Here is a 70,554-nt window from a genome sequence, read left to right as displayed (position 1 = left end):
AATGTGATGAGAGTTGCCTCCTCCAGGTCACTGATGAACCTCTTAGACAGGTCAGGTGGCAGTAGAGACCCCTGCATACTCCACTTGTCAGCAGCTTCCAGGGAAAGAATGAACCCTTCCTAAAACCCTCTGAGCTCGATCATCCAGCCAGCTTTTTAGCCATCTGGTTGTCTACCCAGCCTATCACAATGCCTTTCTTGTATACAAGAATATTGTGGGAGACAGTGTCAAACACCTTGCTTAAAATCATGGTAAGGGACCTCCACTACTCTCCGCTCCTCCACAAGACTGGTCTTTTATCACAGAAGGCAATCAGGTTGGTCAGGAACGATTTCCCTTCACTTAATCTATGTGGACTGTTCCGAGTCACCTTCTTCTCCTCCATGTGCCCAGAAAGGTGATCCAAGATGAATCGCTCCACGACACACTCCACACTCAAGTGAGGTAGAATGGCCTGCAGCTCCCCGCGTTGTCCTTGTGGCCTTTTTGGCAGATGGGCACAACATCTTCCTTTTTCTCCTCATTGGCACCTCCCCCGATCTCCACAACCTTTCAAAGAAGAGCCTTGTTGTGATAGTGGTCAGCTCTCTCAATGTCCTGACACCCTCCAGAAACCTCCTGCACTGCTTGCACTCTGCTGTGACAGGGGCATGAGATTCCCTGCATAAGAAGCAGGCCCTGTGATCCACAGGCTTCCTCACATTGATTCAAGGAGATGCATCCACCTCCTCAGCCTGAGTGGTCTGAAGCTCATGCGCACCCACAAGCACTCACCCAGCCCCTGGTCCATCCCAGGCAAGACCTCCATACGTCTGAGCTGCCCCTTCACACTAAGGGCATCCTTCCGCCTCATCTTCCACGACAATCTCTCCTGAAGAGCTTGTAGCCTGCCATCACAGCCCTCCAGTGGTGTGAGCGATTCCAACACATTTCCAGTATTCCAGCCATGTGGCAGCACTGTGAAAGCTTGTGCATCTCCACCTGCTGCTGCCTGTGCCCCAGGCTGAAGACATTTGCAGATATTTGGGCTGCAGAGCCGCAGCTATGGCACAGCTCCCTCTGCTTCCCTCCCTCAGCAGAAATATCATGGTATTGCTCTCCGGTACCCACCTGTCCATGCTGCCCTTGTCCTTGCCCTTGGACTCTCTGGGCAGGGGGGTTTCCAATGCAGTTCAGACACTCACCCTGTGCGTCCTGCCATGCAGACGTGTCCTTGTCACTGAGGTGCCCAAGGCCCCCTCTAATGTGTGCGGCTCTGGGCAATGCAGTGTTGTGGGCTGGGAATGAGCCAACTCTCTCTTCAGGACACCCCATCTTAGGACATTCCACTAGTTCCTTGAGGTGTCCAGCTGGGCTGCACTCCGCCCTCCAGAAGGGCACAGATCCCCCATTGCATCTTGGTGTTATCTAGGTGCCCCATGGAGAAGCCACCTAGATACTGAGGCCACGGAAATGCTGCTGGCAGGCTGCATGTGGGCAACTGGAATGAGTCCAAGGTGCTCCTGGTTAGAAGGGGAGTGCTGAGATGTCCCTCAGATGCTCCTGGAAAGGGTGCTGAGTTTGTTGATCTGCACATTGAGACTGGCTTCCTCTGCCCTTACTGGTGTTGTTTCTTTTTAGGGTAACATGAGTGCAATTGTCCTCCACCTCTGCAGTGTGAGCACAGGGCAGCTGGGAAGAAGACAGATGGGCAGACCAGCTCTCCTCACTCTGCACTAAAGCTATAGTGAATCCTTTTGCCTCTCAGGAATCACAGCTGGTCACTCTGAGTGCAGTAGCAGTGCTGAGGATTTCTGTCTCCAAGAATCCTCCTCGGGTGTGAGGAGGGCACTGAAAGGAAAAGAAAAGAAAACAAAACAAAACAAAAAAAATCCTTAAAACTCTTAATGAGCTCCCATTGTTTGGAACTGGGAGTGAAGATGCTGAAAGCCCTTCTGCATGAGCAGTGGATTCAATCTGATCAAAAAGGTGAATATAGAAGTTGAGTCACCCCTGCTCCCATGTCTGCAGTGCTGTAGGTCAGGGCTGACTCCTCTGGAGCCCACGGGCAGAGGCCCCTGCTCCTCACAGCAACCTCAGGCAGCACAGACCAGAGCTCCAGCCATGGAGCTCAATGACAGTGGTGCTGAGATGGCGAGAGGTAATGTGTGCGTTTGGGGAGGTTATGTGGAAATTTTCCGCACAGAAGTCTGTCCTAACTTGTCAATGACTCTTCTTCCTCAGACAGTTCCCTCAGGCGGGAGGGAGCAAATGTCCAACAGCAGCTCCCTGAATGAATTCCTCCTCCTGGCATTTGCAGGCACACAGAAGCTGCAGCTCTTGCACTTCTTGCTCTTCCTGGGCATCTACCTAGCTGCCCTTCTGGGCAACGGCCTCATCATCACAGCCGTAGCCTGCGACCACCACCTCCACACCCCCATGTACTTCTTCCTCCTCAACCTCTCCCTCCTTGACCTTGGCACCATCTCCACCACTGTCCCCAAATCCATGGCTAATTCCCTGTGGGACACCAGGGCCATTTCCTACTGCAGATGTGCTGCCCAGGTCTTTCTGCTTCTCTTCGTTTTCCCCTGGTGCCATGAGCAGAGTTTTCCTTTGCAGTGTCTTTCTTGGCACTGACACGAAGGGAGCTCTGGTGAGTACAGGCGGGGTGAGACGTTGGGTCCCATGTCCATTAGGAGAATTCAGCTTCCCTGGCCACAGCCATGGTGTGATCTCACACCCCTCTTCTGCCTGGGTGGCAGCCAGGTATCACCGTGGGCTGCTCCCTTCCCATACCGTGCTCCCATCGTTCACAGTGGAGCAGGAGCGGATTGTCTGGATGCAGCAGGGCAGTCTGGACAGACCCTCTGCTCCTCAGGACCATCTCCCCCATTACCACAGCCCACGTTTCCTCACTGCAGCCTTTGCATGGGGGCTGCAGCCTTTCTGGAGACGTGTCCGCCAATGGCAGCAGGACTTTCTTTCTTCAGGGCTTCTTTTCCTCACTTCCACACTGGCCTGCTGTGCTCTGAAGTGTGTACAAGGCCTAGTCACTGTCGTAATGTGGTGGTGGTACATTCCTGTGAGCACCAACAGAACCAAGCATTGGACACCCTTCTGCCAGCCCTGGCCTCCAGAATAACATTTCCATAATAAAAGGAGATCTGCCCTGTGACGTGCCTGAACTCAGGCCTTTCTTCAAAGATGGAGCCAAAAATACACCCAAGGAACTGCACCACAAAAGGGCCTCTGCTCTGCTTGTGAACTCTGTGGCCTCCCTAGGACGAGCTCAGAGTGCCAGAGAGATCTGTTAGGAAGCAAGGGCTGGATCCAGGGCTCATCTCTTGGTGAGCAGTGCCAGTGGAGATGCAGGCAGAGAGGGAGGGGGATCTGCTGGACACAAGTGCAGGGGAGACAGTGAGTGACTGGCCTCATTGTGGGGCCTCCTCCCCTTTGCTGGAGAGCTGCTCGCCTTGTCCTGGCCCCTCTTGAGTTATGCTGTGGACATGCCTGTGCCTGGCCATGCACCTCTCGGGGGCTGACCTGACCCTGTCCCCATCTTGCTGACCCGACTCCCCATCTCTGCCTCAGACCTGCCCCTCAAGAAAAGACCTGCTCCTGCAAGAAAGCCTTGGCAAGGGAAGCTGGGATCTGAGCAGATCCCAGAGAAAGTTTTAGGCACAAAAGGTGACCGTCTATCCCCACAGCAACTCTTGCCTGAAAGCCAATTCAAAGGTGTAAGGAGGGCTTCAGAGTTCAGCCCCTACCCACGTAACACTGCCCACAGACTCTTAGCTGAATGAAAAAGTGAGGGCAGCCACTTGGGGTCTGAACTGATGATGCATAGTTACGAGAGCAAGTGTTTCTGTATCCCAGCTCAAGTGTTTAAGCACCATTTGCCTCTGGGTTCCTGCTACAAAGAGGATGTTGTTGGGAGCAGCAAGAGCCCTTGTCCAGCCCCATTCGCTCTCGTTCTCCTCTGCCTCTGAGCTGGCGTCCTGCTGCCTGGCTGGGGCTGGATTCCCGACGTGGGGAGAGGTGGGGAAGGCCAGGGAGCTGCTGCCTGCAGAGCTGGTCCCCACAGTGCCAGGAGAGGGACCATGGGCTGGGAGCAAGGGGGCAGCAGGCTGGGCAGGGGCAGGGGTGGGCAGGAATGCGGCAGAGGCCTCATGGAGGGGGCACAGATGGTGCTGCTGCAGCGCAGTGGCTTTTGCCTTTGCCTCCCTCCCAAAAGGTCCCGCACGGCCCTCGAGCAGGAACAGGCTGTTCCGCCATCCCCGTGCTGCCCTCCCAGCAGGATGGGACACGCAAGAAGGGTCTTGGCCTGCCCTGTGCTCGGGGCCAGCTCCCCGGGGCTGGCACAGCTTGGCCTGAGGCAGCTCCAGCTCCTTGGCCTCTGCTCCAGCATGGCTGGCACAGGGATGAGAGCTCCTTGGGCAGGGCAGAGCGAGCCTGGCTGGGGCAGCATCAGGGGTGAGATGCAAAGGTGTCTGGCTCAGTCCCAGGCTTTGGAAAACTCCCTCATGCATCCAGAGAGGCTCCATCTGCCTCTTCCACCCTGCCCTCTGCTCCCCTCCCGCTGGACAAAGTGGATCTCAGCATTGCCTGGGGACTCTCTTCCCCATGGGGAGCACAGGGAGGACTTCACCAGCCCCACACTGCCTTTTCCACCCCCAGCCTTTGCACTTGCATGTGCCCACTTGCCTTCACCACTGGAAGCCCATGAAAATCCCAGCACGCCTGCCCTCGAGCTGGCATCCAGCCTGAACCTGGAACCTGGCTGGCCACAAAGGCATCACCTGTCCAGTGCACCGCCAGGGTGGCTTGGGAGAGGGCAGATCCCCTCTGCCTCATTGGGGCTGGGCATGAGGCCGGGACTGGGCACAACTTTTCCCCAGGGATCTCCCTGAGGAGCCATTAGGGGTGATCTTCCACCTCTGCCCTGGCAGTACCACCCATGCTCAGGGTGCAGGGGGAAAGAGCACAGAGGGTGGAAGGGGGTCTGGCGGCCCAGGGGGACCATTGAGACCTCAATGATCATGAAATGATCCCCCAGACTCTGGGTGATCCAAGGACCCGGCCCCCGCCCAGTCCGGGTGCACTCCGCATGGGTATTAGCAGACAGCCATGCTCCCAGATCTGCTGGGGTCTGGTGCACAAGAGTGACCATGCAAGGCTGGCCTTTTCCCCTCCATCAGGATATGGAGACCTGCAGGAAGACGGAGCTGGCCATGCACCATCCCACAGCTGGGGTGAGCAGCCAGCAGTGGAAAGGGGCCATGTGAGGGGCTGGTCCACGACGATGGTCCTGGGGCAACTTCCCCAGTGTGTCCATGCAACACAGGGAACACCCTGGGCTCTTCTCTTCTGCACCCTCCATGTCCTGGTGCCTTTCCCAGGAGACCTCCATTTGCCTGCAAGCACACTGCTGGGTGCTCCCACACTGCTGTTCACACACAGGAGCTGCCTGCCAGTGTTTTGCCTCTCCCAGGCCCTTTCCAGCCCATCGCAGCCCCTCCCAAGCTCTCCACACCTCCCCTGCCCTCTCCCCAGACCACCCAGCAAAGCAGCCCAGGCTGAGGGTGGGGAGGGACACTCTCTTCCCTGTGCCTGCTGGGTCGCCACTGCTTCTCCTGCGATTTCTGAGCTCTCATTCAGTGCATTTTTCAGTTTAGCCCTTTACCTTTGGGCGACTCCACTTGGTTTTGGGAGTCTCCACTCACTGCCCATCCCAGGCACATGCTGTCCCAGGAGATCCCCTGTGCTCTCGCGGTGGCTCCATATTCCCTTCCAGAAGCATGGACATCTCTCACCAGCCCTGTAATACGGCAGACAGTCCCCAGCAGACACCACTGGACTACTCACCTGCTCCAGGGACACTGGGCACCCACAAGTTACAGCTGACTCCAGCCCTCCTGCCCAAACACATCACCCTATGAGCTCATGCCCCTTAGCCCATGGAAAAGCCAAGCACAGCACAGGGCCTTTTCTGGTGCAACTCCCTGAGCACATGCTTGGCTCCAGCTTGGGAAGAAGAGCCCAACCTTCAGGCACTGTCCACAGGAAATCCCCTTTTATTGCAGACATGATGGCAGGGAGGCCTGCCCGGACACAGTGCTACACAGATTTACGGAAGGCTTCTAGGCCAGACAAATGGGCTTTGTGCTGCTGGAGAAGTGGGATGAATTCAACCATTTACAAACATAGTTATCACAGACAGAATGCCCAAAGCACATGAGTTGCCCGAGGTAAATTGGAAATCCCTTGTGAGGAGAGATGGGCAGCTTATTGCTGCTGAAGTAGTAGCAGTTGAACCAGTTTCTTCAGTGCGTCCTTGAGCTCCTTGTTCCTCATGCTGTAGATGAGGGGGTTCACTGTTGGAGGCACCACTGTGTACAGAACAGACACCACCAGATCCAGAGCTGGGGAGGAGAGGGAGGGGGGCTTCAGGTAGGCAAACAAGCCAGTACTGACAAACAGGGAGACCACGGCCAGGTGAGGCAGGCACATGGAGAAGGCTTTGTGCCGGCCCTGCTCAGAGGGGATCCTCAGCACAACTGTGAAGATCTGCACATAGGACAGCACAATGAAAACGAAACACCCAAAGGCTAAACAGGCACTAAACACAACAAGCCCAACTTCCCTGAGGTAGGCGCCTGAGCAGGAGAGCTTGAGGATGTGGGGAATTTCACAGAAGAACTGCTCCAGGACATTGCCTTGGCAGAGTGGTATGGAAAATGTGTTAGCAGTGTGCAGGAGACCATAGAGAAAACCACTGGCCCAGGCAGCTGCTGCCATTTTGACACAAGCTCTGCTGCTCATGATGGTCCCATAGTGCAGGGGTCTGCAGATGGCCACATAGCAGTCATAGGCCATGACAGTGAGAACAGAATACTCAGCTGCGATGAGAAAGTAAAAATGAAAGACCTGTGCAGCACATTCCCAGTAGGAAATGGCCCTGGTGTTGCTCAGGGAATTAGCCATGGATTTGGGGACAGTGGTGGAGATGGTGCCAAGGTCGAGGAGGGAGAGGTTGAGGAGGAAGAAGTACATGGGGGTGTGGAGGCGGTGGTCACAGGCTACAGCTGTGATGATGAGGCCATCGCCCAGGAGGGCAGCCAGGTAGATGCCCAGGAAGAGCCAGAAGTGCAAGAGCTGCAGCTGCCGCGTATCTGCAAATGCCTGGAGGAGGAACTCATTGAAGGAGCTGCTGTTGGACATTTGCTGACGCTGGGCATGGGGGCCTGTCCAAGAGGGAAAAGACAGGGACAAATTAGAGCAGTCTTCTGCGAGACAAACCCTTTGCCTTCCTCACAGAACCTCCCACTTTTCCTCTCTCCTTTACCTTCGTTCAGCTCCCTGGCTCAAGCTCCGCTTTGTGCTGGCTGAGTGTGCCATGCAGAGCAGGGGCCTCTGCTAACGATTTCCAGAGGAGTCAGTGGTGCTCTGCTGGGGGGTGTAAATGGAGGAAGGTGACAAACATTTCCAGTTCTTTGGTGGGGATACGAGGGGTTTGGGCTCCATGAGCTGAGCTAAGGAGACTCAGTCCGGTGACCCAGTGGGAATATTTTCTGTTTACCAGAAGGAGAGAGGAATATAGCACTTGGACCGACCACAAAACCCCTACAATGGAAGAAGGCTCGGGGGAGATGGGCAAGGGGCATGTGCCCATGAAGCTCAGGGGATAAGGTAGGTTGTCACTGACAACAGCTGTTGCACAGGAAGCTGACCTTATCTCATCGCAAAGGGGACCATGACTGGAGGGTAACCTTGGTTTTAGATAAACAGCTATGTCAGTTGAGTGGATCAAGTGACTACACCCCAACTGAGTGGATCAGCTGGTGTCAGTGTTTTCCCCTGAGTCCATCAAAAGAGTGTGAATGTCTCCCTCAGTTAGCCAGACTAGCATGGGGGGGAGTGTATTCATGGCTCAGCCCACCACGGAGTATAAAAACTGAACGACTAACAAAAGAACTTGGCAGAGAGCAATGTGACTGAGCTGGTTTCATCCCATGTCTTTCTTCCCGGTGACTGGGGATGCCCAGCGTTGTGATGGTGAGCACAGGATAGAGACCAGTAATGGGGATCACACTGGTGTTGTGATTGAACTGATACTGCAATTGCTCTATTTTGCTAAGTGTAACTCACACTTGTATTGTGATTTCAGGATATGGCTGTGTCACTCTGCTAAATCAAAAATCCTGTGTAAGGTCCAATATCTTCAAAGAAGTAAATGTTGATATTCAACATTACACCGTCCATGTGTGGAATAGCTAAAAGAACCTGGTGAGGGAGGATTGGACTCTGGCAAGCTCTCCTGCCAGCTGTCTTGGAAAGGGAAGATCCTGGTGCGGGATTCATCTCCCCCAGCCTTGCCCTCCTGAACACAGGTGTTTGTATCTGAAGCAGCCACACCAGCTCCCATTCTAGCAAGGCAGGGAAACTGTCACGTGAAGGCAGCGGGTGCCTGACCCTTTCAGGATGTCTCCGTTGCAATGCAATAGACCCTCTCCTCACACCAATTTACCATCTGCTCTTCCTCTGTAGTGCGAGTGGGGAGTGACTAGCTCTGATGTACACATCCTGCAGCAGATTGTATCTACCCCTTATGTGGAAAGACTGTCCAATATTTTGGCACCTATTTTCTCTGGAATATAATCTTCAGTGGAGGTGTCTGATTAGATATTGATTTAGCTTTTAGATACCTCCATCTCACTGTGGGAGCATTCTTTGACAGGGCAGAAATCTTTGGCATTTCAACTGCTCTGAGGATGAGCATCTGTGCATCCCAAGAGGAAATAAGGGCTCACCGTGACTTTGTACAGAGTCACGGGATGTGGTCTGTCCATTAGTCTTGCCCCTCATGGCCTTGCGCTTGCACCTCACTCAGCTGAAGGACACTCACAGTCACAAGTTTCTCTCAGAAAGGATATGACTGAGCTGAGAACCAAGGACTTCAGGATTTCGGGGAAGATCTCCACATGCTTCTCTCTCAGGCCAGATAGGGATAGAGTGATGAAGAGCATGACAAGGTCAACTAATTCACCAGCCCCTTGCATTGCATTTCCTGGAGCCTCACAGGGTTCAGGGGGGCTGGGGACAGCTTACTCCTACGCACACCCCTCTGTTGTACAACTTGCAGAGCAGCTGTCTGAACTGCAGCTGAAACTCCCCAACCCCAGGCAGCCCAAGAGAAGACCAGGAGCAGCAAGGCCAGGAGGGCAAAGAAGGAGCAACACAGTGATGCTGCTGCAAAGGGAGGCAAGGAGAGAGAGACAGACGGGCACTCAGGAAAGCTTTCATCTTCCCCAGCTGGACATGGCACCTCATAGACAGCAACACTGCAGGGCAGTCGCTCAATCCCTTTGCTGGGCAGCATGAAATGGGCCCGTGGAAGGAGAGATGCCCCTCTCCTCTGCCACAGTTCTGCCTGCAGAAGAGGTGGCTCATGGCCTGCACTCCATGGCTGTCAGGGCAGAGGATCTGCTGGGTGGGAGCAGAGACACAGGGGACTGGCTCAGAGGAAGGTGTCTGCATCAGAGGGACTGACCATGACTTGCCCAAATCCTTCCTCCCACGGCAATTCTCTTTGCAGCTCCCTCTCATTCCCTGCCCATCTCGCTGCCTGGAGCTCTCCCTGCTGGCAGCTCCTTCTCTATCCCAATGTCTTTTCCCTGCTGGTGCTCACAGACCCCATCCCACCCTCTGCACGCTCCGTTCTGCCTGACAGAAACCTACTGGGACAGGGCGCTGGGCAGAGGCATTGCTGTGCTCAAAGGTCCTGAGGAGCAGGTCAGAAAATCCCTGACAAGGCCATAAAGGTGATGCTGGTGCTGTCTGTAGGCTGAGGAGGGGTTGAAGGGGTTTGCTGAGCTTTCTCACAGACCGTGTGATCTCTGAGAGGGAAGGGTTGAGAGTCTCAGTTCCTTCCCAAAGCACAAAACGTTTCCTGTTTTCCCCCTCCCCACATTAGGGAACTCAAAGCACACAGCCTAGCAGGAAAGCTCCTTCCCTTTCAAGTATCGCCTGCCTTGACCTTCCTTTTGAAAAGTGCCCTCCAGAAATGTCCTCAGGGTGAGCTGGAGCTGTGAGCAGCCCTGACCCACACACCACCCTCTCCACAGCACACTCAACCTGCCCTGATGGGCTCTCTCCTCCCACTCAGAACTTCTCCCCACAGCGCTGTGGGGAGTTTGCTGGGCAGGCTGAGTGCTGAGCCTCGCAGGCAGCAGACTCACTGCCCGGGACACACAGCACCCTGGGGTGCAGGAACACTGCTCTGAATTACAGCCCTGGCTAGACCTGGGGCACACCCTGGCTTCACACCCATGCAGCTCTCCCTGGCAGAAGGCAGCAGGACACCCTGTCCCTGGGATGCTGTGGCAGGGAATCCACTCCTGCACTCTGGAGAAGCCAGGAGAGTAAGCCTCAAGAAAACTCTCCGTTATGGGCTGGGTTTAGAAGACCCCTCCAGCAACAGCAGTAGCACTGTCCTGCAGCCAGAGGCTTACCGTGCAAAGGGCTGTGAAGATTCCTCCCACAAGGAGCTCTCCTCTGGCCTCCCACTCCACACTCCCTTTCACTTCTCTCTGCCTTCTCTCATGGATGTCAGCAAGAGCAGGCAGTGCCCACAGCCCTGCTGCTCTTTGCAGGTGAATTGCTCCTGCACACAGCTGTCTCTCAGCAGTGCTGCCAGGTTGCCAGGAGCTCCCTCTGTCCCAGGAGCCCGACCCCGCTTAGGAGCAGAGGCCAGCTGAAGGAGTGAATTTCTCTCTCCCTTGTGCTCCCTCCTCCTCGGACACGTTCACTAAAGTAGATGACAGTAATGAGCTAGAGTCCCTCTCTAACCATGCAGAGACACTGATTTCAGCATGACTATTTGTTGCATCAGAGGATGGTCATCTAGGACACATGGAAACGTCCCACTCTGGAAGACCCTATGCCCATCTCTTAACTACACAGCACACCTAGACAGGAACAAGAAAAGAGTTCATTTTCCCATGGTTCAGCTATTGATTCAGGTGAGTCCATCTGGGCCTCTCATGCCTGTGTAGAAGTCCCTGGGATGGAGTGGGATTCAGCTCTCTCCCACGAACTCCACAAACACACAGGAGGTGGGATTCCCCTTTCTCAACCTGTAGTGAGCACAACATAGACGTCTTCGTGCCAGCTCCTTGTCTAAGCTCCCACTGTAACCAATAGAGATGGAGGGTGGGAGTCAGTTGTTGGCACACAAAAACCTGGTGACATTTGAGTAGACAGAGGTGGTCCAAAGCATGTGTTTGCTTGCTGTGATGGAGCAAGTGTGAGACCCACGTCCTTCTAGAAGTCTCAGCTGGGGGCCATGTAGGGAATTTCCTTGGTCATCTGAAATGACACGAGATGCCTAATACTGCTAGAGCTCCACTCATGAAGCTGAGGCACAGGCAGATCCCTACACTGTGAGCAGTTGATGTAATTCAGTGCAGACACTTCATTTCATGACAAAAATAGGGGAAGTGCCCCAGGGCATTTTGGGTTTCCTGCCTCTGCCCAAACACCGGAATCCCACCACTGCCTTCAGGCAAAGTCCATCCCATCTAGAGACAAGTGTGCTTCATAAATGGGAAGCACATCACACCAACGACTCTACTCACGTCCCTGCACTCTTAAACCCTTCTAGATCTCCTTGCTCTGAACCTCTTCTCACCCCAAATGAACGGGGACTGTGTTAATGATGTCCACAAAGTGGCTGGATTGCTGACTCTCCAGGCCCAAGGACTTTCTCAGTGGCACCTTGTCCCTTCTGGAGATCAGTTCACCTCTGTCACAGGCCCCAAGGTGCTGCAGGGTCAGCTTGGGCAGCAAACCCCTCTCCTTCTGTTCCTGCATGGCCCAGCTCTCTTTCTCCCTGGCCTTGGCCACTGCAGGGTTTGCTCTTTTAGTGGGAACCTCGTTTCACCATTACATTGCCACCTGCTCTCTATGCCAGCCTGTCACTACTCAGAATCAAATCCTCTGCATGCACGAGGTCCTTGGTAACAGGCTTTGCTGTGACAGATCTTCAGCTGGTGTGACAGCTGAGGTGATGAAGCCAAAATAGATGCAAACAAAAGCAGCCTGGGGCACAGACAGGATTGCCATAACTGAGATGTGGTGGGATCAGTCCCATGACTCGAGTGCTGTGATGGTAGGGTACAAGTCCTTCAGGAGACACTGGAAGGGAAGATGAGGAGGGGGGGATGCCATTTGTGTGAAGGCAACACTCAGATGTACAGAGCTCTTCCATGGGACAGACAAAGGGAGGCAGCTCTGAAGGGCAGAGGAGCTAAGGAAAGCCAGCAGGTCATTAAGAAGAGCACCCACAAAACACAGCAGTGCTCCAGACTGACAGCTTGTCAAATTTGTAGGCATCTCCAGACCCTGTCTTGGCTAAACAGGGAACTCATGCCTGAGCTCCGGTGCAGTAACGCAGCATAAGGGAAGGGGAAGAAAGGAGAGGCTGAAAAAGAGGAATTCAGAAATACAGTGCTGTCCAGCGAAGTAGGGAAGTCAAAGCTCCCCTAGCATACACACTTGCAAGGGACATCACGAGCACAAAGGAGAGCTGCTTCTGCTACAGTAACAGTAAAAGAGTAAAGAAGGAAAGTGGGGGCTCAGTGCTGCATGGGGCAGGGAATGTAGCAAGAGCAGGTGTAGACAGGTCTGAGGAGCTCAGTGCCTTCTTGGCTTCAGGCTGCACCAACAAGGTCTCCTGGGCTGTTGTGCCTAGAGTCAGGGCTGCAGATGAGAAAACCAGCCTGCAGTGCCTGAGGGTTGAGAGAGGGATGACTTGCAAGAACTCAACCAATACGGTCTATGGGATTGGATGTGTGGCATGCTCAGACATTGAGAGAGCTGCCTGCTGCCACAGCAAAGCAACTCACAATTGTCAAAGGTTGTGGAGATCAGGGAGGTTCCAAAGACCAGAAGAAGAAATATGTTGTGCCCATCTTCAAAGCAGGCCACAAGAACAAGCCAGGTTGCTGCTGAATGAGAGCCAACAGCGTGTCCTGGCAGCAAAGGAGGCCACAGCATCCTGGGTTGCATGAACAGTAGCAGAGTCAGGAGATCAAGGGAAGTGGTTATCCCCTTCTGCTCAGCACTCGTCAGAGCACATCTAGAGATGGCCCCCATTTCGGGACCCCCTGCAGAAGAATGATATTGAACACTCAGAGTGAGTTCAGTGGCAGGCCCCCAAGGACATCACGGCTGGAGTACTTGCCCTGTGAGGAGAGGCTGAGGGAACAGGCCTTGTTCAGCCTGGAGAAGGAAAGGCTCTTGGGGGACTCATAGCAGCTTCCCAACTCAAGGTTACCACCAAGAAAGAACCAGGCTCTTTACAGAGATTTAGGGCAGGAGAATGAGAGGCAACGGTTAGAAGCTGACACAAGTGCAGCTAGAATGGTTATAGGTTGACACCAGTGCAGCTGGTATTGGATTAAAGGGAGAAACATCAATGAGGATAACAAAGTGTTTGAAGTGGGGTCCAGAGAGCTTTTGGACTCCCTGTTCTTGGAGGCTTTCAGCATGCTGTTGGACAAAGCCCGGAGGAACTTAGTGTGAATTCAGTGTTGATCTTGAGTAGAGCAGGAGGCTGGACTAGAGACCTCCCGTGGTCCCTTCCAACCGGAATGGTCTAGTGATTCTGTCCTCTCTGGCGATAGCTACTTTGATTCTTGCACTCCTGAATTCCTTTTCCGCATGCGAGTTAGCACCACACATGGCATCCCCAGAGCCAGCCCCTCCCAGGGGTGTGGGAACCTGCCCAGTGGTTGCCTCTTGGGCCTGAAAGTTTTTCAGTTCAAAGCTTAATTATGAATGGCTACCTCTCCAGAATGGGCCCTCCTCACAGCCTACAATACCTGTGCCTTACAACGTGATGCTCCTCACTGTTGTGATCGATGGAAGGATGAGGGTCAATGAGCATTAGTTGAAACAAGAGAGGTTCAGGCTGGGTATAAGGAAATTTTTTTCCCTCCAGACAGGCAAATCCTGGGGCAGTGAAGTGAGAACCGCTGCAGGAGATCTGTTGAGGAGTCAGGGGAGCAGCAGAGTACGCTATCACAGCCCTGGAGTGTGCTCTGTACACACTGACCAAAGCCGCTCAGGGCTGGACATGCCTATTCCCTTTTCTCAACAATGTCCAGCTGCTTCACAGCCAGTAACGACTCGAGCTTTGCATAGTGGAGATAAGGAACTAGCTCTAAGGGGCCCTTCGGATACACAAAGTAAGCTCCAGCTCGGTGTCCAGCCCTGTGTCTGGCATCCACCCATCAGTGACCCCTCCGTGCGGTGCCCTGTTATTATCCCCCTTGACTCAGCACTGGCATGGCCACCTGTGGAATAGTGCGTCCCAGTGTGGGTTGCCCAGTGCTGGAGGAATAGGAAGGACTGCGAGAGGGTCCAGAGGAGGTCTGCCAAGATGGGGTTAGCATCCTGAAGCACAAGGCCTTTATGGAGAGGCTGAGGGACCTGGCCTTCTTCAGCCTGGTGAAGTGGAGGCTAAGGGCAGTACAGCAGCAGCCTGTGAGTGCTTGAAGGGTGATTTCAGAGGTGATGGAGCTTTTCTGGGGAGTAGGAAATAGCATGAGAAGGATAAAGAGCCAAAAAATGCAGCTTGATTGGTTCACACTGAACTTCTGGAAAACTAAATGTCACTTGTGCTGTGGGTCAACAGGACGCCCAAAGAGAGTCTGTGGTGAGCCCCTGGCTTTGTGTTTGAATGAAAAACAAGTGGGGGGAAAGAGTGGGAAGATCTCAGGGTGAGATCAAGGTGGGGAAGCAGAGCAGGTGTCTACAGGCTTCGGGGGAACAGATGCAGGAGTTGGACAGCATAGGACAGCCTGCGGTGGAGACAGCTGAGGGCACTGCCAAGGCTGAAAGCCTCCACCAGAACTGAGGCCTTTATCCTCTTGGCTATGGCTAGTGCCTCTGCCACCAAGGCCTACAGGAAGATGCCGTTTCCTTAGGGCACTGGGGCCTAGTTGCCTCCTCATCTCTGCGGACCCAGGAGGTGTCGTATCATTGTCCTGCCCTCGGCCTTGCACACCCCCACCCTCACACTGTCCCCACAAAGAGCCCTGAGCAAAGCATCATCCTGCCGAGGGACTTGTGGGGGCTTGGCCATTCTGCTTAATAAAACACATCCAGGTTTTCCTGGCATCAGAGCCACCTGCACATTTCCTTTACCTACCTGCAACCAGGGCCTCCAACTTTCTGCTCTCATCAGCCCCTGGGCAGGGTTTGTCAGTAATGGCCCTCAGGGGGACCCATCAAAGCTTCAGGAAACTTTGGGATTTGTTTCTGAATTCAACTTCTTGAGAGGTTTGTTCAATCTCCTCTCAGAATCTGAGGTTCAGGAGCTCAGTAGGAAATAGACCCGAGGGGTCATTAAAATGCAAAAAGCCCTAGCAAGCCATGTCTATCCCCATAATTTCCTTCAGTTCTTCAGTTGTCATGTGGGCTAATTGGAGAGTTTTCAGGAATGTCTTTACAAGAGGAAGACTTCAATGAGCACCTCAAAAAAAAAAAAACTGGAAATATTTCTGCTTTTAAAGTTTTCCTTTTTGTCAGCTTACAGAATAAGTGATATCCACATTCTCCAACTCATAGTGAGTGTCTTCTAATGAAGTCCAGACATGCAGGAAAACCAGCACCCTTAAGGTCAGACAGCAGTCCTCCCCATCTCCCCAACCCTGTCATTTGTCTCCTCAGCCACCTGGGACATACATCTAACCTTTCTCCACAGACGTCTACAGGTGAATTTTACAGCTCCTATGCACCAATTCCCACCTGCTTTCTTTCGAGAGCTAGCTGCAAATAGACACAGAAGGGTTTGTCTCAGATGCGATGAAACAAAAATAAAACATGGCACAGCTTAACAAAAGATGAAATACCCTCTTTAACTGGGTGTTAAATCCAAGCTGCCTCCAGTGAGGGCCACAGTGTACAAGGAATAACCTGCCTTGAAAAGCTCTTGACAAAGAGATAGGAAAGGATAGAAAGAAACACCATGAAGGAGCTGGCTAAAGAGACAATAGGTCTATGGAAGGATGAGGCAAGCTTTACACTCCCTGAAGCTGAGAGCAGCACCTAGAGAGAGGAGAGGTCTCTAAAGGAATAAAGAGAAAGGGGAGGAGGAAACCTGGAACACAAGGGAAAGTGCCTGTGTCCACATAGTCCGATGCAAAGAGGACATGTGGAGACATGTGAAAGATGCGTGAGATTATATACACAGCATACCAGACAGAACAGTGGTAATGTAAGTTCAGGGGGAGACCAGTAGTTCTTCTCCTGAGATTCGTACCCTTCCTGGAAATTTCCATTATGTCATCATGGGAAAAAAAACGACATTTTATTAAAATTCTTCAATCATTTCAGCTGATGAAAAGGCGCTCATATTTGTTTTTTAATGTTGAAAATAGTTCTTTACCTATTGAGGCAGAGCTCAGGCACCTAACCATAAGCATCCAGTGGCACCTGGAGAGGCCTCGGTGTCTCTGAGGTACCTGCTTGGGCCTGGAAGCTCTCAGAGAGGACCTGCGGGAGACCGGAGCCCCTCGGAGCTGCAGAGGGAGGCTGGGCAGAGGGGACCAACGCACCTACAATGGCATCAGGCCTCTGTGACTGTGTCACTGCATCCCACCCAATTCAGAAAATCACTTTCCTTTTCAAAAAAAAAAACAAAAACAACAAACAAGCAAAAAAACCCTCCGAAAACTCCAGTATACTAAAACCAAACTAAACAAGAAAGTTGCTAAAAACATGCAGAATGTTAAAAGTTAAAAAGTGCAACACAACATTTCTTTGCTTTAGATCATTTTCTGAATTTCTGTCGTGTTCTCTTTTTTTATTGACATTTTCTAAACTTTTCTTTTATAATCAGGCCTACACCATTAAAAACGGTATTTTCATGCCTCACAGAGAGTGAGGGGCCCAGTGCCCCCTAAAACACTTCCTGCCCAGGGCAGTCCACACCACTCCTCACTCTCTGCACAGAGCGAGGCACACTCTGATGTGTCCAGTTCTCTCAACTGGTAGAGGGAAGCAGAGTGACCAGCTTCACTGACATGTTCTAGTCTTCAGTGGCCAAATCTGCACCAAGCTCAACACACCTATGTTACAGTGATGTCTTAAAGGAGTCCCTAAACATCTAGCCACACTCCCTTTTCATTCCCTGCACAGTCAATGAAGTGCAACTCCATTTTAGGCGACAACAGGGATGAGACTGATCTCACCAACGCCAGCTGCACCTGCAGTGCATACATCTGTGTCTAATCCAGTTGTCTGGATGTCCCTTTGTAGCAAAGAGAGAGAAATAAGGTGTCTCACTGAGAGATCTTGAGCTAGTTCTCCTGGTGGCCAGCTAAGGCTCCAGGAAGGTTCCTGTAGGTCCTGGCTCACGTTTCCCCGCACCACATGGGAACACAGCTGCCCCAGGCAGCTCAGGCAGCAATAGCCTCTGTATGGGGGCAAATGAAAAAAGGCCTGAATGTAAAATTTTCATCATGAGTTGAAACCTATGCAGAAAACAACCTGAGGCAACAATTGAAAGAAATCTTCATTTCCACAACTTCAAACATTCTGGCAGTACTACAGTAATTACTCTCTTTATGCGACTGTGTACATCTGTACACACATATGTATAGATATACACGTACAATTATTCATCAGAATACAATTCCTACCTACTCTCTGAATGGAGGAAGTTTGTTCTGAGGAACTATTGTATTTAAATGGACATATTACCTCTCTCTTCTTCTACTTCTCTGTCCTTTCTTCTTCCTCTGCCTATTCTGTCTTTACAGAGATCTCCAGGGGAAGATTGATTGAATCACAGTTCTTAGGGTAGATGAGACCTCTGGATGTCATTTAGTCCTAACCCTCCTGCTCAATGCAGAGGGAGCTACATGAGGTTGCTCTGGCACTTACCCCAATTATGCATTGCCTAAAAACGTGCTGAGAGTGTTCTTGATCCCATGGTCTGGACCGTTAATAAAGTTCAACAGTGTTGCCCCAGGGGTTGGGGTCACTGAGGGACGTTGCTAGTAACCAGCCACCCGTTGGATCTTGTACCACTCACGGATCACAGAATTTTGGCCTGACGGACCAGCCAATCTTCCATCTATGGCCCATTGATCCAGTGCAGATCTCACCAGTTTCACTATAGGTAGACTCTGGGCAACTGTGTCAAAGGCCTTGCTAAAGTGAAGGTACACCAAAACCCCTGCTTTCCCCTTGTGCACACAGACATTCGTCTTGTGGTGGAAGGAAATCTAGTTGGTCAGGCATGGTTTCCATTTCCCCTTGGTCAACCCATGTTGCCGCTTCCAATTCTTGTCCTTCATGTGCTTGGAAATCCTTAGAAATGGTTTCCAGGAGGATGTGCTCCATCGCCTTCCCAAAGACTGAGCTGAAGCTGACCAGCTTGTCATTCCCAGGATCCTCCCTCTTGCCCTTCTTGAACATTGGTGTGATGTCTGCCTTTTCCCAGGCATCAGGAACCTCCTTGGTCACCCTGACATTTCAAAGATGATCAACAGCAGCGTTGCCATGACTCCAGCCAGCTGCCCCAGCACCCTGGGGTGCTTCCCACCTGGTCCCAGGGACTTGTGTGTGCCCACTGGGCACAAGTCCTCCCCAGATGCATCTTCCTCTACCATGGGTGATGCCTCGTTATCACAGATGCTGCCAAAGGACTCGGGGGCCAGGGAGGCCTGGCGGTAGACGACAGCAGGAAAAGACAAGGTAAAAGAGGCAATGAGTTCCTCAGTCTTTTCCATGTCTTTGTCACTACAACCCCTGCCCCACTCAGCAGCTTCAGCAAAGAAAGAAAGGGCAGGATGGCCCCATCTACCTAGAGGCGCAAACTGCAGACGCAGAGAAATCATACTGAAGAAAAGCTCCCATTTCTCCTCTCACCTCTGAGGGGATCCAGGCCATGGCCTTTCATGCAGTTAAAGGTGGATGCAAAGAATTTCCGGTGTAATGTAGATATGCATGAGGCAGTGCCTCCCAGGCTCCCCTTACAGTCGAGGAGGAGGAGGAGGAGGAGGAGGAGGTGTTCACCAGCCTTCTTTCACATGGTCACATAAAGTACAGATGACTCACGTCCCAGAAACATTTGCTCTGTGCTTGAAATGGGGCCTGAGCTCATAGGCTTTTAGGATAATGCAGGCTGAAGGGACCACAGGAGGCCCGCAGTGCAACCTGCTGCTCCAACAGGGTCAGATATAGGGTCAGAGACCAAAAAATGCCCCTGCCGAAGGACCTTTGAGATGATACAGTGGAGAAGGCAGTAGTGGGTTGATGGGACACGATCTCTGTTCCAGGGTGTGAAGAGAGAGGGGAGGGCAGAGGTGGATCCGCTCATGCCCCGTGCAGCAATTCCCTCCCTGCAGCCGCTACAGCCCTGCTGATGACCTGTAACCCATGAGCCGACGTGGTGGGACTCACATCCACTCTGGCTCTGAAGAGTTCTCAGCCCTTAAGACCCAGGATGCAAAGCACCCTTCTGGGGACACCTCAGTATTTGAAGGGGCTGAATGCACACCACAGCCCTCCTGCTTTGCAGCCTCCCACCAGTCCCCAGCCCCTGCCCAGCCCCAGCCCTGTCTCTCCTGGGGTAAGCAAACAGCCATGCTCTGGGGTCTGCTGTGGTCTGGGCCTGGAGAGAGGTCAGGCAGGGCTGGCCTTCACCCCCCCATACAGGCGCTGAGCCCAGCGGGAAGATGGAGCCGGTCACATTCAAAGATCACCCCTCACCAGGAGCGTGGGGAAAGCCAGTACTGGAAATGGCTGGTACAAGTGCCTGGGTGTGGGAGTGTGGCGGATTGAATGCACGGAGTCAGGAGGGTTTGCGTCCAGAGACATTTATTGTTTGTTTCTGAGCATATTTAAAAAGTTAGCTGCTTCAGTGGTTTCACAGACACACTTTGCTAAGCCAGTCATCATGCAGATTATGTCACAGGTAGCCAATCATTACACTGATCACGCACGCAGCGATCATTCCTTGTACCTTGCTACTTGTTTAGAAAAGCTGTCTTGCCCTTAACCTTGGTTCCCACAGGCTTCTGCTAGTTTATCTGTACTTTCTCAGGATGTATCATTCCCAGCTGCACCGGTGTCCTTGGGTACGTTTGTCTGAGGCTCCTGTTGCTTGCTACTTGCAACTTTCCACCAGTTTAACCCTGTCATGACCCTCCACATCTCCCCCTTCTTTTACTAATTGAAGGGCTAAGGCTGTATGGATCTGCAGGGTCATGACTTGCTTCATACTCCGGTCAATCATCCTTCACACGCAGCTCAACAAGCATGGTACACAGATTAGTATTGCAACAAACATAAAAATTACAATAAGTCCTAGAATCAGTATGCGTTTTAACCAAGGCCCTATAGCAAGCATATTCAATCAATCAAACAGTCCCCACAAGTTTTCACCATCATCTTCTTGCAGTTGTTTTGTTAACTCCTTCAATTTTGTAATGCTTGTATGTACTGACTCAGAATGATCACTCAGGTTCATACAACACATTCCCTCAAAGTCCTGACAGCCATGGCCTTGGGCCAATAGCAAAAAGACAATTGCAGCCCGATTTTGTGAGGTGGCATATCTAATTGAATCTACGTCTGTTAATAAGGCGCTTAAAGCAGTACTAGTAGCATTTGCTTCTTTTGCAAGCCAGCATCCTAATCTGTTAAGCTGTGACAAAGCATGAGCAGTCCCTATTCCTGCAAAAATACTACTCAAGATACGTTCTGCTGGATTCCAAAATTCTATGTTACTATCGCAACCTGACGTAAAGCCGTGGGTGGACCGCTTTGTTCGAGTGTGGACAGTTCCATTAACTAAGAATTTTTTGGGATGAAACATAGTCAAAAGTCCAAAGGTACATGGTCTCCCCACAGCTTTACCTGGTACGCCTTTCCAGGCTCTCTGACCACAAATTAAGAATATCTTAGCAGCCAACCCTATGGGTTGTGGTCCAGGTGTTATTTGACCTGAGGTGGTGTGATTACACCATACAGATGTATTGGCATAAATGCCTGAGGGAGATACATCAACGTCACCCTCTTTGGTAGGTGCCCTCGCAGTATAATTTAGATAAAAGCAGACTGCAGCCTGTGTAATTCCCAATAAGTCAAGTTCTTGTGGCTGCAGTGGCAAGGCAGGAAAATTGTGTACATTGTGCATATTGTTATACCATGTGGAAATATTCCACTCCTGTGTCTCCATTCTGCATCGCACCACCACCATTTGGGCTGAAGTGTACCTGGCGCACTACAATTTGCTAACACGGTATCATTGTAAAGAGACCCCATGCGCTGTATATCAAGAGGAAGTCCGACCAGGCAAGTGTGGAAAGGGTCTGATGGCATCGCCATTGATAAACACAGGGTATCTGTATTGGTTTCATTCGCAAGAGTCACCCAGATGTTGCCACGTTTCCAGGTGCCTGGTCCGACAGGCATGCTTGTTGCTCCAAGGATGAGGCAACATAAGGTCATACACGTTGCGACGGCACCCATCGTAACTGAGTTCCTGTAGAAACACAAGCATTTCCCCTCCCCCAAGTTATCAGTTCCATTGGTCCCACCCATTGGCCGGAAACCAAGTCTTTGACCAAAACTGGGGGCTTCTGTATTCATCTTATGTCTGTGGCTTGCTGACGTTCGGAATTATTATGACCTGTTTCATCACAATTCAAAAAAATTAAGGACATATAACGCTTTGTGTAGTCATTCTTGTGGGGTGAGCAGTGTCTCCCCCTTTTTTTGTTTTTGTAACATGTCTTTCAGGCTGCGGTGTGACTGCTCAACAATAGCTTGGCCGGTTGGGGAATGGGGTATGCCTGTTACATGAGAGATGCCCCATGTATTGAGGAATTGACGCACACAGCCTGAGCAATAGGCTGGGCTGTTGTCCGTTTTGATGGTTGTTAGCACCCCCAAGACCGCAAAGCAGGCAAGCCAATGGCGAGTCACATCCCTAGCCTTTTTACAAGTGTGGGCAGTGGCCCACAAACATCGAGAATGGGTGTCGACTGTGACATGTACATATTTAAGATGACCAAATTCTAAAATATCGTAACGTCTGTTTGCCATAATTCATTAGCTCTCAAAACTCTAGGGTTCACCCCTTCCTTCAAAGGCATTGGGGTGAACTACTGACAGTCTGAACAAGACAAAATAATGTCTCTGGCCTGCTGGATGGGTAGCTGAAACTGCCTCTTCAGCGAGCAGGCGTTTTGATGAAAGAAGGAGTGAGACAGTCTGGCTTGTTCTAGAAGGTTGGGTACCACCGCTGGCATGGCTGCAGCATCAGCGCGTCGATTTCCTTCCGTGATGGGTCCGGCCAGGTCCATGTGTGAGTGTACATGTAAAACATAAAAGTCATGCTTTCTGTGATTAATAAGAGTCCAAAGAGCATAAAGTTCTGCAAAGAGCAATGAATTGGAGACCTCACGGAGGAAGGAGGCCTCTAACCTTTGCACAAGGCCCACGGCATAACAGGAATCAGTAACAACATTTACAGGTTCCTTGGCACAAAGTTCAAAAGCCATACGGACAGCCACCATCTCCAGTACCTGTACCGACCCTCGTTCCTGTGTACGTACTGTTGTTCTCCATTGTTGCTTGACAGGGTCCTGCCACATGATAGCAGCCCCTTTAGATCTGCCCGAAGCATCGGTGAAGACAGTTAAACCAGGAACCGGGACAGGGCAACAGCGACTAGGGGTAGGCTGCCAGCCTCTGCCCATAACCTGTGCCGAGGATAATGGATGGAAAGCTGTCCAGTGAAATCAGCAAGGGCGATTTGAAAACCCCAATCTTCTGAAATTAACCAGTTCAAGTTGTCTGTAGTGGCTGGGATATAAATAACTTCAGGGTCACAGCCATTCATGGTTTGCAGTCTCTCCCTGCCCTTAATGATAAGCTTAGAATACATTTCTGTAAGAGTCCATAAGGTTTTCGGTGGAGTATGTTACAGAAAAATCCATTCCAAAGTGTGCAAGGGATCTGTGCTTTTTGTATCCCATCAAAATAATACTGCAAAAGGCTGGAAGCTGTTGGCAATCAGAGCTAAATAAAAAGGCAATGAGAAATCATGTCGCCAACTCTGGCATTCCTCCAGAGCACGGGCACATAACTGGAGTGCCTTTCTCGCTTCAGGTGTCAAAGTTCGAGTGGAGGTTAGGGAGGTGTCCCCTTTGAGCTTTTCAAAAAGGGGGTGTAGCAGTTCCGTGGAAAGTCCTAGCACTGGTCGGAGCCAATTAATGGCTCCTAATATTTTTAGTAGGTCATTAAGCATGACAATATCGTTTAATTGCAGTTGGACTGGCTGCAATTACAACAAGTGAAGGAAGAGAATTAGAGCCATTATCTCTGAGGATCATAGTCAAAAGGTTGTAGCATTACTTTGAATTTGAGGTCGGTGGGCGGATCGAGCACCAGGATCTGCTCATGCTTAGCCAGAGCCCTGGCGGCCGGCATCTCGATCGCTCGCTACCGCGGGGGGGGGGGGGGGGGAGGAGCGGGAGGGGGAGGCAGGGAGGCCGGGCAGCTGCTCGGTGCTGGTGCTGGCGCTGAGGGGCGGCCGCCACGTCGCGCCCCCCCCCCCCAGCGCGGTGCTGCCCCACAACGGGAACATCTTCTTTATTTTTTTTTCTTTTTTGTTCCCCCTTGCTCGTACATCTGAGCCGCCAGTGCAGCGGCAAGGGATTCGGTGCTGTGGTGTTTAGAGCCTGCATTTTGACAAGCCCGCACCATCTCTGCAGTAGTGCAAGTTGCTCGGTTCTTAATCGCCTGCAAGGCTCTCGCACAGTCAGCATTCGCATTCTCAAAAGCAAGTTGCCTCAGCAACAGTGCCCGAGCCTCCTCATTCTCAATCTGCCGCTCAGTTGCTGCATATAACCGATCAACAAACGCAGGGTACGGTTCTGTAGGTCCCTGTAATACTTTTGCAAAGGACAAACTTGAATCGGCGTTTGCACCTGTCAGTCCACACAAGGCTTGTAAAACGAACTTTGCAATCCTCTCATATGTTTCTCTATTGTATTCCGTCTGGGTTGCCGGATCCGCATGCAGCCCCTCTGCAGCCAGTTGGTTATAGCCTACTCCTTGTCCGTTATTCAAGTTATCAACCGCCTGTATGGGACATTTGTCTCGAAAGTCCGAAAGCCACACAGCATACTGAGTGTTAGTCAAAACCATTTTCATTAACGCTTTCCAGTCATAGGGAGTCATCACATACGTAGTAGAAAGCGCTTCTAGGAATGTGATAGTATGAGTAGATTGAACTCCGCTTTCTTTTACTAATTTCTGCAGTTCCTGCCACTTATTCAGAAACACCAGCAAAGAGGTGGGCCCCAAAATCAGTTCGGCAAGGGCGCGAATGTCGCTCGGCACCAGGTTTTGATATTTCACCAGGGCTCTCAGCTGCGCTTGCACTTGGTGGTTGTTTATCCCGTACTGCATTACCAGCTGTTGCAGCTTTGTTACCACTTGCCAATCCAGAGGCTCCCACCTCGTCTGTCCCTGACCCGTGGTCACCACCGGGGCTACTATAGGGAAAAACTGCATGTCCCCAACCAGTTCAGCATTCTGAATGATCCCGCGCCACCTTTTTGCCATGTCAAAGTCAGGGTCCCTAGGTGGCAGGGCTTTCTCCGGTGCTCTCGGTAAACGGTCCAAAATCGTTCGATACTCCTTTTGTGTTAAAGGGTTTTTTTTCCAGGCTTGCAGATGCTGCTCCGCCTGCTCAAGGGACCACGTCCCTTTGAGTACGTTGGTAATCACCCAGTCTCTGGGGGCGATCTCTTGGTTCTCCTGGGATCCGCCGGCAGGATCCCCGGAGAACCATTCCTCAGCCGCTTTCAGGCCGTCCACAATGGCCTGATGCGCCTTCTTATAGGCCTCCCTCACATGCACCTTTTTCGACCCCCTATCCAACCTCCTCATTTCCTCCAACAGTTCCTCCATTTTCTTTGAATATTCAGTCAGATCAACGCTTTCCTCCTCAGGTAATGGCACAGCGGCCGGATCCACTTCCATGGGGGGAGCGGACGGCTCAGGGGGGGCGGCAAAGGCATCAGCAACGTCCCCTTTCTTGTACGGTGGCAAGTTCTCATATCCTGTGCCAGTCCCCCAAGCCTCCCGCTCTAGCTTAGAGAGAGGTGCCGCACATGGCAGGGAGGGTTCATCTATCACCGAGGGCCCCCCCGAGGATGGTGTATCAAAGACGGGCACCGCGCACTCCGCTCCCTCGTCCTCATTCCCCGGCAAAAGTGCCACCGCGGAGGGCTCCACCTGCAGCGCCCTCCGTATGGCAGCGGTCGCCTGTGCCTCCCCGTGCAGCTGTTCGATCATGAGCCGCACGTCTCGATATGTTTTGGCCAGACGCCTGGCCTCTTTTTCTCCGTTCTGGATGGATTCCCACAGTTCCTTCCCAACCTTCTTCCAGGCTTCCGCGCTAAAGACCTGGCTGGACTCCCGTAACAAACCGCGCCACCTTCTCCACCACAGCAAGTCCACCAGCGCCTGGCGCTCCACCTGTCGCTCTGTTTGTGCTGCCACTTGTAACAGTTTTTCCAACGTGGCCTTTTCTACCGCTGATACAGCGTTTCCCATACCGCCCGCTGCCTCACAAGGGCGCCTGACTCACCAGTCAGAAGAGTTGCGTAGCTACGACTTTTCTTTTCCCGTCTTTTTTCAGACGGCCAGGCTCGTTTTCCCCGGGCACGAGCCTCCCGGGCGGTATCCACTCCCGTTACTCGAACTCTTAGCAAAGCCAGCTTCTCCTCCGCAGTATCACGTCGGGGTCACCAGATGTCGCGGTCCGCGGGAGTGACGGGAAAGAATCATACGCATTCACAGAATGCAGGTTCAATTCCAACTTTATTCAGCAATTTGCCCATCTTATATATGTTTGTGCAGTCGTACACTTTGCTAGGCCAATCACCATGCAGATTATGTCACAGGTAGCCAGTCATTGCACCGATCACGCACGCAGCGATCATGCCTTGCACCTTGCTACTTGTTTAGCAAAGCTATCTTGCCCTTAACCTTGGTTCCCACTGGCTTCTGCTAGTTTATCTGTACTTTCTCAGGATGTATCATTCCCAGCTGCACCAGTGTCCTTGGTAAAACTACTTTAAAGCACGTAGCAGCGGCTACAGCCTGAGGCCTAAGGCTTCAGCAAATTTAGCTACTAATGCTAAGCAAGTTGTGCTAAGCAACTAATCCTAAACAGTGTAGTTCCATACTCTATATTTCATATAGATTGTTGTTCTGAAGTACCGCAAGGGCCCCAACAGTCATCCAATTTTAGCTTTTAACCATTTCCACTCATTCTCCTGCCATGAATCCCTGTAAAAAACTGGTTCACTATGGGTGGCAACCTTGAGTTTGGATGCTGCTCCGGGTTGCTCCAAAAGCCTTCCCTTCTGCAGGCTGAACAAACTCATTCCCTCAGCCTCTCCTCACAGGGCAAGTGCATTCAGGTTGCTCAGGAATGATTTATGTTCAGTCAATCCATGCTGAGTGTTCCCGGGCAACTTCTTCTCCTTCATTTGCCCAGAAAGTGATCCAAGATGAATCGCTCCATGACACACCCCTCACTCAAGTGAGGCTGAATGGCCTGCACTTCTCCGGGTTGCCCTTGTGGCCTTTTTGGAAGATGGGCACAACATATTCCTTTTTCTGGTCATTGGGACTTCTCCCCATCTCCACAACCTTTCAAAGATGATGGCGAGTGGCCTTGCTATGATGTGGTTGAGTTCTTGCAAGTTATCCTTCACTCAACCCTCGGGCACTGCGGGTGGTTTTTCTCATCTGGAGTCCTGACTCTAGGCACAACAGCCCAGGACACATTGTTGGTGATGCCTGAAGCCAAGAAGGCCCTGAGCTCCTCAGACCTACCTGCATCTGCTGTTCCTAGATTCCCTAGCAATTCAGCACAGAGCTCATGTGTTTCTTGTTTACTCTTTTAGTGTCACTGAGGAGGTAGCACCTCTCCTTCATGCCCTTGATGTCTACTGCAAGTGTCTATCCTAGAGGAGCTTTGGCTTCCCTAACACCAACCCGACTTTGCTGGACAACAGTGCCCTGTTTAGTCAAGCTGTTGTCCTGAGATGTTTACTGGTTTTACTGAGTTTTAGTATGGACCATCATTGTGCTTGGTGGGTGCTGTTCACAGAATCAGAGAATCACAGAATGGTTGAAGTTGGAAGGGACCTCTGGAGATCATCTAGTCCAACCCCCCTGCTCAAGCAGGGTCACCTAGAGCACCACGGACAGGATTGCATCCAGGAGGGTTTTGAATATCTCCAGAGAAGGAGACTCCACAACCTCTCTGGGCAACCTGTTCCAGTGCTCTGTCACCCTCACAGTCAAGAAGTTTTTCCTCATGTTCAGATGGAACTGTCTGTGTTTCAGTTTGTGCCCATTGCCTCGCGTCCTGTCTCTGGGCACCACTGGAAGGAGTCTGGTCCCATCCTCTTGACACCCTCCCTTCAGATGCTTGTACACATTAATAAGATCCCCTCTCAGCCTTCTCTTCTCCAAGCTAAAGAGGCCAAGCTCTCTCAGCCTTGCCTCATAAGAGAGATTCCCCAGTCCCCTAATCATCTTTGTAGCCCTTCACTGGACTTGCTCCAGTTGTGCCACATCCCTCTTGTACTGGGGAGCCCAGAACTGGAGACAGTACTCCAGGTGTGGCCTCAGCAGGGCTGAGGAGAGGGGGAAGATCACCTCCTTCGACCTGCTGGCAACACTCTTCCTGATGCACCCCAGGATACCATTGGCCTTCTTGGCCACAAGGGCACATTGCTGCCTCATGCTTAACTTGGTGTCCACCAGCACTCCCAGGTCCTTCTCCACAGAGCTGCTTTCCAGCAGGTCAATCCCCAGACTCTTTGCCATTCTCATTTTCTATCTCTGAATGCCACCCTGCTCTTCTCCTGAGACATCCCTGCTCCCCAGAGAGACTTTCCCCGGGGGAGTGTGTCCATGCTGGCCTGCCTGGCCATTCCTGCACCCCTCCCTGGTGCTCCCCGTGGGGCCTTGGGATGGTGGTGCTGCTTTGCAGAGGGAGTGGGTTGTGGGACCATGGGGTCGTAGGGTGGCTCCTGACTCCGCACAGGCCATGCTGGTTGGGGTGGGAAGCAGACCCGGCCAAAGAGGGCTCACCACTGCTGACACTGCTGGCATGTGTCTGCCCTCATGGACTGTGGTCAGGGTGAGCCCAGGGCGTTTGCAATGGCAGGAGATGTTTTCGGGTGTGCGCTAGCTCCGGCCTGTGGTGTTTCACTGGGGGTACATGAATTATTCTCCAGTGCCCCTTCCCTGGGCCTCCTGGGTCCCCACTGCCTCTCCAGGATTGCAGAGCCCTCCTTTCCCTAGGCATACATGGATTTAGTGCTGTGTTGTTGTGTGACTCTACCATGGACTGTCCCTTGTTTGGTGAGGCTCCACTCACTGCTCACCCCCAGGCCCACTATGTCTCTGGAGATCCCCTGAGCTCTCCTGGGGTCTCGGGTTCTCTTCCAGAGGGATGGGCAGCTGTCATCAGCACTGTCACCTGTGTAGCAGCCCAAGTACGCAATTCAGAGACCATTCAGTATCTCCACTGGCAGTAATCACCGAGAAATGAACCCTGAATGCAGCCCTTGGTCCCTGAAAGATCACACTGGGACTCTGAGCTCGTCCCCCGGAGCCCATGGAGTGCACAGGCAGAGCAGCAGGCCCTTTTATGGTGCAATCCCTTGGGTGTATTTTTGACTCCAGCTTCTGAAGAAAGGCCAGACTTCAGGCACATCACAGAGGAGATCCCATTTTTATTACAGGAATGTTATTCTGGAGGCCAGGTCTGGCATGAGAGTGCCCATTGCCTGGTCCTGCCTGAACTTACAGGACATATGCACATGGAAACACAACCCTACCACCACCAGGTTATGAGAACTCCTGGCCCATATACCGAGAATAGGGCACAGAAGGACAGCATGGAAATGAAGAGAACAACTCTAAAAAGAGAAAGTCCTGCTGCTGTTGGTGGACATGTCTCAGGAAAGCTGCAGCCACCACCCAAAGGCTGCAGTGAGGAAATGCCTGCTGTGGCAGCAGGGGGATGGTCCTGAGGAACACAGGGTCTGTCCCCACAAGCTGCTGCCTGACTCCCCTGCCCTCTGCTTCCCCTCCACTTGTAGTGTTGGAGCACTGGAGAGGGAAGGGACCAGCCCAAGGTGACAACTGGCTGCCACCCTCGCAGGAGAGGGGTGTGAGATCACACCTTGACAAGGGCCAGGGAAGCTGAGCTCTCCTAATGGACATGGGAGCCATGGACTCACCCCATCTGCATTTGTCTGAGCCTCACTCTGTCCCCTGAGCTCCCTTGGTGTCAGTGCAAAAGAGACTCTGTAAAGGGAAACTCTCCTCATTGCACTGAAGGCCTCTCAGGGAGCTCAGACTAGTGGGCTCTGAGATTCCCCCATCACTGCTGATGAAGGGGGAAGCCTGGCTTCCTGCTTCTACACGGTCTCTCGGTCAGATTCAAACGAGAGATTCCTGAGGACAAGTGGAATGAATGAAACCTTTTTGTCTTTTGAGAGGAATGTAACAGAGGAAAGTAAAGAAAGAAAGAAGTGAACAACACATAGGTTTGAGGCCAAATACCCTGGGAATGATGAGTGGCTGCACTGGGAGAGTTATTGGTGCTGACACTGTACCCTTTGAACGAGTTTCCTCAAGGCATCTTTGAGCTCCTTGTTCCTCATGCTGTAGATGAGGGGGTTCACTGCTGGAGGCACCACCGAGTACAGAACAGCCACCACCAGATCCAGAAGTGGGGAGGAGAGGGAAGGGGGCTTCAGGTAGGCAACTGCAAGAGTGCTGACAAACAGGGAGACCACGGCCAGGTGAGGGAGGCACATGGAGAAGGCTTTGTGCCGGCCCTGCTCAGAGGGGATCCTCAGCACAGCAGTGAAGATCTGCACGTAGGACAGCACAATGAAAACAAAACAACCAAAGACTAAACAAAGACTAGTCACAACAACCCCAAGTTCCCTGAGGTAGGTGTCTGAGCAGGAGAGCTTGAAGATCTGGGCCATTTCACAGAAGAACTGCTCCACAACATTGCCTTGGCACAGTGGTATGGAAAATGTGTTAGCAGTGTGCAGGAGACCATAGAGGAAACCAGTGATCCAGGCAGCTGCTGCCATTTTGACACAAGCTCTGCTGCTCATGATGGTCCCGTAGTGCAGGGGTCTGCAGATGGCCACGTAGCGGTCATAGGCCATGACAGTGAGAACAGAATATTCTGCTGAGAACAAGAAGAGAAGCAGAAAGACCTGTGCAGCACATCCTGAGTAGGAAATGGTCCTGGTGTTCCAGAGGGCATTGGCCATAGATTTGGGGACAGTGACAGAGATGGAACCAATGTCGAGGAGGGAGAGGTTGAGGAGGAAGAAGTACATGGGGGTGTGGAGGCGGTGGTCACAGGCTACAGCTGTGATGATGAGGCCATTGCCCAGGAGGGCAGCCAGGTAGATGCTCAGAAACAGTGAGAAGTGCAAGAGCTGCAGCTCCTGTGTGTCCGTGAGCGCCAGGAGGAGGAACTCATTGAAGGAGCTGCTGTTGGACATTTGTTCACCCTGGGCATGTGGGACTGTTCAAGGAGCAAAAGACATTGGGAAGTTAGGAGACACTTTTCAAGCAAAAAAAAACCCAAAATGTTCCAGTTCTCATACAACGCCCCATATTGCATCTCTCTTTGCTGAGAGGAGCTCTGTGCAGCTCCCTTGCTTGAGCTCCACTTTGCACTGCCTGAGTGTGCTGTGAGGAGCAGCGGCCTCTGCCCATGGGCTCCAGAGGAGTCCATCCTGCTGTAAAGTGGTGGGAAGGAGGGAATGGAGTTGACTAGCTCTGACATACAGAACTTCTGCCAGGTGAAGTCCACTCCTCATGTGGAAGGCCTTTTTGGCATCTTCACCACCAGTTCTAAAGAAGGAGGTTTCGAGGAACAGAGTGTTAGGGATTTTTTAAAATTGCTTTTTTTTCTTTTTGATGTCCTTGTTACTCCTGGGGAGTGTTCCTCAAAGGTAGAAATCTTTGGGCTTTCTCCTGAGTCCTGAGAGGAAAGGATTCACTCTCACTTGGTGCAGAGTGAGGACAGCTAGTCTGTTAGCCTTGATCCCAGCTGTCCTGTGTTCCCACCTCTTTGAGCTGGAGGATGGTCACACTCGTATACTGCCTTACAAAGAAACAAGCCCCTGCTGAGAGCACAGGAGTCCAGTTTCAAGGTGCAGATGTCCAACGTTCTCTCCCTTTCTCAGAGCACCAGAGGGAGGTCTCCACGCTCCCTTTCTAGCCAAGGACACACAGGGCTCTTTTCAGCTGCCCCTGTACAGCTGCCCACCACCATTTCCATACTCTTCGCATCTCTGCAGCTTCTTCATGGGTCTCTCGAACATCACAGAGATGCTATGAGACAGCTGTGCCCTTCTGGAGGGCAGCTCTCAGCCTGGCAGGACGCCACAGGGAAACAGTCAAATGTCCTAAAGATGGTCTGTCCTTAAGGAAAAGTCTGCTCTTTTCCCAGCCCCACGGACTGCATTTCCTGGAGCCCCACAGGTTGGAAGGGGGCTGGGGCAACCTCACTCCCATGCAGACCCCACTGTTGCACAACTTACAGGGCAGGTGTCTGAACTGCAGCTGAACCCCCCCAACCCCAGGGAGCCTGAGAGAAGAGCAGGAGCAGCACGGACAGGAGGGCAAACAACGAGCAACATCAACATCCTGCTGCCAAGGGAGGCAAGGAGACAGAGACAGACGGGTACTCAGGAAAGGCTTCATGTTACCCAGCTGGACATGCCACCTCAAAGACAGCAACATTGCAGGGCAGTTGCTCTCAGCCCCTTTTTTGGGCAGCACGAAATGGGCCCGTGGCAGGAGAGATGCACCTCTCCTCTGCCGCAAGTCTGGCTGCAGAAGAAGTGGCTTATGCCCCAGACTCCACTGCTGTCAGGGCAGAGGCTCTGCTGGATGGGAGAGGAGATGTGGGGGGCTTGCTCAGAGGAAGAAGTTGTCTGCGTCAGAGGGACTGCCCATGACTTGCCCAAATCCACCCTCCCATGATGATTCTCTTTGTTGCTCTCATTCCCTGCCCATCTCTGCTGCCTGGAGCTGTCCCTGCTGGGAGCTCATTCTCTGCCCCAATGACTTTTCCCAGTCAGTGCGCACAGACCCCATCCCACCCTGTGGGTGTTCAGTTCTGCCCGACAGAAACCTCCTGGCTCAGGGCGCTGGGCAAGGGCATCTCTGTGCATGCAGGTCCTAAGGAGCAGGTCAGATAAAGCCCGAGGAGGCCATAAAGGTGATACTGGTGCTGTCTGTAGGCTGAGGTGGGGCTGAAGGGGTTTGCTGAGGTTTCTCACAAACCTACTGACTCTGAGAGTGAAGGCTTAGGAGTCGCAGTCCCTTGCCAAACCAGAAAACTCTCCTCTTTTCTCCCTGCCAAAATAAGGAAACTGAAAGTGTAGATGCCAGAAGGAAAGCTCTTTCCCTTTCGAATAGTCGTTTTTTCACCTTGCTCTAGAAAAGACCCCTCAAATATGCTCTGTGCAGGAGCTAGAGCTGTGAGCAGCCCTCACCCATGCAGCACCCTCTCAATGGGAGAATGAACCTGCCCTGCTGGGGGTCGATCCTCCTACCCAGAGCTTCTCCCCGCTGCACCGTGAGGAATTCCCCGGGCAGGCTGAGTGCTGACCCTTGCAGGCAGCAGAGTCACTGCCCCAGGCACATGGCACCCTGGGGCAGAGGGACACTGCTCTGAATTATGGTGCCGATGCAGTCCTGGGTGCACTCCCTGGCTTCACACGCCTGCAGTGTCCCTGGGAGAAGGTAGCAGCATGTCCTGTCCCTCTGACAGTGTGGCTGGGAATCCCTGCTCTGAAGCACCTCCTCCTCCTCTGTTCTCAAGAAGCCAGGTGAGACATCCTAAAAAAACTATCAGTCACGAGATGAGATGGGTTTAGAAGACCTCTCCAAGAACCCCAGGAGTATTGCTCTACAGGCAGAGACTCACCGTGTTAAGGGCTGTGAAGATTTCTCCCACAAGAGCTCTCCTCTCCTCTGTCCTCCCACTCCACACTGCCTTCCACATCTCTCCGTCTTCTCTCATCTTATGTCAGCAAGAGCAGGCGGTACCTGGAGCCCTGCTGCTCTTTGCAGAGGAGCTGCTCCTGGACAGAGCTGTCTCTCAGCAGTGCTGCCAGGTTGCCATGAGCTCCCTCCATCCCAGGAGCCTGGCCCCACTTGGGAACAGTGGCCCAGCTGAAAGTAGGACTTCATTTCTCCTTTGTACTCCCTCCTCCTGGGAGATGTTCACTGAGGCAGACTAAAGTAATCATGCAGATCTCTACATTGCAAACAGCTGATGTAATTCAGTGCACACACTTGATTTAATGCCATGACAATAGGCCTGCAGGGCCATGTCCGATGCTTGGGGTGTCCAGCACAACCACATGTCTCTAGCAGGTACAGCGTGGGACCTATAGGAAAACCATGCCCTTTTGGAGTGGTTGCTGGGCAAGTGTCCCAGGGCCTCTCAGGTTTCCTACCTGTGCCCAAATAACTGAATGCCACCACTACCTTGAGGCAAACTCCATCACGTCTACATCCAACTGTCCTGCATAGATGGGAGGCCCATCACACCACGGTCTCCACTCTTCAGTGGCACCTTGTCCTTCCTGGAGACTGGTTCACCTTTGTCACAGGCCCCATAGTGCTACAAGTCAGCTCAGGCAGCAGACTCCTTTCCTGCCATTGCTGCACAGCCCAGCTCTGTTGGAACCTCATTTCACCATTCCATTGCCTCCTGCTAGCTATGCCAGCTTGCCTCTGCTCTGAAGTGGAGCCATTGCACACATGGTGTCCTTTGCTCTTGGCAACAGGTTTCACCACAACCAATCTGTGCTCTGTGTCTCAGCTGAGGCTCTGCAGCCCAAGTATACACAAGTGCATGCAGCCTGGGGCACAGACAGGAGCAGATGGAGATGCACAAGCTGTCCCAGCACTACAGCATTGCTGGGATTGCTGAGATGTGCTGGGATCACTCATGTGACTGGAGGGCTGTAAAAGCAGGGTCCAAGATCTTCAGGAAAGAGTATGAGGGAAGATGAGGAGGGAGGATGGCCTTTGTGTGAAGGGCCAGCTCTGATGTATGGAGCTCTTCCATGGGATGGTCAGGGGTTGAGTGAGCGCTTGTGGGAGAGCATGAGAGGAAGGGTGACATTGTAAGCACCTGATCAGGGTGAGGAAGTGGACACAGGCTCCCTTAAGCAACCTGAGGAAGTCTGTGCATCACAGGCTCCGGTTCTTATCAGGAGACCTTTTTCTCCCTGACATTCACTGGACGGCCAAACAGCAGAGTGCTTAAAGAGTCCAGGAGGTTTCTGGAGGGTGTCAGGGACAACTTCTTAGCACAGCTGCACGACGGGCCCAGAAGGGTGATGCATTCCTGGATGTGGAAATTACAAGCAAGGAGGAACTGATCAGGCATGGGATAGTCAGTGTCTGCCTTGCCTAAGGTGACCATGAAAAAGTGGAGTGCCAGATCCTGAAGGGAGTGAGGCAGAACTGTAGCAGAGTACAGACCGTGGACTTCAGAGGAGCAGACTTGGGCCTCTCCAAGGGACTGGTGGGGAGTGCCATGGGAGACATCTCTAAAGGATCTCTGGAAAAGCAGGAGGCCTTCAAGGACAGCACCTGCCAAGCACAGGAATGGTTCATAGCACTACTCAGTAAAACTAGGAGGCATATCAGAGGACTACCTTGACTAAACAGGGAACTCGTGCCTGAGCTCCAGGGCAATAAGGCAGCGTATGGGAAGGGGAAGGAGGGAGAGGCTGCGAAGGAGGAATTTAGAAATATTGTCCAGTGACATAGGCATGGTGTTAGGGAAGCTAAAGCACCCCTAGTGTTAACACTTGTGGTGGATGTCAAGGGCATGAAGATGAGCTGCTACTGCTGCCGTAAGAATAAAAAGGAGAAGGTGGGCTGACTGCTGAATGGGGCAGGGACTCTAGTAACAGCAGATGCAGATAGGTCTGAAGAAATCAATGCGTGGTTAGCTTCAGTTTTCACAAACAAGGTCTCCCCGCTGTTGTGCCTTGAGTCACGACTCCTGAGGAGAAAAGCAAGCAAGAGTGGATGAGGGTTAGTGAGGCATTACTTGTGAGAACTCAAACTATACAAGTCAATGGGGTTGGATCGGCTGCAGAAGAGGATGCTGTGAGAGCTCACTGCTGTCACTACAAGGCCACTCGCTATCATCTTTGAAAGGTTGTGGAGATGGGGAGAGGTCCCAATGACCGGAGAAGGGCAAATGTTACATCCATCTTCAAAAAAGGCCAGCAGGACAACCCGGGAGCTGCAGGCAGTTCAGCCTCACTTTGGTGAGGAGTGTGTCATGGAGTGAATCCTCTTGCATGACATTTCTGGGCACATGAGGGAGACGAAGGTGATTGATAGGGAATGGTCAGCATGGATTTACCCAGGGTAAATTGTGCCTCACCATCCTGATTGCCTTCTATGATTAAAGAACTGTATTTGTGGATGTAGAATAGTAAATGTCTTTTACCTAGACTTTAGCAAGGTGTTTGACACTCTCTCCCACAATATTCCTGTATGCAAGTTAGAACGTTGCAGTCTAGAGGGGTAGACAACCAGGTGGGTAGAAAGCTGCTTGGATGATGAGGCTCAGAGGGCAGTGGTGAATGGGTAGTGCTCTTGCTAGAGGCCAGAGAGAAGTGGAGCACCACTGACCTCTCCAGGAGCCTGTCCTGTTTACCATCTTGCTTAGTGACATGGAGGAGACAATGCTCATTGTGCTTGTAGATGACCCCAGACTGGAGGTGGAGGGGACCAGCCATATGCTCGAGAGCTGCTATTCAGAGGGACATGGGCAGGCAGGAGGAATGGGCTGTGGAAGTAGGCCAGCTTACTTGTCCTGCTCCAGGCAGAATTACTCAGGTGCAGGGCTTCTTGGCAGGAATGCCCAGCACAGCCCTGATCAATCCTTTGCTTCACTTTAAGTTTCCTTTCTTTTTTCTTTGCCCCCTTTTGCCTCTTTTACCATCCTGATCCCTTCCAATGCAATCAGCCCACCCCTTCATATTCCTTCCCCATTGGCACTGCTTTCCTTTTTTTGAAAGAGAAGAGCTTCAGTCCAGAAGGCCCTTGAGAAACTTGGGTGATTCAGGCAACAGATACCTGCTGAAGTGTCTAGTCCTGCACCTGGTGGGGAATAACCACGTGCACGAGGAGAGGTTGGGGGACCTGGGCTTCTTTGTCCTGCTGAAGTGGAGACAAAGGGCAGGAGAGTAGTGGCCTGTGACTGCTTGAAAGGTGGTTTCAGAGATGGCAGAGCCTTTCTTGGTAGTGGGAAACAGCATGAGAAGGGGAAAGAGGCACAAAGAGCAGCTAGAGAGGTTCAGGCTGGACTTCAGGAAAAGGGAATGTCCCTTGAAGGGGAGTGCTGTGGTGCTACAAGTCACCCAGAGGGAGTCTGTGATCAGCCCTTGGCTTTGTGTTTCAAGGCAAAAGCAAGTGAGGACAGAGAGACATCAGTGGAGGTGGGGAGATCCTGGGGAAAGAGCAAGGTGGGGAAGCAGGTTGGGTGTCTACAGGCTGCAGGGAAATAGGCGCAGGCATGGGACAGTGTAGGACAGCCTGGGGTGGAGATGGTCGAAGGCACTGCCAAGGCTGAAAGGACCCAACAGAACTGAGGTCTTTGTCCCCTTAGCTATGGCTGTTGTCTCTGCCACCAAGGCCTAGGAGAAGATGCTGTTTCACTGAGGCAAACAGTGGCCTTGCTGCCTCCTTGTCCCTGCAGAGCCCAAGAGGTGCCATATTGTTGTCCTGCACCCGGTGTTGCACACCTGACACCCTCACACTGCCCCAGAAAGAGCCCTGAGCAAAGCGTGAGGGAAAGGTTCACCCTACCCAGGGGCTGCCTGTGGGGCTTGGCTGAGCTGCTTGATCAAACACATCAAGGGTGACTTGGCACCAGAGCCACCTGCACATTGCCTTTGCCTACCTGCAATCAGGGCCTCCAGCTTTCTGCTTTGATCAGCCCCTGGGGAGGCTCTGTGAGTAATGGCCCTCAGGGGGACCCATTAACACTCCCAGAAAACTTGGTGTTTGCATCTGGCTTTAACTTCTTGAGAGCTTTGTTCAATCTCCTCTCAGAATCTGACGTGCATGGACTCAGCACCAAATACACCTGAGGGGTCATTAAAATGCCCAAAGCCCTAAGGAGCCATGTCACTCCCCCTAATTTTCTTCAGTTCGTCGGTTCTTGTGTGGCTAATCAGAGAGGTTTCAGGAGTGTATTTACAAGAGGAAGATTTCAATGAGCACCTGAAAAAGAGAGGATTTTAAAGTTTTTTATTATTCTTAACCTATAGAATAAGTGATATCCACATTCTCCAATTCATACTGATCCAGAGGGTCTCCTAATGAAGTCTAGAGATGTGGGAAAAGCAGTATTTTTGATATGTCATGTACGAACAGCCTTGCTCCTCACCTCCCCAGCCCTGCCATTTCCCTCATCAGCCACTGGGGACCTACCTCACTCCTGTTAAAACCTAACCTTTTTCCACTGGAGTCTGTAGCTGGATGTTACAGCTCCTACGCACCAATTCCCATCTGCTTGCCTTCGAGAACACCTTGCACACACAGGAGGATTTTTCTTAATTGCAAACAAACAAAAGATGATACAGATTAATAAAAAGTCAAATACACTCCTCTACTGTATGTTAAGTGCAAGCTGCCTCCAGTGAGGGTCACTTTCCACAAGGAATAACCTTCCTTGAAATGTTTTTGACCAATAGATAGGGACAGATAGATAGAAACACAGGTAAGGAGTTGTCTCAGGAGACAATCAGACTCCGCAAAAGATGAGGCAAGTTTCAGACTTCCTGAGGCTCAGAGCAGCAACTGGAGAGTTGAGAGGTGTCTGATGGATAAAGAGCAAGGGGAGGAGGAAGACTATGGAAAGTGCCTATGTCCAGAGAGTCTGATGCAAAGGGGACTTTAGAAATGATCGCTTCAATCAGGACAGGTGAAAATACGTGAAAGATTAGTGAGATTATGTCCACAGCATAATAGGCAGAGCAGTGCTAATGCAAGGCCGGGGCAGATCAATATTTCTTCTCCTGAGATTCATTCCTGAAATTTTCCATTATTTTTTCATGGGAGACTGTTGACATGGTTGGGGCATGTGCATGTGAGGTCACTCCTGCCCTAGCACCTGATAGACTGGCAGCAGGCCCATGGCTTGGATGCTGATGGTGAGGTTGCTTGTATGTGATCAGCTGAACCTGGGGGTCCTGGCTGCAGATGCTAGCAAGAATTTCAGGAACTGCAGGCCTCAGCCAACGTAGTGACACACTGCAAAATGTGCTCAGCTGAGATGGACACCTGAACTGCCAGGTTAGAAAGGATTCCCTTAGGGAAGAGAGGAGCCTGTGGAAAGGTGAGGACCATCATACCAAGGGGGCTTGCAGAGTTATTTGCATAAAACAACTCCAACTTTGCAAGCTGATTCTGAACTGTGACCCTTTAAGTATTTCTTGCCGACTTACAGGAAAGCGCTTGAGCATCAGGCAATGATTCTCAGGGTCCAAAAGCAATGTTGTGACTAGCTTCATTTTCAGCACAAAAAATAAGCTCTGAGCCCTTGAAACGTCACTCACTGTAGTATGTGCCTCTGGGAGAAGTTGTTTCAAGGAGCCAATCATTTTCTGAAGAAATACTTTGTCTTTAGAATTCCTCCTTATTTGCCCATTTCAAAAGGTAACGACTGAGGCACTGCCACTTGCAAGAGGATCTCCGAGCGCTCCGTCAGGAGAAAACCATTTCCTTGTTATGTCAGAGAAAAAAGTCCCACCTTGTCAAAACTGCTCTCTGTGGTCTCCTCCTGGATGTCATCCCCTGGATGCTCCTTTCAGGGCCCAGGGCAGTGTGCAGTGTGTGGGTTGCAGCAGAGATGCCCAAGGAGAGAGCCCTTTGTCAGGCAGAGCTCAGGACCCTGCTCCACCCTTATTTCACTGGATTGGGGAGTTATGTGGATGGCAGAGAAGCTGGAGTGCCATGGTCAGGAGGTCTGGTGCCACGGTAGGTTCCTTGGTCCCCTCTGCCCAGCATCCCTCTGCAGCTCCGAGAGGCTCCGGTCTCCCGCAGGTCCTCTCTGAGAGCTTCCAGGCCCAAGCAGGTGCCTCGGAGACACCGAGGCCTCTCCAGGTGCCACTGGATGCTTATGGTTAGGTGCCTGAGCTCTGCCTCAATAGGTAAAGAACTATTTTCAACATTAAAAAACAAATATGAGCGCCTTTTCATCAGCTGAAATGATTGAAGAATTTTAATAAAATGTCGTTTTTTTTCCCATGATGACATAATGGAAATTTCCAGGAAGGGTACGAATCTCAGGAGAAGAACTACTGGTCTCCCCCTGAACTTACATTACCACTGTTCTGTCTGGTATGCTGTGTATATAATCTCACACATCTTTCACATGTCTCCACATATCCTCTTTGCATCGGACTATGTGGACACAGGCACTTCCCCTTGTGTTCCAGTTTTCCTCCTCCCTTTCTCTTTATTCCTTTAGAGACCTCTCCTCTCTCTAGGTGCTGCTCTCAGCTTCAGGGAGTGTAAAGCTTGCCTCATCTTTCCGGAGACCTATTGTCTCTTTAGCCAGCTCCTTCATGGTGTTTCTTTCTATCCTTTCCTATCTCTTTGTCAAGAGCTTTTCAAGGCAGGTTATTCCTTGTACACTGTGGCCCTCACTGGAGGCAGCTTGGATTTAGCACCCAGTTAAAGAAGGTATTTCATCTTTTATTAAGCTGTGCCATGTTTTATTTTTGTTTGATCACATCGGAGACAAACCCTTCTGTGTCTATTTGCAGCTAGCTCTCGAAGGAAAGCAGGTGGGAATTGGTGCATAGGAGCTGTAAAATTTACCTGTAGACCTCTGTGGAGAAAGGTTAGATGTATGCCCCAGGTGGCTGATGAGAGAAATGACAGGGCTGGGGAGATGGGGAGGATTGCTGTCTGACCTCAAGGGTGCTGGTTTTCCTGCATGTCTGGACTTCATTGGAAGACACTCACTATGAGTTGGAGAATGTGGATATCATTTATTCTGTAGGCTGAAAAATAAGGAAAACTTTAAAAGCAGAAATACTTTCTGTTTTTTTTTTTTTTTGAGGTGCTCATTGAAGTCTTCCTCTTGTAAAGACATTCCTGAAAACTCTCCAATTAGCCCACATGAGAGCTGAAGAACTGAAGGAAATTACGGGGAGAGACAGGGCTTGTTAGGGCTTTTTGCATTTTAATGACCCCTCGGGTCTATTTCCTACTGAGCTCCTGAACCTCAGATTCTGAGAGGAGATTGAACAAACCTCTCAAGAAGTTGAATTCAGAAACAAATCCCAAAGTTTCCTGAAGCTTTGATGGGTCCCCCTGAGGGCCATTACTGACAAACCCTGCCCAGGGGCTGATGAGAGCAGAAAGTTGGAGGCCCTGGTTGCAGGTAGGTAAAGGAAATGTGCAGGTGGCTCTGATGCCAGGAAAACCTGGATGTGTTTTATTAAGCAGAATGGCCAAGCCCCCACAAGTCCCTCGGCAGGATGATGCTTTGCTCAGGGCTCTTTGTGGGGACAGTGTGAGGGTGGGGGTGTGCAAGGCCGAGGGCAGGACAATGATACGACACCTCCTGGGTCCGCAGAGATGAGGAGGCAACTAGGCCCCAGTGCCCTAAGGAAACGGCATCTTCCTGTAGGCCTTGGTGGCAGAGGCACTAGCCATAGCCAAGAGGATAAAGGCCTCAGTTCTGGTGGAGGCTTTCAGCCTTGGCAGTGCCCTCAGCTGTCTCCACCGCAGGCTGTCCTATGCTGTCCAACTCCTGCATCTGTTCCCCCGAAGCCTGTAGACACCTGCTCTGCTTCCCCACCTTGATCTCACCCTGAGATCTTCCCACTCTTTCCCCCCACTTGTTTTTCATTCAAACACAAAGCCAGGGGCTCACCACAGACTCTCTTTGGGCGTCCTGTTGACCCACAGCACAAGTGACATTTAGTTTTCCAGAAGTTCAGTGTGAACCAATCAAGCTGCATATTTTGGCTCTTTCTCCTTCTCATGTTATTTCCTACTCCCCAGAAAAGCTCCATCACCTCTGAAATCACCCTTCAAGCAGTCACAGGCTGCTGCTGTACTGCCCGTAGCCTCCACTTCCCCAGGCTAAAGAAGGCCAGGTCCCTCAGCCTCCCTCTACAGGTCATGTGCTGCAGGCAACACGCCCCATCTTGGCAGACCTCCTCTGGACCCTCTCCACGTCCTCCCCATTCCTCCACCACTGGGCATCCCACACATGATTCCAGATGTGGCCATGCCAGAGCTGAGTCAACGGGGGATAATAGCTGTCCTTGCCTGGGTGGCCAGATGCTTCCTAATGCAGCCCCATATGCAGCTGTCCTGATCTGTGGTGAGCATGCACCACAGGCTCATATGGCATCCCTCATAATGTCCAGGCCCTTGTCCTCAGGGTCACTCCTCTGATGGTCTGGGAAAGCCAAATGAAGGTAAAAAGTAAGCAAAACTGGAGCCAGGGGGAACAGGGTAAACAGAGGTGGGCTATTTGTATGGGAGGCCATGTGTGTGATAAAAGCAAAGGACTTGGAAGGGGGAAAGAGGAAAAGAGAAAAGAAAAGGTGAAATGAAGACTATGAAGAGAGCTGTTTGTGGGTACCTGCCACACAGTCCTACATCTGAGCAACGGTGACTGGAAAAGAACAAGACAGCAGCGTGTGCTTTGACCATATTGTTTCTGGCTTACTTCCATGGTCACGGGGAACCTGAGGGCTTTCCCTACCATCAAGAAGGGAAGATGCGAGGTGGAAGGAAATGCAAAATCATCCAGGCAGGAAGGGGCATGGGGAAGTGTCTAGGCCAACCTCCTGCTCACAGCAGGGTCAGCTATCAGGTCCGACCAGGTGGCTCATGGCTTTATTGAGTTAGGGGTGAAAACCTGCAAGGGAGGAGATGGCACAGCATCTCTGGGAAATCTGCCTGTGACTGCAAGGCAGGAAAGGGAGAGTCAGATACCGGTATAGAGAGACACTAAAGGTTTGTGAGGGGTTAAACAAAGTAGGTTTAATGAAGGACTTATACTCTAAACTGTGTGGGGAGGCCAGGGCACTGCTTGGAGGGGTCACTGATGGGCAGATGCTGGACACAGGGCTGAGACACCCAGGTGGGGCTTACTTGGTGTATCCTAAAGGCTCCTTAGAGCTAGTTCCTTATCTCCACTATGCAAAGCTTGAGTCGTTACTGGCTGTGAAGCAGCTGGACATTGTTGACAAAAGGGAATAGGCATGTCCAGCCCTGAGCGGCTTTGGTCAGTGTGTACAGAGCACACTCCAGGGCTGTGATAGCGTACTCTGCTGCTCCCCTGACTCCTCAACAGATCTCCTGCAGCGGTTCTCACTTCACTGCCCCAGGTTTTGCCTATCTGGATGAAAAAAAAATTTCCTTATACCCATGCTGAACCTCTCTTGTTTCAACTAATGGTCATTGATCCTCATTCTTCCATCGATCACAACAGTGAGGAGCATCATGTTGTAAGGCACAGGTACTGCAGGCTGTGAGAAGGGCCCATTCTGGAGAGGTAGCCATTCATAATTAAGCTTTGAACTGAAAACCTTTCAGGCCCAAGAGGCAACCTCACACCACTGGGAGGGGCTGGCTCTGGGGATGCCATGTGTGGTGCTAACCCACATGCGGAAAAGGAATTCAGGAGTGCAAGAATCGCAGTAGCTATCGCCAGAGAGGACAGAATCACCAAACCATTCCAGTTGGAAGGGACCTCGGGAGGTCTCTAGTCCAGCCTCCTGCTCTACTCAAGATCAGCACTGAATTCACACTAAGTTCCTCTGGGCTTTGTCCAACAGCATGCTGAAAGCCTCCAAGAACAGGGAGTCGAAAAGATCTCTGGACCCCACTTCAAATACTTTGTTATCCTCATTGATGTTTCTCCCTTAAATCCAATTCAGGCTGCACTGGAGTTGGCTTATAACCATTCTAGCTGCACTTGTGTCAGCTAATAACCTCTCATTCTCCTGCCCTGAATCTCTGTAAAGAGCCAGGTTCTTTATCGGCGGTAACTGTTAGAGAATATCGGACTGAAGCTGTCTAGAATTAATCGCTTAGCATAACTTCCTTAGCACTAGTAGCTAAATTTGCTGAAGCCTTATGCCTCAAGCTGTGAATTTTTACCTAGATAAGTAAAAGGGGGACCCAGGGCCGGTTCAAGCTGGAGAGATAAAGAAGTTACACGGACAGCAGGACTATATAGGAATTTATGGGAGGAATACAGGAACGTTGTCAGAGTATGCAGGGATGCGACGAGGAAGGCTAAGACCCCTTTGGAGTTAAATCTGGCAAGAGATGTCAAGGACAAAAAGAAGGGCTTCTTCAAAGACATCAGTAGCAAAGGGAAGACTAGGGAAAATGTGGGCCCTTTGCTGAATGGGGTGGGTGCCCTGGTGATGAAGGATGCAGAGAAGGCAGAGTTACTGAATGCCTTCTTTGCTTCAGTCTTTACTGCTCAGGCCAGCCCTCAGGAGCGGCGGATACCCCAGAAGGCTGTGCTGCCAGAGAGACCTGGACAGGCTGGAGAGGTGGGCGGAGAGGAACCTCATGAAGTTCAACAAAGGCAAGTGCAGGGTCCTGCACCTAGGGAGGAACAACCCCATGCACCAGTACAGGCTGGGGGCTGAACTGCTGGAAAGTAGCTCTGTGGAGAAGGACCTGGGAGTGCTGGTGGACACCAAGTTAAGCATGAGGCAGCAATGTGCCCTTGTGGCCAAGAAGGCCAATGGTATCCTGGGTTACATCACGAAGAGTGCTGCCAGCAGGTCGACGGAGGGGATCCTCCCCCTCTCCTCAGCCCTGCTGAGGCCACAGCTGCAGTACTGTGTCCAGTTCTGGGCTCCCCAGTACAAGAGGGATGTGGCACTACTGGAGCAAGTCCAGCAGAGGGCTACAAAGATGATGAGGGGACTGGAGCATCTCTCTTATGAGGAAAGGCTGAGAGAGCTGGGCCTGTTTAGCCTGGAGAAGAGAAGACTGAGAGGGGATCTTATCAATGTGTACAAGTATCTGAAGGGAGGGTGTCAAGAGGAGGGAGTCAGACTCTTTTCAGTGGTGCCCAGCGACAGGACGCGAGGCAACGGGCACAAACTGAAACACAGACAGTTCCATCTGAACATGAGGAAAAACTTCTTCACTGTAAGGGTGACAGAGCACTGGAACAGGTTGCCCAGAGAGGTTGTGGAGTCTCCTTCTCTGGAGATATTCAAAAGCCGCCTGGACGCGATCCTGTGCAAGGTGCTCTAGGTGACCCTGCTTGAGGAGGAGGGTTGGACTAGATGATCTCCAGAGGTCCCTTCCAACCTCAAACGTTCTGTGATTCTCTGATTCTGTGAAACCCCAGGAATCTGACATAGCCCTGCCAGCCTATTTCTGTCATTAAATGAAGTGTCTGCACTGAATTACATCAGCTGTTTACAGTGTAGGGATCTGCTTGTGCCTCAGCTTCATGAGTGGAGCTCTAGCAGTATGAGGCATCTCGTGTCATTTCAGATGACCAAAGAAATTCCCTATGTGGCTCCCAGCTGAGGCTCTAGAAGGACATGGGTCTCACACTTGCTCCATCACAGCAAGCAAACACATGCTTTGGACCACCTCTGTCTACTCAAATGTCACCAGGTTTTTGTGTGCCAACAACTGACTCCCACCCTCCATCTCTATTGGTTACAGTGGGAGCTTAGACAAGGAGCTTGCACGAAGACGTCTATGTTGTGCTCACTACAGGTTGAGAAAGGGGAATCCCACCTCCTGTGTGTTTGTGGAGTTCATGGGAGAGAGCTGAATCCCACTCCATCCCAGGGACTTCTACACAGGCATGAGCTGCCCAGATGGACTCACCTGAATCAATACCTGAACCATGGGAAAATGAACTCTTTTCTTGTTCCTGTCTAGGTGTGCTGTGTAGTCAAGAGCTGGGAATAGGGTCTTCCAGAGTGGGACGTTTCCATGTGTCCTAGATGACCATCCTCTGATGCAACAAATAGTCATGCTGAAATCAGTGTCTCTGCATGGCTGAGAGAGGGACTCTAGCTCATTATTGTCATCTACTTTAGTGAACGTGTCCCAGGAGGAAGGAGCACAAGGGACAGAGAAATTCACGCCTTCAGCTGGGCCTCTGCTCCTAAGCGGGGCCGGGCTCCTGGGACAGAGGGAGCTCATGGCAACGTGGCAGCACTGCTGGGAGACAACTCTTTGCAGGAGCAGCTCCCCTGTCAAGAGCAGCAGGGCTGTGGGCACTGCCTGCTCTTGCTGACATCCATGAGAGAAGGCAGAGAGAAGTGAAAGGGATTGTGGAGTGGGAGGCCAGAGGAGAGCTCCTTGTGGGAGGAATCTTCACAGCCCTTTGCACGGTAAGCCTCTGGCTGCAGGGCAATGCTAGTGCTGTTGCTGGAGGGGTCTTCTAAACCCAGCCCACAACGGAGAGTTTTCTTGAGGCTTGCTCTCCTGGCTTCCCCAGAGTGGAGGAGGGCATTCCCTGCCACAGCATGCCAGGGACAGGGTGTCCTGCTGCCTTCTGCCAGGGAGAGCTGCATGGGTGTGAAGCCAGGGTGTGCCACAGGTCTAGCCAGGGCTGTCATTCAGAGCAGAGTTCCTGCACCCCAGGGTGCTGTGTGTCCCGGGCAGTGAGTCTGCTGCCTGCGAGGCTCAGCACTCAGCCTGCCCAGCAAACTCCCCACAGCGCTGCGGGGAGAAGCTCTGGGTGGGAGGAGAGAGCCCGTCAGGGCAGGTTGAGTGTGTTGTGGAGAGGGTGGTGCGTGGGTCAGGGCTGCTCACAGCTCCAGCTCACCTTGAGGACATTTCTGGAGGGCACTTTTCAAAAGGAAGGTCAAGGCAGGGGCTACTTGAAAGGGAAGGAGCTTTCCTTCTAGGCTGTGTGCTTTGAGTTCCCTAATGTGGGGAGAGGGAAAAGCAGGAAAGAGTTTTGTGCTTTGGGAAGGAACTGAGACTCTCAACCCTTCCCTCTCAGAGATCACACGGTCTGTGAGAAAGCTCAGCAAACCCCTTCATCCCCTCCTCAGCCTACAGACAGCACCAGCATCCCCTTTATGGCCTTGTCAGGGATTTTCTGACCTGCTCCTCAGGACCTTTGAGCACAGCAGTGCCTCTGCCCAGCGCCCTGTCCCGGTAGGTTTCTGTTGGGCAGAACTGAGCGTGCAGAGGGTGGGATGGGGTCTGTGAGCACCAGCAGGGAAAAGACATTGGAATAGAGAAGGAGCTGCCAGCAGGGAGAGCTCCAGGCAGCGAGATGGGCAGGGAATGAGAGGGAGCTGCAAAGAGAATCACTGTGGGAGGAAGGATTTGGGCAAGTGATGGTCAGTCCCTATGATGCAGACACCTTCCTCTGAGCCAGTCCCCTGTGTCTCTGCTGATGAGCAGACAGTATATTGGTGTGAGGAGAGGGTCTATCGCATTGGAACGGAGACATCCAGCAAGGGTGGGGCACCCGCTGCCTTCACGTGAGAGTTTCCCTGCCTTGCTGGAATGGGAGCTGGTGTGGCTGCTTCAGATACAAACACCTGTGTTCAGGAGGGCAAGGCTGGGGGAGATGAATGCCTCACAAGGATCTTTCCTTTCCAAGGCACCTGGCAGGAGAGCTTGTCAGAGTCCAATTCTCCCTGACCAGGTTCTTTTAGCTATTCCACACATGGATGGTGTAATGTTTAATATTAAATCTTACTTCTTTGAAGATATTGGACGTTACACAGGATTTTTGATTTAGCAGAGTGACACAGCAATATGCTGAAATCACAATACAAGTGTGAGTTACACTTAGCAAAATAGAGCAATTGCAATATCAGTTCAATCACAATACCAGTGTGATCCCCATTACTGGTCTCTATCCTGTGCTCACCATCACAACGCTGGGCATCCCCAGACACCGGGAAGGAAGACATGGGATGAAACCGGCTCGATCCCATTGCTCTCTTCCAGGTTCTTTTGCTAGTTGTTCAGTTTTTATACTCTGTGATGGGCTGAGCCATGAATACACTCCCCCCCCCCCCCCCATGCTGGTCTGGCTAACTCAGGGAGACATTCACACTCTTTTGATGAACTCAGGGGAAAACATTGACACCAGCTGATCCACTCAGTTGGGGTGTAGTCACTTGATCCACTCAACTGACATAGCTGTTTATCTAAAACCAAGGTTACCCTCCAGTCGTGGTCCCCTTTGCGGTGAGATAAGTCTGCTTCCTGTGCAACAGCTGTGGTCAGTGACAACCTACCTTATCCCCTGAGCTTCATGGGCACATGCCCCTTGCCCATCTCCCCCGAGCCTTCTTCCATTGTAGGGGTTTTGTGGTCGGTCCAAGTGCTATATTCCTCTCTCCTTCTGGTAAACAGAAAATATTCCCACTGAGTCACCGGACTGAGTCTCCTTAGCTCAGCTCATGGAGCCCAAACCCCTCCTATCCCCACCAAAGAACTGGAAATGGTTGTCACCTTCCTCCATTTACACCCCCCTGCAGAGCAGCACTGACTCCTCTGGAAATCGTTAGCAGAGGCCCCTGCTCTGCATGGCACACTCAGCCAGCACAAAGCGGAGCTCGAGCCGGGGAGCTGAACGAAGGTAAAGGAGAGAGGAAAAGTGGGAGGTTCTGTGAGGAAGGCAAAGGGTTTGTCTCCCAGAAGACTGCTCTAATTTGTCCCTGTCTTTTCCCTCTTGGACAGGCCCCCATGCCCAGCGTCAGCAAATGTCCAACAGCAGCTCCTTCAATGAGTTCCTCCTCCAGGCATTTGCAGATACGCGGCAGCTGCAGCATTTGCACTTCTGGCTCTTCCTGGGCATCTACCTGGCTGCCCTCCTGGGCAATGGCCTCATCATCACAGCTGTAGCCTGTGACCACCGCCTCCACACCCCCATGTACTTCTTCCTCCTCAACCTCTCCCTCCTTGACCTTGGCACCATCTCTGCCACTGTCCCCAAATCCATGGCCAATTCCCTGAGCAACACCAGGGCCATTTCCTACTGGGAATGTGCTGCACAGGTTTTTCATTTTTACTTTCTCATCGCAACTGAGTATTTCGTTCTCACTGTCATGGCCTATGACCGCTTTCTTGCCATCTGCAGACCCCTGCACTACGGGACCATCATGAGCAGCAGAGCTTGTGTCAAAATGGCAGCAGCTGCCTGGGCCAGTGGTTTTCTCTATGGTCTCCTGCACACTGCTAACACATTTTCCATACCACTCTGCCAAGGCAATGTCCTGGAGCAGTTCTTCTGTGAAATTCCCCACATCCTCAAGCTCTCCTGCTCAGGCGCCTACCTCAGGGAAGTTGGGCTTGTTGTGTTTAGTGCCTGTTTAGCCTTTGGGTGTTTCGTTTTCATTGTGCTGTCCTATGTGCAGATCTTCACAGTTGTGCTGAGGATCCCCTCTGAGCAGGGCCGGCACAAAGCCTTCTCCATGTGCCTGCCTCACCTGGCCGTGGTCTCCCTGTTTGTCAGTACTGGCTTGTTTGCCTACCTGAAGCCCCCCTCCCTCTCCTCCCCAGCTCTGGATCTGGTGGTGGCTGTTCTGTACACAGTGGTGCCTCCAACAGTGAACCCCCTCATCTACAGCATGAGGAACAAGGAGCTCAAGGACGCACTGAAGAAACTGGTTCAACTGCTACTACTTCAGCAGCAATAAGCTGCCCATCTCTCCTCACAAGGGATTTCTAGTTTACCTCGGGCAAATCTTGTGCTTTGGGCATTCTCGCTGTGATCATCACGTTTCTGCAGAAGTGTTGGAATTCATCCCACTTGCTTACAGGTACGAAGCCAGTCTGTCTGACCCAGAAGTCTTCTGTAAATGTGTCTGTCACTGTGTCAGAGCTGGCCTCTCTCTAATAAAAGGGGATTTCCTCAGGGCACTGCTTGAAGGTTGGGCTCTCCTTCAAAAGCTGGAGCCAAGAATGTGCTCAAGGGCTTTCTCCCTGAAAGGGCCTGTTGCTTTTCTGGGGATCTGCATTCAGCTCTCACTTGTGGGTGCCCAGTGCTCCTGGAGATGGTAAATGGTCAAGCAGTATGTGCCATATGGCAAGGCTGGACACTGATGCCTGTCCTTCTCGAAGGGTGTATGGATCCATCAGGAGAGCATAGGGCATCTCCAAGGGCACCATGTGCCTCAGGGTGGCCAGTGAATGGAGCTTCACAAAATCCAGTGGATTCATCCAAAGATAAAGGGCTAAACGCATGAATGTCCAGGCTAGTGAGAGCTCTGCAATCCCACGAGAGGCGTTGGGGACCCAGGAGGCCCAGGGAAGGGAGCCTGGAGAGTGGTCCACATCACCTTCAACAAAAAGCCATGGGCTTTCTGTAGTGACAGACCTGAACACAGCCTGAGCCATTTGACATGCCCTGCAATTGCTCAGAGCATCGTCCAGGCCCACAGAGGCCTCAGCAGGGGGTTGGGGTCCATTCCAGCTTGGAGGCTGATGGGGCAGCTGACACACACACCCCTGCACCTCTCCCCCCCTACCCCGAGCTGTTGTGCCTGCACGGGGGGGCTGTGGCTGTGGTGTGAGTGCCCAGAGCTCTGCAGCACCCTGTTGTGGGCACTGCTGCGGGGCCACCGCCAGCCTGGGCTGCTCTGCTGGGTGGGCTGGGGAGAGGGCTGGGGAGGTGGGGAGAGCCGGGGAGGACTGGCCTGGGCTGGGCTGGTAAGGGCCCAAGAGAAGGAAATGCCAATGTTAGCTCAGCTGTATGAACAGGCAGGGTGAGGACACACACTGGTGGGTTTGTGGTGCAGAGCCAGGGCTTGTGTCTGACCATTTGCTGATGATACAAACCTGGGAGGAGCAGCTCATAGCCCAGAAGGCTGTGCTGCCATTCAGAGGGACCTGGACAGGCTGGAGAGGTGGGCGGAGAGGAACCTCATGAAGTTCAACAAAGGGAAGTGCAGGGTCATGCACCTGGGGAATGACCCCATGCAGCAGTACAGGCTGGGGGTTGACGTGCTGGAAAGCAGCTGTGTGGAGAAGGACCTGGGAGTGCTGGTGGACACCAAGTTAAGCATGAGGCAGCAAAGTGTCCTTGTGGCCAAGAAGGCCAATGGTATCCTGGGGATCATCAGGAAGAGTGTTGCCAGCAGGTCGAGGGAGGTGATTCTCCCCCTCTCCTCAGCCCTGCTGAGGCCACACCTGGAGTACTGTGCCCACGTCTGGGCTCCCCAGTACAAGAGAGACATGGAGCTCCTGGGGCGAGTCCAGCAGATGGGCTCCTAAGATGATGAAGGGACTGGAGCGTCTCTCTTATGAGGAAAGGCTGAGAGAGCTGGGCCTGTTTAGCCTAGCGAAGAGAAGGCTGAGAGGGGATCTTATCAATGTGTACAAATATCTGAAGGGAGGGTGTCAAAAGGATGGGGCCAGACTCTTTTCAGTGTTGCCCAGAGACAGGACGCGAGGCAACGGGCACAAATTGAAACACAGACAGTTCCATCTGAACATGAGGAAATACTTTTTCACTGTGAGGGTGACAGAGCACTAGAACAGGTTGCCCAGAGAGGTTGTGGAGTCTCCTTCTCTGGAGATATTCAAAAGCCGCCTGGACGCAATCCTGTGCAAGGTGCTCTAGGTGACGCTGCTTGAGCAGGGGGATTGGACTAGATGATCTCCAGAGGTCCCTGCCAACCTCAACCATTCTGTGATTCTGCGATTCCATGAGGGGAACCAAGACATGCTGGGCGCAGAAGAGAGGAGGCTGGTCTGTGCCCTTGGTTGCAGGGACTGAGCAGGAAGGTGTCCCCAGGCATTCGTCACAGACCAGCCTCTCACATTGGTTGTTTCCAGCCCTGGCCGTGCACCCCAGGTTTCTGGGTGTGTTTTGCTGCGTGCCCAGCTCCGTCCTGCTGGGATCAGTGCCTGTATTGAGGGGAAGGGCCAGCCCTGCCCTGCCAGCCCTCTCTCCCAGCCCAGACCCTGGCAAACCTCAGAGGATGGCTGTGTGCTAACCCCTACGTGGGACACGGCTGGGGCTGTGCAGGGCCCAGGCACTGGGGGAGGCTGCCAAAGCAGGAGAGCAGAGAGGGGACAGGGCACCGAGGGCTGTTGTGGGCACTGTGGTGGGGGGATGGTTCCCCAGCCCTGAACGCACCTTGCCCTGTGCAGTGCCTGCCCAGCGGGGCCGTGGGGCCATGTGCAGGGCAGTGAGGCTGGGCCAGTGCAAGGGCAGGGCACAGATGGGAGCCCCGATGCTCCTCACCACTCCAGTCCAAAGAGGAACTCTCAGGAGAGCTCTCCCAGCCCTGCCCCACGAGCTCTTGTGCCTGCTCCAGCCACGCCAGAGCAGAGGCCGAGGACCAAGAGGTCCCTCCGGCAAAGCTGTGCCAGCCTCAGGGAGCTGCCCTGAGCACCGAGACAGGCAGAGCGCCCTTCCTGTATGTCCCTGTCCTGCTGGGAGGGTGGCAGGGGCACCAGGGAAATGGCCCACTTCTGCCTGGGTTCAGTGTGGGACTTTTGCATGTGAGGTGAACGCGACAGCTGCTACCCTGCAGAAACACCAGCTACACCCTCCTGCTGCAGCCCCCACTGCCCTCCTGCCCATGTACCTGCTGACCTGCCCCCACCCCTCACTGCCCCAGCTCCTGTCCCCTCTCCCCACGCTGCAGGAACCAGCAGTGCAGCAGGAGCTGGCACAGTCCCGCAGCCCCTGCCCGGCCCCTGGCCCTCCCCACCTCCTCCTGAAACATTGCATCCATCTTCAAGAAGGATAAGAAAGAGGATCTGGGGAACGAGGGCTGATCAGCATCACATCAGTCCCTGGGAAGCAAATCTTCTGAGAAGCTTCTTCCAGTCACATGAAGGGATTGGGAAAATCCAGCATGAAGCCATCGAGTCAAATTGTGTCTGAGCAAACTGACTGCTTTCTGTGATGGGATGACTGGCTGTGTGGACCAGTACAGAGCATGTTGTACACCCTGAAATGTTGGAAGGCCTTTGACATGGTCTTCCCTAGCACCTTTGTAGCCAAACTGGGGAGATGGAGAATGGAGGAGTAAGCAATGGCATGTGGGGGAAACTAGCTGGAGGCTGCCTGCCTTGAAGGGTGGAGAACAGCGGTACAAAATCCAAATGACTAATGGTTACAAGTGACGTTCTTCAGAGGTCAACACTGGAGCCAATGCCATTTGTCTTTGTGAAAGACTAAGATGGTGGGATGGAGTGCACTCTCAGCCAGTTCATGAACGATACCCACCTGGGAGGAGTGGTTGACATGCTGGAGGGCAGGGCTGCTCAGCTGAGGGGCAGTGACAGCCTGGTGATAGGGGCTGAAAGGGACACGGGGAGTTCAAGCAAGTCCTGTCCCTGGGATGAAATAACCTCGTGCAGCAGGGCAAGCTGGGGCAGACTGGCTGGAGAGCAGCTTTGCAGGAAAGGATTGGGGTGTTCTGGTGTTCAGCAAGTTGACAAGAAGTCAACAGGGTGCTCCTGTAGCAAAGACGGCCATCGTTATCGTGGATTTGTATCAGCAAGAGTACAGACAAATAAAAGGGCAAGTGCAGTGGGACAGATGAAATACCCTGGCAGCCAAAACCGAAAAGAAGCAAAAGAAAGGGCAGGCTACTACTGTACTGCCCTTAGCTTCTACTTCACCAGGATAATGTAGCCCAGGTCCCTCAGCCTCCCTCTACAGGTCATGTGCTGCAGGCAACAAGCACCATCTTGGCAGACCTCCTCTGCACCCTCTCCACGTCCTCCCCATTCCTCCAGCACTGGGCATCCCACACTGGGACACATGATTCCAGATGTGGCCACGCCAGAGCTGAGTCGAGGGGGGATAGTAACTGTCCTTGTCTGGGTGGCCAGACGCTTCCTCATGCAGCCCCGTATGCAGCTGGCCTCATCTGTGGTGAGCACCCACCACAGGCTCATATGGCATCCCTCGTAATGTCCAGGCCCTTCTCCTCAGGGTCACTCCCCCAAGGCAGCACCTGCCACTTCCCCTTGCACAACTCCAGCAGGCTTCCGTTGGCCTCATCTCCAAGCTTCTCCAGCTCCCTCTCCACGCAAGCTCCTTTCTGTCAGCTCTGAATGTGTGCGTGCAGATGCCTCTTCCCATCTTGCCAGGCCTCTCACAGGAGAACAGCATGACAAACTGCAGGACACTACAGATAATAAAGGGGGTAGTATTTTAAAGGAAGTGCTGGCAATGGTGGAAATGAGCATGGCAACCATCTCGGAGAAGGCAAAGGAAGGTACAAAGGCAGCAAAAGCAGGGTCAATGGGGACAGGGTAAAAAGAGGTGGTCTGACTGCATGGGAGGAGATCAGGGTGGTAAAGGAGAAGAGCTTGTAAGGTGGAAAAGAGGGGAAAATGCAATGAAAGGTGAAGCAAATGAAAACCCAGGGCTATGTGGGGGTACCTGCCAAGCAGCCCTGAATCTGAACTACTCTGACCAGAGCAGCACAAGACACCCAATTGATCTGCTCATCCTTTTGTCTCACTTCCATGGCCCTGGGGAAACTGACTGTTTTCCCTAAGGTCAAGAAGAGAAGACCCAGGGTGGAAGGAAATGCCAAATGCTTCAGGCTGGAAGGGACCTCAGGTTGTCTCTAGCCCAACCTCCTTCTCACAGCAGGCTCAGCTACCAGCTCCAACCAGCTTGCTGAGGCCTTCAGTCATTTAGGTCCATTCTGGACAAGCAGTCCTTCATCATTAAGTCTTGATTCACTCTCTCATTCTCCTGCCATGAATCCCTGTAAAATCCTGGTTCACTATGGGTGGCAACCTTGAGTTGGGAAGCTGCTCCGAGTCACTCCAAAAGCCTTCCCTTCTCCATGCTGAACAAACTCGTTCCCTCAGTCTCTCCTCACAGGGCAAGTGCTCCAGCACCCAATCACCTTGGGGGCCTGCAACTGAAATCACTCAGAGTGATCAGTAGTGCTCTTCTACAGGGCCCCCAAATGGATGCAGCATCTAGATGTGCTCTAATGAGGCAGAGTAGAAGGGGATAATCACTTCCCTCCATCTCCTGCCTTTGTTCTGGTTCGTGCAGGCCAGGAGGCTGTCGCCTCCATGGCTGCCAAGGAACGCTGCTGACTCACATTCAGCTTCCTGCCCACAAAGTCTCCCAGGCGCTTTTCCACTGAGCTGCTGCCCAGCCAGGGACTCCCCAGCCTGTATCACTTCAGGGTGTTGGTCTATCGGATGTGCAGGACCTGGCATTTGTCCTGCTTGAATTTCACGAGGATCTTGATAGCCCATTCCTCCTCCCTGCTGAGGTCCCTCCAAATGGCAGCCCTCAAGCAAGTGACTGCTCTGCCTGATGAGGTGTCATCTGAAATGTGATGAGAGTTGCCTCCTCCAGGTCACTGATGAACCTGTTAGACAGGTCAGGTGGCAGTATAGACCCCTGCATACCCCACTTGTCAGCAGCTTCCAGGGAAAGAATGACCCCCTTCCTAAAAACCCTCTGAGCTCGATCATCCAGCCAGCTTTTTAGCCATCTGGTTGTCTACCCAGCCTATCACAACGCCTTTCTTGTATACAAGAATATTGTGGGAGACAGTGTCAAACAGCTTGCTTAAAATCATGGTAAGGGACCTCCACTACTCTCCGCTCCTCCACAAGACAGGTCTTTCATCACAGAAGGCAATCAGGTTGGTCAGGAATGATTTCCCTTCACTTAATCTGTGGACTGTTCTGAGTCACCTTCTTCTCCTTCATGTGCCCAGAAAGGTGATCCAAGATGAATCGCTCCATGACACACTCCACACTCAAGTGAGGCAGAATGGCCTGCAGCTCCCCGGGTTGTCCTTGTGGCCTTTTAGGCAGATGGGCACAACATCTTCCTTTGTCTCCTCATTGGCACCTCCCCCGATCTCCACAACCTTTCAAAGAAGAGCCTTGTTGTGATAGTGGCCAGCCCTCTCAATGTCCTGACACCCTCCAGAAACCTCCTGCACTGCTTGCACTCTGCTGTGACAGGGGCATGAAATTCCCTGCAAAGAAGCAGGCCCTGTGATCCACAGGCTTCCTCACATTGATTCAAAGAGATGCATCCACCTCCTCAGCCTAACTGAGTGGTCTGAAAGTCATGCTCTCCCACAAGCTCTCACCCAGCCCCTGCTCCATCCCAGGCAAGACCTCCACACGTCTGAGCTGCCCCTTCACACTAAGGGCATCCTCCTGCCTCATCTTCCACGACAATCTCTCCTGAAGAGCTTGTAGCCTGTCATCACAGCCCTCCAGCGGTGTGAGCGATTCCACCTCATTTCCGTTCTTCCAGCCATGTGGCAGCACTGTGAAAGCTTGTGCATGTCCACCTGCTCCTGCCTGTGCCCCAGGCTGAAGACATTTGCAGATATTTGGGCTGCAGAGCCGCAGCTATGGCACAGCTCCCTCTGCTTCCCTCCCTCAGCAGAAATATCATGGTATTGCTCTCCGGTACCCACCTGTCCATGCTGCCCTTGTCCTTGCCCTTGGACTCTCTGGGCAGGGGGGTTTCCGATGCAGTTCAGACACTCACCCTGTGGGTCCTGCCATGCAGATATGTCCTTGACACTGAGGTGCCCAAGCACCCCTCTAACGCATGGGGCTGTGGGCAATGCAGTGTTGTGGGCTGGGAATGAGCCAACTCTCTCTTCAGGACACCCCATCTTAGGACATTCCACTAGTTCCTTGGGGTGTTCAGCTGGGCTGCACTCTGCCCTCCAGAAGGGCACAGATCCCCCATTGCATCTTGGTGTTATCTAGGTGCCCCAGGGAGAAGCCACCTAGATACTGATGCCATGGAAATGCTGCTGGCAGGCTGCATGTGGGCAACTGGAATGATTCTGATGTGCTCCTGGTTAGAAGGGGAGTGCTGAGATGTCCCTCGGATGCTCAGGGAAAGGGTGCTGGGTTGGTTGCTCTGCGCTTTGGAACTGGATTCCTCTGTGGTGTCATTTCTTTTTAGGATAACATGAGTGCAATTGTCCTCCACCTCTGCAGTGTGAGCACAGGGCAGCTGGGAAGAAGACAGATGGGCAGACCAGCTCTGCTCACTGTGCACTAAAGCCATGCTGAATCCTTTTGCCTCTCAGTAATCACAGCTGGTCACTCTGAGTGCAGTAGCAGTGCTGAGGATTTCTGTCTCCAAGAATCCTCCTCGGGTTTGAGAAGGGCACCTAACAGAAAAGAAAAGAAAAGAAAAGAAAACAAAACAAAACAAAACAAACAAATCCTTAAAACTCTTAATGAACTCCCATTGTTTAGAACTGGGAGAGAAGATGCTGAAAGCCCTTCTACATGAGCAGTGGATTCAATCTGATCAAAAAGGTGAATATAGAAGTTGAATCACCCCTGCTCCCATGTCTGCAGTGCTGTAGGTCAGGGCTGACTCCTCTGGAGCCCACGGGCAGAGGCCCCTGCTCCTCACAGCAACCTCAGCCAGCACAGACCAGAGCTCCAGCCATGGAGCTCAATGACAGTGGTGCTGAGATGGCGAGAGGTAATGTGTGCGTTTGGGGAGGTTATGTGGAAATTTTCCGCACAGAAGTCTGTCCTAACTTGTCAATGACTCTTCTTCCTCAGACAGTTTCCTCAGCCGGGAGGGAGCAAATGTCCAATAGCAGCTCCCTGAATGAGTTCCTCCTCCTGGCATTCGCAGGCACACAGCAGCTGCAGCTCTTGCACTTTGCATTCTTCCTGGAGCTCTACCTGGCTGCCCTCCTGGGCAATGGCCTCATCATCACAGCCGTAGCCTGCGACCACCACCTCCACACCCCAATGTAATTCTTCCTCCTCAACATCTCCCTCCTCGACCCTCACTCCATCTCTGTCACTGTCCCCAAATTCATGGCTAATTCCCAGTGGGACACCAGGACCATTTCCTACTGGGGATGTGCTGCCCAGATCTTTCTGCCTCTCTTCTTTTTCCCCCAGTGCAATGAGCAGAGTTTCCCTTTGCAGTGTCTTTCTTGGCACTGACACCAAGGGAGCTCAGGTGAGTACAGGTGGGGTGAGACGATGGGTCCTGTGTCCATTAGGAGAGTTCAGCTTCCTTGGCCACAGTCAGGGTGTGATCTCACACCCCTCTTCTGCGAGCCCCTGCATGGGCTGGTCCCTTCCCCATACCGTGCTGCCATCGTTCACAGTGGAGCGGGAGTGCAGGGTCTGGATGCAGCAGGGCAGTCTGGACGCAGCCTGTGGGGACAGACCCTCTGCTCCTCAGGACCACCCTCCCCCCACTACCACAGCCCACATTTCCTCATTGCAGCCTTTGCATGGGGGCTGCAGCCTTCCTGGAGACACAGCCACCAACAGTAGCAGGACTTTCTTTCTTCAGGGCTTCCTTTCCTCATGTCCACACTGGCCTGCTGTGCTCTGAGGTTTGTATATGGCCTAAGCACTGTCGTAATGTGGTGGTGGTGCATTCCTGTGAGCACCAAGAGAACCAGGCATTGAGCACCTTTCTGCCAGCACTGGCCTCCAGAATAACATTTCCATAATAAAAGGAGATCTGCCCTGTGACATGCCTGAACTCAGGCCTTTCTTCAAAGATGGAGCTGAAAATACACCCAAGGAACTGCACCACAAAAGGGCCTCTGCTCTGCTTGTGAACTCTGTGGGCTCCATAGGACGAGCTCAGAGTGCCAGAGTGATCTGTTAGAGAGCAAGGGCTGGGTCCAGGGCTCATCTCTTGGTGACCAGTGCCAGTGGAAATGCAGGCAGAGAGGGAGGGGGATCTGCTGGACACAAGAACAGGGCAGACAGAGAGTGACTGGCCTCATTGCGGGGCCTCCTGCCCTTTGCTGGAGAGCTGCTCCCCTTGTCCTGGGGCCTAGCCTGACTTATGCTGTGGACATGCCTGTGCCTGGCCCTGCACCTCTCGGGTACTGACCTGACCCTGTCCCCATCCTGCTGACCTGACTCCCCATCTCTGCCTCAGACCTGCCCCCTCACTACAGGCAAGAAAGCCTTGGCAAGGGAAGCTGGGATCTGAGCAGATCCCAGAGAAGGTTGCAGGTACAAAAGGTGACCGCATATCCCCACAGCAACTCTTGCCTGAAAGCCAAGTCAAAGGTGTAAGGAGGGCTTCAGATTTCAGCCCCTACCCACGTAACACTGCACACGGACTCTTAGCTGAATGAAAAAGTGAGGGCAGCCACTTGGGGTCTGATTTGATGATGCATAATTACGAGAGCAAGTTTTTCTGTATCCCAGCTCACGTGTTTAAGCACCATTTGTGTCTGGGTTCCTGCTACAAAGAGGATGTTGTTGGGAGCAGCAAGAGTGGGGCTGCTCCATGTGGGAAGGGGAGTCGGGAGCCAAGGGTGCTGGCAAGGCAGGCAGGGCAGTGCCCCACCAACAAGAGGTGCCATCCTGCAGTACCCAGACAAGAGGAGCAGAGCAGTTTTGGGGATGGTAACCGGGGTCAGGCACAGTCCAAAAATCTCCAGACAAGACTGTAGGGCTCCAAGCAGCCCCGCTTTGTGCAGGAGGTTGGACTAGAGACCTCCAGAGGTCCCTTCCCCCTGAAACTCCTCTGTGACTCCATGAATGGGAAGACACCGGGTACAGAGACAGGCTCTGTCTTTCCTGCATGCTGTGATCCTGGCGGGTGAGAGGCAGAGCCCTTGTCCAGCCCCACTCTCCCTCGTCCTCCTCTGCCTCTGAGCAGGTGTCCTGCTGCCTGACTGGGGCTTGATCCCCGATATGAGGAGAGGTGGGGATGGTCGGTGGCCAGGTAGCTCCTGCTTGCAGAGCTGGTTCTCACGGTGCCAGGAGAGGGGCCAGGGGCTGGGAGCAAGGGGGCAGCAGGCCAGGCAGGGGCAGGGGAGGGCAGGGATGTGGCAGAGGCCTCATGGAGGGGGCGCAGCCAGTGCTGCTGCAGCACAGCGGCTGTCACCTTTGCCTCCCTTGCAAAAGGTTCTGCAGGGCTGCCAGGCAGGAACAGGCTCTTCCCCCATCCCTGTACTGCCCTCCCAGCAGGATGGGACATGTGAGAAGGGGCTTGGCCTGCCCTGTCCTTGGGGCCAGCTCCCCATGGCTGGCACATCTTGGCCTGAGGCAGCTCCAGCTCCTCGGCCTCTGCTCCAGCATGGCTGGCACAGGGATGAGAGCTCCTCGGGCAGGGCAGAGCGAACCTGGCTGGGGCAGCATCAGGGGTGAGATGCAAAGGTGTCTGGCTCAGTCCCAGGCTTTGGAAAACTCCCTCATGCATCCTGAGAGGTTCCATCTGCCTCTTCCACCCTGCCCTCTGCTCCCCTCCCATTGGAAAAAGTGGAGCTCAGCATTGCCTGGGGACTCTCCTCCCCATGGGGAGCAGAGGGAGGGCCTTCACCAGCCCCACACTGCCTTTTCCACCCCCAGCCTTTGCAATTGCACTTGTGCCCACTTGCCTTCACCACTGGAAGCCCATGAAAATCCCAGCACGCCTGCCCTCGAGCTGGCATCCAGCCTGAACCTGGAACCTGGCTGGCCACAAAGGCATCACCTGTCCAGTGCACCGCCAGGGTGGCTTGGGAGAGGGCAGATCCCCTCTGCCTCGCTGGGGCTGGGCATGAGGTCGGGACTGGGCACAGCTTTTCCCCAGGGATCTCCCTGAGGAGCCACTCTGGGTGCTCTTCCACCTCTGCCCTGGCAGTACCACCCATGCTCAGGGTGCAAGGGGGAAGAGCAGAGAGGGCGGAATGAGGACGGGCTACCCAGGGGGAGCATTGAGACCTTGTCCGTGCACACAGGGATGGAGTGAGGAAAGCCAGAACTCAGCTGGAGATGGAACCAGAGACCTCGCACATGGAAAGGTCTAGAGTATTATTCAATGATTATGAAATGATCCCCCAGAGTCTGGGGGATCCAAGCACCCAGCCTCTGCCCAGTCCTGGCTGGGGCCCCCACACCTGTTAGCAGACAGCCGTGCTCCCAGATCTGCTGGGGTCTGGTGCAGAAGAGTGACCATGCAAGGCTGGCCTTTTCCCCTCCATCAGGATATGGAGACCTGCAGGAAGACGGAGCTGGCCATGCACCACCCCACAGCTGGGGTGTGCAGCCAGCAGTGGAAAGGGGCCATGTGAGGGGCTGGTTCAGGACGATGGTCATGGGGCAACTTCCCCAGTGTGTCCATGCAACACAGGGAACACCCTGGGCTCTTCTCTTCTGCACCCTCCATGTCCTGCTGCCTTTCCCAGGAGACCTCCATTTGCCTGCAAGCACACTGGTGGGTGCTCCCACACGGCCGTTCACACACAGGAGCTGCCTGCTGGCATTTTGCCTCTCCCAGGCCCTTTCCAGCCCATCTCAGCAAATCCCCAGCTCTCCCCACCTCCCTTGCCCTCTCCTCAGCCCACCCAGCAAAGCAGCTCAGTCTGAGGGTGGGGAGGGACACTCCCTTCCCTGTGCCTGCTGGGTCCCTGCTGCTTTGCCTGAGATTTCTGAGCTCTCATTCAGTGCATTCTTCGGTTTAGCCCTTTACCTTTGGGGGACTCCACTTGGTTTTGGGAGTCTCCACTCACTGCCCATCCCAGGCACATGCTGTCCCAGGAGATCCCCTGTGCTCTCGGGGTGGCTCCATATTCCCTTCCAGAAGCATGGACATCTCTCACCAGCCCTGTAATATGGCAGACAGTCCCCAGCAGACACCACTTGACCACTCACCTGCTCCAGGGAAACTGGGCACCCACAAGTTACAGCTGACTCCAGCCCTCCTGCCCAAACACATCACCATATGAGCTCATGCCCCTTAGCCCATGGAAAACCCAAGCACAGCAAAGGCCCTTTTCGGGTGCAACTCCTTGAGCGCATTCTTGGCTCCAGCTTGGGAAGAAGAGCCCAACCTTCAGGCACTGTCCTCAGGAAATCCCCTTTTATTACAGACATGCTGTTTGGGAGGCCAGCCCTGACACAGTGCTACGCAGATTTACAGAAGGTTTGTAGGCCAGACAGACAGGCTTTGTGCTGCTGGAGAAGTGGGATGAATTCAACCATTTGCAAACATAGTTATCACAGACAGAATGCCCAAAGCACAAGAGTTGCCCGAGGTAAATTGGAAATCCCTTGTGAGGAGAGATGGGCAGCTTATTGCTGCTGAAGTAGTAGCAGTTGAACCAGTTTCTTCAGTGCGTCCTTGAGCTCCTTGTTCCTCATGCTGTAGATGAGAGGGTTCACTGTTGGAGGCAGCACTGCATAGAGAACAGCCACCACCAGATCCAAAGCTGGGGAGGAGAGGGAGGGGGGCTTCAGGTAGGCAAACACTGCAGTGCTGATAAACAGGGAGACCACGGCCAGGTGAGGGAGGCACATGGAAAAGGTTTTGTGCCGGCCCTGCTCAGAGGGGATCCTCAGCACAGCAGTGAAGATCTGCACATAGGACAGCACAATGAAAACAAAACATCCAAAAGCTAAACAAATACTAACCACAACAACCCCAACTTCCCTGAGGTAGGCGTCTGAGCAGGAGAGCTTGAGGATCTGGGGGATTTCACAGAAGAACTGCTCCACAACATTGCCTTGGCAGAGAGGTATGGAAAATGTGTTAGCAGTGTGCAGGAGAGCATAGGGAAAACCAGCGGCCCAGGCAGCTGCTGCCATTTTGACACAAGCTCTGCTGCTCATGATGGTCCCATAGTGCAGGGGTTTGCACATGGCCACGTAGCGGTCATAGGCCATGACAGTGAGAACAGAATACTCTGCTGAAAGTAAGAAAAAGAGGAAAAAGACCTGTGCAGCACATCCCCAGTAGGAAATGGCCCTGGTGTCCCTCAGAGAATTTGCCGTGGATTTGGGGACAGTGGTGGAGATGGTGCCAAGGTCGAGGAGGGAGAGGTTGAGGACGAAGAAGTACATGGGGGTGTGGAGGCGGTGGTCACAGGCTACGGCTGTGATGATGAGGCCATTGCCCAGGAGGGCAGCCAGGTAGATGCCCAGGAAGAGCCAGAAGTGCAAGAGCTGCAGCTGCCGCGTATCTGCAAATGCCAGGAGGAGGAACTCATTGAAGGAGCTGCTGTTGGACATTTGCTGACTCTGGGCATGGGGGGCCTGTCCAAGGAGGAAAAGACAGGGACAAATTAGAGCAGTCTTCTGCGAGACAAACCCTTTGCCTTTCTCACAGAACCTCCCACTTTGCCTCTCTCTTTACCTTCGTTCAGCTCCCTGGCTCGAGCTCCGCTTTGTGCTGGCTGAGTGTGCCATGCAGAGCAGGGGCCTCTGCTAACGATTTCCAGAGGAGTCAGTGCTGCTCTGCAGGGGGGTGTAAATGGAGGAAGGTGACAAACATTTCCAGTTCTTTGGTGGGGAAAGGAGGGGTTTGGGCTCCATGAGCTGAGCTAAGGAGTCTCAGGCCACTGACCCAGTGGGAATGTCAATATACTGATGCCCAGTGTTGTTACAGTGAGCACAGGATAGAGACCAGTAATGGGAACCACACTGGTATTGTGATTGAACTGATACTGCAATTGCTCTATTTTACTAAGCGTAACTCACACTTGTATTGTGATTACAGTATATTTCTGTGTCACTCTGCAAATCAAAAATCCAGTGTAATGTCCAATATCTTCAAAGAATTAAATGTTGATATTCAACATTACACTGTCCATGTGTGGAATGCCTAAAAGAACCTGGTCAGGGAGGATTGGACTCTGACAAGCTCTCCTGCCAGCTGTCTTGGAAAGGGAAGATCCTTGTGAGGCATTCATCTCCCCCAGCCTTGCCCTCCTCAACACAGGTGTTTGTATCTGAAGCAGCCACACCAGCTCCCATTCTAGCAAGGCAGGGAAACTGTCACATGAGGGCAGGGGGTGCCTGGCCCTTTCGGGATGTCTCCGTTCCAATGCGATAGACCCTTTCCTCACACCAATATACCATCTGCTCATCAGCAGAGACACAGGGGACTGGCTCAGAGGAAGGTGCCTGCATCGGAGGGACTGACCATGACTTGCCCAAATCCTTCCTCCCACGGCAATTCTCTTTGCAGTTCCCTCTCATTCCCTGCCCATCTCGCTGCCTGGAGCTCTCCCTGCTGGCAGCTCCTTCTCTATCCCAATGTCTTTTCCCTGCTGGTGCTCACAGACCCCATCCCACCCTCTGCACGCTCAGTTCTGCCCAACAGAAACCTACCGGGACAGGGCGCTGGGCAGAGGCATTGCTGTGCTCAAAGGTCCTGAGGAGCAGGTCAGAAAATCCCTGACAAGGCCATAAAGGGGATGCTGGTGCTGTCTGTAGGCTGAGGAGGGGATGAAGGGGTTTGCTGAGCTTTCTCACAGACCGTGTGATCTCTGAGAGGGAAGGGTTGAGAGTCTCAGTTCCTTCCCAAAGCACAAAACTCTTTCCTGCTTTTCCCTCTCCCCACATTAGGGAACTCAAAGCACACAGCCTAGCAGGAAAGCTCCTTCCCTTTCAAGTAGCCCCTGCCTTGACCTTCCTTTTGAAAAGTGCCCTCCAGAAATGTCCTCAAGGTGAGCTGGAGCTGTGAGCAGCCCTGACCCACGCACCACCCTCTCCACAACACACTCAACCTGCCCTGACGGACTCTCTCCTCCCACCCAGAGCTTCTCCCCGCAGCGCTGTGGGGAGTTTGCTGGGCAGGCTGAGTGCTGAGCCTCGCAGGCAGCAGACTCACTGCCCGGGACACACAGCACCCTGGCGTGCAGGAACTCTGCTCTGAATGACAGCCCTGGCTAGACCTCTGGCACACCCTGGCTTCACACCCATGCAGCTCTCCCTGGCAGAAGGCAGCAGGACACCCTGTCCCTGGCATGCTGTGGCAGGGAATCCCCTCCTGCACTCTGGAGAAGCCAGGAGAGCAAGCCTCAAGAAAACTCTCCATTATGGGCTGGGTTTAGAAGACCCCTGCAGCAACAGCAGTAGCATTGCCCTGCAGCCAGAGGCTTACCGTGCAAAGGGCTGTGAAGATTCCTCCCACAAGGAGCTCTCCTCTGGCCTCCCACTCCACACTCCCTTTCACTTCTCTCTGCCTTCTCTCATGGATGTCAGCAAGAGCAGGCAGTGCCCAGAGCCCTGCTGCTCTTGACAGGGGAGCTGCTCCTGCAAAGAGTTGTCTCCCAGCAGTGCTGCCACGTTGCCAGGAGCTCTCTCTGTCCCAGGAGCCTGCCTCTGCTCAGCAACAGTGGTCCAGCTGAAGGCGTGAATTTCTCTGTCCCTTGTGCTTCCTCCTCCTGGGACACGGTCACTGAAGTAGACTGAAAGAATCACCTATGGGCCTTTTCTAAAGAGCAGAGAGAGACCCGTTCCAGCATTGCAATTTGTCTCATCAGAGGATGGTCATCTAGATCACATGGAAGTGTCCCACTCTGGAAGACCCTATTCCCATCTCTTAACTAGGCAGGACACCTAGGAAAGGGCAAGAAGGGATTTCATTTATCCATGTCTCAGGTATTGATTCAGACACGTCATTCTGTGCTTCTCGTGCTGGTTTAGAAGCTCCTGGGATGGAGTGGCATTCAGAGCCCTTCTGTGCACTCCACAAACACACAGGAGTTGGGATTCCCCTTTCACAACCTGGAGTGTGCACAACAAAGATGCTGGCATACGAGCTCCCTCTCTGAGCTCCCATGATAATCACTGGAGAGGGAGGGGAGTAGCCAGCTGCCCACACACAAACACGTGGTGACATCTGAAGCGAGAGAGGTTGTCCAAGGCATATGCCAGTGTCTGCTGGCTCTGATGGAGCAACCGTGAGACCCTTGTCCTTCTAGAGCATTAGGTGGTGGCCAGGTGCAGAATCTCCTTGGCCATCGGAAATGACACGAGATGCCTAATACTGCCAGAGCTCCACACATTCGGAGGCTGAGGCACAAGCAGATCCCTACGCTGCAAGCAGTTCATGTCATTCAGTGCAGGCACTAGATTCAGTGATGCCTGGGGTGTCAAGCACAACCATATGTCTCCAGCAGATACCACTTGGGACCTGCCTGTGTCCAAACAACTGAATCCCACTTCTGTCTTTAGGTGAAGTCCATGCCCTCTACATCCAAGTGTGCAGCATAGATCTGCACATCACACCAAGGGCTCTACTCATGTCCCTGCACGCTTAACACCTTCTAGCTCTCCTCTCCCTGAGCCTCTTCCCACTCCCACATGATATGAACAGGGACTGTGCTAATGATGTCCACAGCATGGCTGCATGGCAGGCTGTGCAGGCCCAAGAACTTTCTCTGGGGCACCTTCTCCTTCCTGGACATCGATTTACCTCCTTCAAAGGCTCCAAGGTGCTGCAGAGGCAGCTCAGGCAGCAAACCCCTCTCCTGCCATTCCTGCACAGCCCAGCTCTTTTTCTCCCTGGCCTTGCGCACTGTAGGCCTTGCTCTCTTAGCGGGAACCTCCTTTCACCATTACATATGTTTCACCAGACTGCAGTGCTCTGATGGCATGCTACAAGCTCTTCAGCAGGGACTCTTAGGGCAGATAGATGACGAGGGGGATGGCCTCTGTGTAAAGGGGCACCTGGGATTTGTGGAGCTCTTCCAAGGGAAGGACAAGGTGCTGGATGGGAAAAGGTGAGTGAGCATGGGAGTAAGGGTGACCTTGCGATGGGAGTCACAGTTCACCCGATCAGGGCGAGGAAGTGGACGCAGGCTCCTTTAAGCAAGCTGAGGAAGTCTGTGGCACACAGGGCCTGCTGCTTATGGAGGGACTTTAATCCCCCTGGCATGCAGTGGAAGGGCAAAGCGCAGGGTGAAAGCAGTCCAGGAGGTTTCTGCAGGGTGTCAGGGACACCTTCTTAGCACAGCTGCCAGATGGGCTAAGAAGGGCGACGCTCTCCTGCATCTGGTACTCGCAAACAAGGAAGAACTGATCAGGGAGGTGACCATCAGTGGAAATGCTGGCTGCAGGGACCATGAAATAGTGGAGTGCCACATCCTGAAGGCAGGGAGGAAGGACAGCAGCAGAGTACAGACTCGGGACTTCAGAGGAGCAGACTTTGGCCTCTTTGAAGACTGCTGGGGGATCCCATGGGAGTGAGCTCTGAAGGGCACAGGAGCTCAGGAAAGCCAGCTGGTCATTAAGAACCATATCCTGGGGTGCATCAGGAAGAGTGTTTCCAGCACGTCAAGGGAGGGGATTCTCCCCCTCTCCTCAGCCCTGCTGAGGCCACAGCTGGAGTACTGTGTCCAGTTCTGGGCTCCCCAGTACAAGAGAGACATGGCACTACTGGAAAGAGTCCAGCAGAGGGCTACAAAGATGATGAGGGGACTGGAGCATCTCCCCTATGAAGAAAGGCTGAGAGAGCTGGGCCTGTTTAGCCTGGAGAAGAGAAGAATGAGAGGGGATATTATGAAGGTATGCAAATAACTGAAGGGAGGGTGTCAAGAGGACGGGACCAGACTCTTTTCAGTGGTGCCCAGCAACAGGACACGAGGCAACAGGCACAAACTGAAACACAGACAGTTCCATCTGAACATGAGGAAAAACTTCTTGACTGTGAGGGTGACAGAGCACTGGAACAGGTTGCCCAGAGAGGTTGTGGAGTCTCCTTCTCTGGAGATATTCAAAAGCCGCCTGGACGCAATCCTGTGCAAGGTGCTCTAGGTGACCCTGCTTGAGCAGGGCGGTTGGACTTAAATGATCTCCAGAGGTCCCTTCCAACCTCAACCATTCTGTGATTCTTTGATTCTGTGAACAGCACCCACCAAGCACAAAGATGGTCCATACCAATACTCAATAAAACCAGTAGACATTTCAGGACAACAGCTGGACTAAACAGTGTATTGTTGTCAAGCAAAGTAGGGTTGCTGTTCAGGAAGCCAAAGCTCCTCTAGTATAGACACTTGCAGGGGACATCAAGGTGTCGCAAAGGAGTGATGCGCTTCACTTGCAAGAGGGAAGCAGCACTATGTTTATTGTGGTAAGCTAGCGATTTAACAAATTCCAAATGTAAATAAGAATGATTTAATGAGGTTCGATTGGCAAGGTTCACTCAGTTATTTACTGCATGAAGGACAGGGTCAGATGCACATGTAACGGAGACCCTCCCGTTGAGTCACGAGGTTCAGAAAGGACCCCCTTGCTTTCCAGACTCCCTCAGAGGAGCCTACGTGCGGCTGGATCCAATCCTAGTCTCAGACTTGGTCAACTGTTGATGTCTAAGGGATTATGTGCACAATTAATCAGAGATATAACTCAGCAAAGTTTCGTGAGGTTTTGAAGTGCTTCAGCATGCTATTAATCACTTACCAAGGATGTGTCATGGGTAAGGAATCTCTCAACCTTGAGGAGGAACCTTGAGAGGCGTCCCTGCTCAAGAGGAGGTTCTGCAGTGCAGCCTACTGTCATGCAGGAGAGCTCGATGGGCTATCGGCTGCCCCCTAGTTATGGGGGTGGGGGGGAGATGTTTGACTCACAGTCATATTTGCATGCTAGACAGGCCTTAGTTGGCGCATGCTCAATTAGCCCCTGCATACATGCTGTTTACAGGGAGGTCAGGTTGAGGGGGAGAGAGCACATCAGTGAGGGGGGAAAGGAGCACACTGTCACAGCACATTTGCTCTTTTATGGCACATCATCTCTATCTTAAGCACCGCAGACCGAGAAACCTTGCTGAGGACTTTCACAAGCAAAGAGCCTGCTTTGGTGCCCAAAGGAGGAAGGCTCTCTCCTCTCCCATGTTCTCCTACATCCTGCTTCTACAAAGAGAGGGACCCACAGGAGAAACCAGTCTTGAGGCTCACAAAAGCATCTCAACGCATGGCCACGCTTTGTGCTGTTTCAACCCACATGACTTTGAGCCTGGTCCTGTAAAAATGCCAAGCCCCAAAGCAACCCACAAACCCCAGATTCCTGCATAGATCTGCGTACTGCAGCGACCTGCCGGTGCAGGGACGCAGAAGTGACTTCTTTAGCTCCCCATTTTAGGTATTTCACTGCCTTTGGCAACATCTGGAGATGTTCCTCAAGGAGTTATCAGAAAAATTTGGAAAATACCTGGGGTGGAGGGAGGTGACTGCTTTCCAGGACATGAGTGGACATCTCTCTGCTCTCTCCCTGCCTCTGCCATCTCCATGGCAGTGACCTACCGAGCCCCCACATGACACAAGCTGTGGTTACAGTGGGATGTGCCGCATCACCGGCAGCTCTTCTCGGTGGCATGGGCGGGGGCCCTCACTTCCCTGTGAGGCCCATGTGCTGCTGGGCACTGCTCATGCAATACCCACAGCTGCCCTTCGTACAGGCTCTAGGGCAAGGAGAGGGGCAGGAGGCAGTGGGGCTGCATTGTGGCCCCTCGCCAGCAGGCAGAAGAGCAGAAGCACATTGGAAAGGAGTTTGGGGTGATGAAACGGGAAGAGCATCCTTCCTCTGTGGCTGGAGAGGCAAGCCGAGGGCAAGGGGACAAGCGAGATGGAGGACTGCTGGATGGACACCATCAGCCCACACCACAGTTCCTTCTTCCCAATGCTCCTGCAGCTCTCCACTGAGGGTAAGGGCTTTGGGAGCTCCTTTCCGAGGTGTTGCATAGAGACTAACTGCAAAAACTGCTGGGGATCCTGGGCTGTTGTGGTGGCTGGACAGGGCTGGGGGCTGCAAGAGAGTCCTGCCTGAGGGTCCCCTCTGCCTCCAGTAGACAATGTGGCAGCCAGGACTCCTGGGTCCTGGGGCTGCCATGAGCCACAAGGCTTCAGTGGGACCAGCTCCATGCCCCCAGGGTGGAGTGGGCAATCCATGGCCAGGTTTCCCTGGGAGTGGGTTCCACTTTGGGGTCTGGCTCTGAGAGGAAAGGGGTCCTGCATCCCAGAGGCTGGGGTGGCCTGCAGCTCCTGTGGGGTCCTCAAAAGCCTGATGGAAATGTTCATATACAATAATGAAACCTTCACCTTGTAATAACCCCAAATTCTTGGCGTGTTTGATAAAACTTCTGATCCTTCCCTGTGGATCCTTTTATACTTCCAACTTGGCACAGCATGCTTTGGGCTCAGAGATGCCATCTTGAGATGGCCACAGCCCCTGTCCTCCTCCAATTTGGGCTCAAACCTCTAAACACAGAAGATAGCTAGTTTGGGAGAGCAGCTTGGAAACAGGTGGGGGATGCCCACCTAGCCATGGCCCAGCACAGCCAGGTGCAGTGTGAGGGCTATCAAGTCCCGGGGCTGCGGTGGGGAGGGGGCTGGGGCAGGAGGGGTGCCTTGCTGCCCCAGGACCCGCCGCGACCCAGCCCTGCACTGCCGCCCACAACATGGTGCCCAATAGCGAAGGGAGGGGGCAGAGCAGGTTGCGAGGGCAGGAGGACCCAACGTTGCCATGGCATCGCCCCAGTGCAGACCTCCTATTGGCTGGCAGGAGGAGAAGGGCAGGCATCGATTTCACTGATGGCTCTGACAGCCAATTGCAGTCCAACATGTGGAAGGAGAAAAAAGATATGAAGGAGGAGTGGGAGCAAAGCAGGCAAGAAGCGAGTGGGAGAGAGAACGGGTCTGAGTGGGTTTGGTGGGGGCTGCGGGTGCATTCAGCTGCCGGCGGGTGCCCTCCCGCCGGGGCGGGGGCAGCGGTGCTGGCGCCAGGGCTGCTTTGCTGCAGGAGCTGCAGCAGGGGCTGGTGGGGCCGTGAGCAGGGGAGAGAGCAATGTGGGCCAGAGCGGGGAGCTGCCCTGCAGCCAGACGTGGGGGCCTGCCCTGAGCAGCTGGGCGGGAGCGGCTTGGTGGGTTTGGGGGCAGGAACCTTTGGCCCTGTGGTGGGTCTGGGATCCATGTTAAAGCGTTTCCCTGAGCTGCTGCTGCTGCCAGCGCAGCCTCAGGTGCTGCTGCAAGTTGCGTTTGGGAGCTGCTGGGCAGAGTGTGAGCAGGCTGCTGGTGTCCTCGCGAGGTGCCCTTCCCAATGGTCTCTTCTGTTCTGAAAATGGTATTTATGAGTGTCTCTCAGAGAGGGTGTCCCCTCATGTCATGCCATGCCGTAGCTGGTGTGTTTGCTCCAGGCCTCTTGCTTCTCCCTGAGACCTGTGAGCCTGGCAGCAGCGTGAAGGGTGTTTCCAGAGCAGCTCTGTAAGTGTGAGCTGTTTTGCTTGTCAAGGGCCTTGAAAGTTGATGAAGGGCCAGTCCTTGCACTTGCTGTTGTTATTTCCATCCTCCTAGGTCAGGGTGAAGAGTTGCTGAATTGTGGCTCTGCTGGTTTCACCAGCCGAGATGCCCTGGCCTGAGTCCTTCCGCATGTCTCCAATTGTCAGGGCATAAAATAGGAGAATTCTTAGATGTGTGGAGGATTTTCTGGGTTTGTTCAGCATTGGGGAAGGAACTTGACTTCTGAGTTGCGAGAAGGCTTCTCCCTGTGCCTGGGACTTGAGGCCCTGCTGTCTTCAGGTTCATGATCGCTACTCCCATGCAACCCTCCTATTAGAAAATGTTGCCAAGAATTACTTGCAGGCCTTCTCCCAATTCCTAAGTTTTATTGGCTATGTGTGGAGACTACCTAGGCAAAAGTTGCTCTTGTTTTGGGGTCATAACT

The 70,554-nt window shown here is 52.8% G+C and overlaps 2 protein-coding genes and 1 pseudogene across 2 annotated transcripts; 1 reads left to right on the top strand and 2 right to left on the bottom strand.

Moving 5' to 3' along the window:
* Positions 1–6,303: 6,303 nt before the first annotated feature.
* LOC136994083 (olfactory receptor 14J1-like) lies at positions 6,304–7,185 on the bottom strand (the record flags this gene model as incomplete). The annotated part of the gene is made up of 1 exon (XM_067310335.1): positions 6,304–7,185. A coding segment is annotated over one exon (882 nt), but the record flags the coding sequence as incomplete, so codon positions are not given.
* A 22,520-nt stretch (positions 7,186–29,705) lies between these two features.
* On the bottom strand, positions 29,706–30,686 carry LOC136994129 (olfactory receptor 14C36-like; annotated as a pseudogene).
* A 17,373-nt stretch (positions 30,687–48,059) lies between these two features.
* LOC136994128 (olfactory receptor 14J1-like) lies at positions 48,060–48,836 on the top strand (the record flags this gene model as incomplete). The annotated part of the gene is made up of 1 exon (XM_067310377.1): positions 48,060–48,836. A coding segment is annotated over one exon (777 nt), but the record flags the coding sequence as incomplete, so codon positions are not given.
* Between the last annotated feature and the right edge of the window lie 21,718 nt (positions 48,837–70,554).

Source organism: Apteryx mantelli, chromosome 24 (genome assembly GCF_036417845.1).
Source record: "Apteryx mantelli isolate bAptMan1 chromosome 24, bAptMan1.hap1, whole genome shotgun sequence".
In the NCBI taxonomy this organism is placed as follows: Eukaryota; Metazoa; Chordata; class Aves; order Apterygiformes; family Apterygidae; genus Apteryx; species Apteryx mantelli.
This window is presented reverse-complemented; position numbering and strand designations above follow the sequence as displayed.